The 72,089-nt window shown below is 35.4% G+C and overlaps 1 protein-coding gene across 1 annotated transcript; it reads right to left on the bottom strand.

Moving 5' to 3' along the window:
- Window positions 1–41,380: 41,380 nt before the first annotated feature.
- On the bottom strand, window positions 41,381–43,342 carry LOC118831891 (ceramide synthase 4-like). Its single transcript, XM_036739361.1, has one exon. It carries the CDS (start codon window positions 43,249–43,251, stop codon window positions 42,058–42,060), a length of 1,194 nt encoding a protein of 397 aa, XP_036595256.1. The 5' UTR covers window positions 43,252–43,342; the 3' UTR covers window positions 41,381–42,057.
- Window positions 43,343–72,089: the final 28,747 nt, after the last annotated feature.

Genomic DNA, 72,089 nt, shown 5'->3' with positions numbered 1-72,089 from the left:
TGACTTTCAAACACGAGAATCAAGAGAAGCATGAAAAGGTAAGAAAGAAATAGAAATCATGACAGGTTTACTAAAGTTGAACTGTTTTTTTTACATTCCTATATGGAAAGGTGATGTGTGTGATTCATGCTACCTTTCTCAGTGTTAGGATAGCAGAAGTTATATATGTATGTATATATAGACAGAGGGCACAGGGTGAGTTTAATATAAAGGGATGATATATAAAAAAATCAAGTTAAGGGATGAGAGAGGAATATATTGAGAGAGGGAGAAAGTGAAAGATAGAATGGGGTAAATTATCTCACTTAAAATGGCAAGAAAAAGGAGTTCTTTGCAAGGGAAGAGGGGGCAGGGGAGGGGGAATGAGTGAATCTTGCTCTCATCATATTTGACTTGAGGAGGGAATGACATACAAACTCAGTTGGGTATCTTACCCCACACGAAAGTAGGGGGAAGGAATGATAGAAGGGAGGGCAGAAAGGACAGGTTCAAGGGAGAAAATGGGATAAAGGGGGACACGATAGGATGGAGGGAAATATAGATAGTCTTTCACAACATGAGTATTGTGGAAGTGTTTTACATAATGATATATTTGTGGCCTATGTTGAATTGCTTGACTTCTTAGGGAGAGTGGGTGGGAAGGTAAGAGGGGAGAGAATTTGGAACTCAAAGTTTTAAAATCAGATGCTCAAAAGAAAAAGTTGTTTTTGCAGGCAACTGAGAAATAAGATCTATAGGGAATGGGGCATAGAAATCTATCCTGCCCTACAAGAAAGCAAGGACAAAGGGGATGGGGGTGGGAGGGTGAGAGAAGAGAGGGCTGATTGGGGAATGTGGCAATCAGAATATGTGCCATCTTGGGGTCATGGGGAGGGTAGAATTGGGGAGAAAATTTTTAATTCAAAATCTTGTGGAAATCAATGTTGAAAACTAAAATATTAAATAAATGATAAAAGAAATATTTAGTACAGTGATAACAATTTTAAAGAAAAAGTTAACTGGAAACTAATTTAATTCTATGGAATTAGTGGGTAAAGGTACAAATCATAGAAACAACCAATAATTTCATTAGGGAGAATAATAACAATGAGACAACACTCTAAACATTTTGGAAGGCATCTAAGGCAGTAAAAAGTTATGTCATTAAATGTCTACATTAAAGAGAAAATGAAATCAATGAAATAGTTATTTAACTAAAATAATAAAAAAGTAAGAAATGTGACTTGTGTAGGGATAAGAGAAGAGTTTATAATTCAACAAAAGCTAGAGAGGGTCCTGGGAAGTAAAATGAATAATTATGATTTCATTAAAGATCTTCCACACAAAAAATTAATGCAGCCAAATTAAGGAGGAAAATATGTAACTGGGAAAAAATTATGGCAAATTTCTCTGATAAAGACTTCATTTTTTTAATTCACAGGGAATTGAGCCACATTTATGAAAATCAGAGCCATTTCCTAGTTGTCAAATGGTCAAAGGATATAAACAGGCAGTTTTCCAAAGAAGAAATGAAAGCTATCAAAAGTCATATGAAATACCACCTTACCCTTAGTAAATTGTCTAATGTGACAGAAAAGGAAAAGGAAAAATGCTGGGGAGATGTAAAAATTTGGACACTAATGCCCTTTTGGTCAAGCTGTGAACCAATCTAATCCTTCTGGCAAACAATTCAGAACTACAAACAAAGGGTTAAAAACCTATATATACACATTGATCCAGCAATATCACTATTATGTCTGTATCCCAGAGGGATTAAAGAAAAGGGGAAATGACCTATTAGTACAAATATATATTCAGCAGCTCTTTTGTGGCAAAGTATTGGAAATCAAAGGGATGTCTATCAATCGGGGAATAGCTAAACAAATTGTGGAGTACAATTGTGGTATAATAAATGACAAACTGGATGGTTTAAGGAAAACCTGTAAAGACTTATATGAACTCAGAAAAAGTGAAATGACCAGAACTAGGAGAAAATTGTACTTATTATCCTCAATATTTTAAGGATGATCAACTGTGGAAGACTTAGCTACTCTGTTCAAGACAATGATTCAAGACAATTCCAAAGGATCCATGAGCAATGCTCTCTACCTGCTGAGAGAGAACTAATGAATTCTGAATGCAAATTGAAACATAGTTTTTTTACTCTATTTTTAAAAACTTTTGGCTGTTTTCTTTGGCAACATGGCTAATATAAAAATATGTTTTGCATGATTACACATATATAATTGATATAAAATTGATTTGTTTTTCACAGAGATAGGTAAGAGGGAGGGAGAGAATTTATAACTTAAAAATAAAAAAATGAATGTTTAAAGTTATTATATGTGATTGGGAATTATTTAATTAAATCAATTAAAATATATTAAAAACAAAGCAAAAGGGCTTGTTTAAATTTCAGTTGCCTTTCTCAATGAATTTATATCTATGGAAGTGCAGTGATTTCACTGGTACTAACTGGTGAAACCCTTCAGTAAGGAGGAAAGACTTAGGGTTTCTTCCCTACTCTGAGTCCATGTGGATATCTCTTCTCTCTGAGAAACTGGCCTCCTTGGCCTGTTAGTTCATCATTTAACATCTTAGGCCCAGATAGTTGAGTCTTCATATTTGGGAGATTCAAAGACCCTAAGCACAAACCACAGGAATAGGGGCATCCAGAAAACCAGCCTGGGTGTTGCAATGTCTATTACTGAAGCCTAAAAAGAAAAATAAAAACAAACAAACAAAAAACCTATGGAGCAGAAAAGGGGAAATGACCTTTAGTACAAATATATATCGGAAAAAAAAGAGACACAATCTAAGCCCTTCAGGGTACTTTGTAACCCAGAAGGGAAATGTAACCCATCTTGCCATTAGAGAAAAGGCCAAAGCAGTCTTGTTACACACCTATAAACTTTAAGTGTTGGGTAGGTAAGATCTTTTTTCCAGCGACAGTGAGTAGAAATACTACTGTGTCAATCTTGACATCCTCACTATAAACTCAAGCAGAAGATAAATGGAAGGATGTCTCATAGGTTAATCTTGAAGAGGGAGAAAAAAAAGCCATCAGAGTTGTTCTTATTTTGCAACCAAAGGCAACATGAAAGCTGATTTCATAAGACATTTTATCATTTCACACTACAGTATTCATGATAAACATCTGCAAAAATATGGGGAGTATGGGTTTTCAAGGAGGATGAGCACCACTGGCATGAGGGTTTGTTGAGCCCTTTTCAGGGCTGCTCATCCACCTTTGGTGTCCACCCAGAACTCAACTATCTCACCTATGGCTCCAAAAAGCTGTAGGACATGAAGCAGCCACACTCCAGCAAACCATTTCAGCAGATAGGCTAAACAGGTTGAGGAAAACTGATGTGTCACAAACCTGCCAGTGAATTAGGGGGGTCTCTACTCCAAGCATGTGAAGACTTCCCCTGGTGTAATAGGAAGATGAGAACAATTTGTTGCATTGGCCATAAAGGCAACTTAAGCAGTTACTGTGGAGTTTGTCTTGGTCAGACATGGAAAAAAGCCAAAGTCATCCACTTCAACCCGGGCCATTTCCAGTTATCTTGACCTTTGGCTTGCCACTGGACTTCAGTGATTCTAGAAGAGAGAGTGAGGCTGACGACTTTGTGAAACTCTGCCACACTCAAACCCAATTCACCCATGAGTCAAGACATCACCCTGTGATGTTATTGGTCCTCTTACAAAATGAAGGTTAAAAAAAACCCCAACAATTTTATGCATCCATTTTGAATGATATCAACAAGAAGAGAAATCCAAAGGAGGATTATATAAGGGTCTTCAGATAAATGAAGATAAACATTGATACTCCATGACCTCAATGTAAAGGAACTTGGCATGGTCATGGAAAGGGACGATTGTGACATATTAGAAAATGGGTCTCAGGAGTGTAAATATTGAAAATCTGTAGACCCCACAGAGATCTTGCACCTATAAATCCTGAATATATGTTTATACACATATCTATACACACATACATCTACATGTACACGTTATATGCCTCTCTGTGTTTAAGTATATATACACATACATGAATATGGCATAGAAGTTTCATACTTAAAATCATGAAGATATGTTTGCATACACATTTAAAACATAGGTATATGTATATACCAATATATAATATGCTAATATACACATATTTATACATTTGTATACATATACTCATGCAAACTACACAAATGTATATCTATAAACCCATATATAATATACATACACACATATTTATATACTTATATGTATGCATATGCACATGTATGTATTATATTTATGCACATTATATATATATATATACGTATATATGTATATGTGTATATATTCAATAGAATCCTTGGAATTAACAAGCACTGAATAATCACAAAAAGGTGATGTTATATTTCAACAGACAGGAAATAGCTTGTCTTATCAACTTGTCTTACTTTACTTATCTGATAAACGACTATCTTCCTTTTCTGACTTTCCCTTTCTACTTTTTTTCAAGCTTAATTCATTCTCTTCCTCTTCAATCCTTCTGCTGCTGCTGTTCTTCCTTTTTTTCTACCTACCCAATGGATGCTTCTGTCAAAACTTTTTCCTCCTTTTGATTCTCCTCCTTTATTCCTATTTCTAATCCTCTTTTGGTTGAAGTACTTCTCTTCTTTATAAGCTTTCAACTTATCAAGTTCTTCCAAATTTCCTTCCCTAAAATTCAATCTTTGCTTAAGAATGTCAAAAGTTTTCAGTTATTTATTTTTCTCCTTATTTTGCTGATATTTTTATTATTGTTCCCTTTCACAACATTGTGCCTCAGAGTCCCTAGGTTTCCTTTCTTTATTGTAATGTTTCATTTCTCTTTGCTATTGTGAAATTTGTGCAGTTCCCCAAAATACCATGCCCTCCCAGTAGTTCTTTCATAAATACTCTATTTTGATAATTCAGTGGATTCATGTTCTTATCAGAGTATATAAGCCCTCTGTTACTATGGATGCATGGCTTATCAATACCCATTTGTCTTATGTGATGCTTATTCACACTCTCCCTTAAACATTCCACAAAAGTATCTTTAAAATATTGAAGATCACTTCTAGGTTTTTTAAGTAATGAATTTAACAGCACAATATTCATTAACTGCTCCTAATATGTGGCTGTCCCACTTCTTTTTCTAATCTTTCATGTCCTTCACAGTGACTTTTATTCTAGTTATAAATAGTAGTAGCTACAAGTCCCTTTTACCCACTATGAGTTTCTTTATTAATTTTTGTGTCACTTCATATTAAAATGTCTGAGGTGTTCCATGATTCATATTATTGGATAAGTGATTAATGCTCCTAAATTAGATATAATTCTTTTCATTTTTGTTAAGATTTGGAATAATGAAGTAATTCATTTCAATGCATAACTAGACTTTAATCTTGCAGATTATACATACATTATACATACATATACACACATATGAGTATATACATGTATATATACATATGTACATCTAGATACATGTATAATACATAATATACATATATAATTATATATATATATATATATATACATTATAATCTAGGTACATACACACACACACAACACACTGTAACAACAATGTTGCTAGCAGCTATTGTGGCTGTGTAAGACCAATAACACAAGTACATAGAAGGGCTGCCAACACAGGTTCTTTGATCTGATTTTCTAAGGAAAGCACATTTAAGGGGTAAATAATCTCACTTTAATTAAGCATACACATATCATTTACTTAGTTCAAGGGGGAAAGATCAACCACATGAACTTCAAGGCAAATATAAATAGAAATTACAAACAGATCAACAGACAGACCTTGTCTGATCAAATCATATACATAATTACCAAAAAAGAGAAGCACCAACAGCTGGGTTTTCAAAGACAGGGGGCTGCTTCAAGGGCTTGCCCAGAGTCTCATCACCCACAGTTTTCCAACGAGCGTGCCCCCAAAAGTCAAATGCTAACCTTCTAGTACTTATACACTGTTCAGGACCCTGAGGACTGGGGTGTGGGAAAGCTAGTTTTTCAATCACAACATCAGGTTGTGGGATAGTTCTTCAATCACTAGTACCACATCATATACATTGTTTTCAATCAATGACTCCCGATTGCCTTAGTGCTGAGAAACACTCCAAAACAAAAATGGATCCACTTTACCTTCCCCATTCAAACAAAGGGGAGACTTATTAAAGGCACTTGATAGCCTTAGCATCCCAAAAGAGATGAACAGCAAAAAAGTCCTTCCCTGATTGCCATTACATATTCATATAAATATTATGTATATATCATATATATACATATATAGATACAAAACACATATATACATGTGCATATATGTGTGGAAATTATATATAATATTTATATATAAATATATATTATATAATATATATATTAATATATTATATGTAATATAATATATATATAAAATTTGTTGTCCTTCATTTTCAAAGAGGACAAAAATTACATCACTATATTAGAGTCAAGTTACAGTGTGTTGGACTATAGCTGACCAAACCAATACAAGCCCAGAATGTTCTACCACAGGTCGGGCACAAATAGTCCATGTGAACATTTGGTTTGGATTCTCTAAATTTGCCCATCTCACATTCCTTTTGAAATGTTTCAATTCTCTTTTGCTCACAGAGTATACCGCCTTCATGCTGGGCAGTCCTGTGGTAGTGTCTCCCTTATCATGGAATCAGTTCCAAAGTTCTCAAGAGACACCTTGAGTCTGTCCTTGTATAGCTTCTTCTGACCACCATGTGATTGCTTAACCTGTGTGAATTCTCCATAAAATAGTCTTTTAGGCAAGCATATGTTTGACATTTGAACAATATGGCCAGTCCATCAGAGTTGTGCTCTCTACAGTACTCTCTGAATGCTCTGCAGTTTAGTTCAAGAAAGAACCTTAGTGTCTGATATCTTATCCTATCAGATGATTTTCAGAATCTTCCTAAGACAATTAAAAAGACGTGATTTAGTTTTCTGGCATGACTCTGTTATAATCTCCAGGTTTTACAAGCACACAAAATGAGGTCAGAGCAATGGTTCTGTATATCTTTAGTTCGATAGTCAGTCTAATAATGCTTCTCTCCCACACATTTCTTTGGAGCCTCCTAAACACTGAGCTAGCTCTGTCAATGTATGTTTTAACCTCTTTATCAATGTGTATACCCCTGAAAAGTGTACTGCCAAGGTAAGAAACTTATCCACAGTATTCAAAACTTCTCCATCTGCTATAACTGATGGTTTCACATACAGAGAGTGTGGTGCTGGCTGATGGAACACTTATGTTTTCTTGGTGTTAATTGTTAGGCTAAAATTAATACAAGCAATAGAGAAAATATTCATACTTTGTTGCATCTCAACTTCAGAGGCTGCATTGAGGACACAATCATCTGCAAACAGAAAATCATGCACCAATACTCCCTTCACTTTAGTCTTGGCTTTTAGCCTTTTCTAATGGTAATACAATTTAAAGATCTTCCCATCCATTAATAGGCCCATGTGACCTATCTGAGTCACATTGAAGTCTGAGTCACATGAACCTGTGGGGGTAGGGGGTAGGAGCTTGCTGCATGGGTGGAGCAAGAAGGGGTGGAGCAGAACTGAGAAGAAGTGTGACAGAGCAGCCAGAGCTGGGAGAGAGAGAGAGAGAGAGAGAGAGAGAGAGAGAGAGAGAGAGACAGAGAGAGAGAGAGACAGAGAGACAGAGCAGCAGCTAATGTGAATGATAGAGGGAATGCTTTTGCCCTTGTGTTGTGGGAAGGCCCAAACAGAGGAAAGGCTTGGGGTTGATGGGGTACTCTGCATTGATAAAGTGTATAGATTTCTTTGTTGCTATGATGGATTTGGCTTTCTGATGTTGGGATTTGGCATTCTAATGTTTGAATAAATATTTTGATTCTGCCTTCAATGAAAAGAGTCAGTTATATTTTGTGATTCAGAACTACACCAGCATATTCATAGCCACCATAAGTGCCATGAGTATTGCACTGACTCTATGCCTTTTCACATTTCACATCATTAGTGTAGTAGCAGACCTTGATGCCGAGTTCATCTTCATTGAGGGAGTTCGACAATATGGCTGAAAACAACATGCTTTATTAAAAGTCTTTTTTCCCTCTATTAGATACTGGGAAAGTGGTGTGAGAGCATCATCCATTATCCAGAACCTGGGCAAGCATGCCATTGTAAAATTGACATACAATACTAATGAACTTCTCTGGGTGACCAAACTTTGACATAATTTTCTATAAGTCCTCACAACTGATAATGCCAAAGGCCATGGTCACATCTACAAATGTTTTGTACAGACTTCTGTTCTGTTCCTGACATTTCTCCTAGAGATGTTTGAGAGTGTTCTGACCCAAATATGTAAATTCAGTACTGTACACTAAACCTCTGAAAGATGCCCACTCTCCTTTTCTGCTCCACAGTTGCCAGCTATGTGTTGGCTCAACATTCCTTCCAAGTTAGAAACATACTGTTTCTACTCAAAGAAGTGTCTAATCTGTTGAAATTAATTCTTCTGGTAGTCATTTTTCTTTGGGGCCACTGCTTTTGTTGAATGTTTGCTGTGAGGTTGCATCCATGAAGTTTGTGTGTGTGTGTGTGTGTGTGTGTGTGTGTGTGTGTGTATGTGTATTTAGGTAAATAGAAGACAGTGTTCATAAAATTTTTCTTTGACCTTCTTTGATCAGGGTTCTCCATTGTGGGAGCATAGACATTGATGATGGTGGTATGACATTATCCTGCAAGAGGCAATCACACATACACACATATACATAAATACATACACATATGTATTATATGTGTATATATATGTATATATATACATATATATTCATGCCAATACAGTTATAGAGCAAAAAGTAATCCTAAATCATTTAGCTGAACTCTCCCAGTTTATAGATGAAGCACTGAGGCCCAAGGAGGGAAAAGTTGTACAAGCCACATTACTAGTTAGTAATAGCATGAGACGAGAAGACAGGTCTTCCATCTTCCAATAAAATGCTTTTTCCTCCCAGAACATTGCAGGTAGAACACTAGTGTCCTTTCATGCCCTTTTAGGACATATACAAGTCAAAATGACAAAGTGATTAGTTTTAGTACCTAGGCTATTTTTCTTTCTTACATATGTTCATAAATTCTGGGCTGTTTCTATTATTTTGCTCCTTTATACCATCTTTTCCAAACACAAGAACATTAATTTTTTTTCTATACTGGTATTTTTCATCAGAAAACAGGACTTGCTATTTGGTTTTAAAAAACTATTTAAATTTGGTAGGTTTTATAATGACCTTATTCTCTAATAAGATTTTTCCACTCTTCAGGATACATGGCAGTGCTATTAAGCCTGTACAAAAGTATCATAAGCCTAGGTCCATCTAAAAGAAAAGCGTAGCAGCACATTTTGTTTCCAGAAAAGTACACTACCTCTTCGCCAATAGTGGATTCTGCTTTTGCACATAATCAAAAGCAAGCAGAAGAGTCTGCGTGTCTCACTGAGATTTTGTTTTATGTTAACAACAGCACATTTGTTATTTTTTTTTTAATATTATGTTCCTTACCAAATACAAGGTAAGCCAGACCAACAATGACTTGGTTGACACATGCTGTAAAACATGGTTGATGGCATGCAGTCTTCTCTTTGTGCTATAAACTAGGTTTTATGGCATTATTATCTTTCACTAGCACTCCATGTGCAAGGAAGAAAAATGATGGCCAAACAGAAGGGGAGCCAACGTTTTCTTTAAAAATGTACAAGTCTAGTTGTTTCTATTTATCCAGCCTTGTAATGCTTCCCCAAAGTATTGAAGCAGTAAATTACCTGTCCATATTTATGCCATGCATGTTGAGAATAAATTTGCTTAATAAATTCTATTATTCTTGGCAATAAGAACATCACATTAGTATTGTTCCTTTCTTGTACTATGACATCACCTCCATTAAAGGTCCCCATGTGTTTTGTTTGTTTTTATTCTAAGTCAGCTAGCTCACTTATGCTTTTTTCATTTTATTAATAGAGCTTGTTTTAATTTTTTTAATTTTTCATTCATACACCTAGATTCTATTAGAATCAATGATTCTTAAACATCAAGACACTTCATATTTTAAATTATAATAAAGTAAGCTTGAAAAGCATTAAGATTCAGTCAATCTGATCATCTTTCTCACTCTGGAATAATGTTTATCAAGTACAGTAATAACTACATACACTTCCGACTAACTCTATATTTAAAAAAATCATAGAAAATTAAAATTATAAAGTACCTCAGTGACCATCTTGCCTGATCCATTCTGAAAAAAAGCATTCCACTCTGGCCTTCCTGACAAGGGATTATATAGCTTCTGTTTGTGGAGATCCAATGAAAGATCTTGAAAGGTCTTGAAATTGACCCTTATACTTATGGATGATAGAGCTAAGTGTTAGAAACGTTAGGGCTTTTCCCCCTATATCAAACTTAAATTCGCTTCTTCATCATACATTCTACCTTACCCTGATAGTTCTTTGCTTTGGCAGCAAAGAGACCTAGTCTAACTCCCTTTCCACATGACAGCCATTCAAATACTTAAATGCAGCAAATATACCTCCCCTAAATCCTATCCTCTCCCAGTTTCTTCAACTGCTCTCTATATTATATAAGATCAAGCCCCTTCACCATTATGATTTTCCTCCTCTAATCAGTCACTAGATGATTGATCCCCCTTCCTAAGAAGGGGCAAACCATTCTGTGTTTGGGCAATTAATGTATCTGCTTTTAGGAACGAACCAACAGATGTCTGCTGAAAAGTGACAAGAGTAGATTGGTCCCTTTGGTTCCAGGCCTTGAAGAGTGTGCTGAGGCATTTTGTGTAGTGTGACACTTCAGTAGTGTGACATCAAGAAGTGTAGGCAATGACTTCTCACCGATGTTTACATGAACCTGGTTAATAGGCAAGGATGCATTATTTCGTAACTTAATATATTGCCTTAAAAGCTCCAAAGTCAAGAGCATCTGTGATATAATTGAGGGAAATTTCAACTGAAATGTGAGGAGAACAAAAATGTTCAGATAAAGCTGTCTAAATTGATATCCTAGTGGGTATCCTCATTTATAATATATAAAGAAATATAAGAGTGGAAAAGATCCTTACTCAGTAATAAAAGATCTTTCTCCCCTTGGTTTCATGACATTGCTCTGACCTAGCTCTCCTCCTTTTAGACTGATTACTAAGCCCTACTTGCTAGAACATCACTTCTTACTTGTCTATTGAGTGGGGATTTTACCCCAAGGAACTTTCTGTAATTCTAGAATTCATCCAGTCCCATCCACTCATTTAACAACTTAGGTAAATTCAGGCCAGAGCAGTTTGCCCAAGATGACACAGTTAATGACAGAGACAGATTTAGAATTCAAGTCCCCTAACTACTGCTTTTTCTAAGATAATGGACTGCTTCTAATATAATTACTCTATAAAAATAGTCATCATATCAGTACTTTCTCAGTTTGAACATTTGCATAAGGAAATGGACCGGAAGTTGTAACAATTAGTCAAGCCAAAAAATTATTCATTGTCTACTCTGTATGACATCTTGTTCATAATGTTGTGTATGTTAGATTGTGAGCTCACTGAGAGCATGATCTGGTAAATTGTGTGTGTGTGTGTGTGTGTGTTATTATTTTTTATCCCCAGTACTTAACATAATGTCTGACACAGTTTAAATGCTTAATCTATGATTAATGCCTGACTGAAAAGGCAGAAACAAATTAGTCCCCATCTACAAACACATAACTATAATAAAAGTTAACAATTTAAGAGAGAGTGTTCGTATATTAAGGGGGTGGGCTAGAAAATTAGTGAAAAATGATTACCTTCAACCTGATTTCTGATAGGCCGGCGGGAGGGACATTACATTTGACAAATAAAGTTAAGCCTGTGAGAATGAATAGAAGCAGGATAAAGATTGTCAAGATTAGAGAACAAGTAGTAATCCTGTTAAAAACAGAGTGATTCCCCATTGCCTTCGAGATAAGGCACAAACTCTACAGTTTTCATTTATGGCTCTCTCCTCTATATCTTAAAATTCCACAGTTGCAAGGTCAAGCAGCCAGGGTAGAAAATAATGTTTACATAATCCAATTCCCCCATTCTACAATTGGACCTGGCAAGAAGGGCTTCCCTTCAACAGAGACAGCAATAAAGGAGGATTGAATGGTAGAGAGGATTCATGTGTGGAGTCAGGAAAATATGGAAGTTCATAACTGAGGAATTGATTTTCTCAGCAAGTTAGAATTGGCAACATCATCATTACCATCATCATCATCTACTAATACTAATAAGAAACAACTACCAATTATACAAACTTTTCAGGGTTTACAAAATTCTTTCTACATGTGTATACATGCATTATATATATATATATATATATATATATATATATATATATATATATATATATATATAATATGAGTGTGTATGTATGTGCGTAGATAGATAGATAGACATACATACATATATATATATATACATAAAATCTCTTTTTTTTGTTTCTTGACAGCTTTGTGTGTTAGGTATCATTAATGTCAATTTTATTAATAAGGAAACAAAAAACATAAATGACTTCCTCAAGTTTATATAAGTAGCCGAGAATGAAAGCTGACAATGGGTGGTGAGTTTGACATGACATTAAGGTTTGGAAAGGAGAGAAAAAAAACAATTTAGAACAGCTTACAGAACTGAGAAGAAAATCCATCAAGGAAAAATAACAGAATCCCTATGCAGCTGTGAGGGTCTAGCTATGATTCCATAACATGAATTTGTAATGAACCAGGTTAGTATAGTTATGTAATTTCCTTCAGCTACTCTCTCAGAATCTGAGCAGAGAAGGCAGATGGTGGGAATGATCTGGGACTGTGAATTGACAGGTGTGAAGGATATGGTGAAAACATCTTAGCAAAAGAGACACAAAAATATTGAAGAAAATAATATCTTTAAAAAAAAGCAGAATTGGCCAAATGGTAAAAGAGGCACAAACATTCACTAAAGAAAAGAAGCCCTTCAAAGGCATAATTGACAAAATGGGGGGAAAAGAGACACAAAAACTCACTGAAGAAAATCATTCCTCAAAAATTAGAATTGGGCAAGGAAAAGCTAATAACTTTTTGAGACATCAAGAAACACTAAAATTAACTCAAAAGACTGAAAAATAGAAGAAAATGTGAAAATATATGAAAAACAACTAGCTTGGAAAACAGGTCAAGAAGAGATAATTTGAGTATTATTGAACTACCTGAAAGCCATGATAAAAAAAAAAAGGAGCATAAACATCACATTTTAAGAAACTTTTAAGGAAAACTGCCCTGATATCTTAGATCCAAGTTGGAAATTGAAATTGAAAGAATCCACCTATCACTTCCTGAAAGAGATCCCAAAATGAAAATTTTCATGACTATTATGGCCAAATTCCATAGCTCCAAGGTCAAGCAGCCAGGGGGGAAATCAAATATGGAGCTAGAATCACCATCCTACAAGATTTGGAAGTTTCCATGTTAAAAAAAAAATAAAGTAGATGTCTTAGAATGTAGTATTACTGAAAATAAAGGATCTAACATTACAATCAAGGATGATCTCCCCTAAAAACTGAGGGGGAAATGGATATTTATTAAAGTAGAGAACTTTCAAGTATTCCTGATGAAAAGACTAGTTCTGCCTAGAAAACACGACATTTAAACACAAGATTCAAGTGAAGCATAAAAACATAAACATGATGGAGAAATAATAAGAGATTTAATAAAGTTAAACATTTTGCATTCCTATGTGAGAAGATGATACATGTAACTCCTAAGAATGTTATTATTATTAGGGCAGTTAAAATGAATCTACCTACACAAAGGGCATGAAAACGAGTAGATTATGTTGGGACAATCTCAAAAACAAAGGAAGCAGAGGCAAATAGGAATGCACTGGGGAAAGTAAGAGAAGAAGCACACAAGACCTTTTAGAATGGAGGAGGAAATGGGAGGTAGGAGCAGGCAACACTTAAACATCTCTCACCTATAAAACAGAATTCCCTAGAAGAATGGATTAGAAATCAGAATCCAGCAAAATGTTGTTTTAAAGAGACACACATGAAATAGAAAGATATATACAAAATTAAGATAAGGGCCCAGAGTGGGACCTATGCGCTTTAGCTGAAGTACAAAAGGCAGGGTTAGTGATCATGATCTCAGACAAAGAAAAAGCAAAAAGAAACTGAAGTAAAAGAGATAACCAGGGAAACTACATTTTGGTAAAGGAAAAAAGGTAACATAGACAATGAAGTAATATCAACAAAATTTACAGCAGGTTTCGCAGATAAATTACTCTTTTCTCGAATATATAGGGAACTGTGTTAAATTTATCTAAGAGCAATTCCCCAATTTATAAATGGTCAAAGGATATGAATGGTTTTCAGAAGAAATCAAATCTATAGTCATATATAAATGTTTTAAATTAGTATTGATTAGAGAAATGCAAATTAAAACAACTCTGAGATACCACCTCATATATATCAGACTTGCTAACATGACAGAAAAGAAAAATGAAAAAAAATAAGGAGGGAATGTAGAAAATGGGTACATTAATGTACTGTTGGTGGAGTTGTGAACTGACCCAACCATTCTGAAGAGCAATTTGGAACTATGCCCAAATGGCTATAAAACCATGCCTATCCTTTTATCCAGTAATACCACTATGGGGTCTTTATCCCAAAGATAGCAAAGAAAAAGGAAAAGGACCTATGTATACAGTAATATTTATAGCAGCTCTTTTGTGGTGACAAAGAATTGGAAATTGATTGGAGGATGCCTGCACAAGTTGTGTTATATGATTGTTAGGTAATCCTACTGTGCTATAAGAAACTATTAGGTGGATGGTTTCAGAAAAACCTGGTAAGACCTATATTAACTGATGCAGAGTGAAGTGAGAAAAACCAGGAGATAATTGTAATACCAATATTGTAATAATGATCAACTGTGAAACACTTAGCTACTCATAGAATTACAATGATCCAAGCCAGTTCTGAAAGATTCATGATGAAAACTGCTATACATTTCCAGAGAGAGAACTGATGAACTCTCAGTATATATTGAAGTATAAAATATACTTTTTTTGTGACACAGATAATATGGAAGTAAGTTGCCAGATTTCAAGTGTATAATAGATATCACATTGCCTGCCTTCTCAATGTATGCAGGAGGGTCAGAAAGGAGAAAGACAATTTGGAACTCAAAAAAAATTTAAAAAGAATGTAAAAAATATTATTTCTTAAAAATAATAATGCCAGCTCACTTTATGATCCCTATTGTTATTATTAGAATTAGTTACTGTATTATTCATGCTAAGGGCAAATGTTTGAACCTTTTCTCTTTTGATAACAAGGAATGGGTGAGGTAGATACATTAGCAGATTCATTCTCTTTTAAAAGGCACAACGAGATTAGAAATTTAAATCAAAACAGAGGTTGTCCTGATGCCCTTTCCATGCATAGGCAGGAGCTTAGTAAAGTTGAATGTGGATGAAAAAATAAATTATATTACATGTTAGAATTTTAAATCCCCTTCATAGTAAGCCATGTTGAATGGTCAATTGGATTATACCCAGGTAAAATTATGTATAACAATAAAGCCTGTTTTTAAAGTATGGATGGCTCTATTTTAGAGAAATTAAGTGGCTCATTCATAGTGACTGAGTAATCCTTAAAAAAAATCCTAGTCTAGAATCATCTTAAACATGTCTAAGAAAGGGGTAGCTATAAAAAGAGTAATCACAGATTCAAAATTATACTAAGGACAGTTTATCTTCTCTAATTGAGTCTTTTCATGGAAGAGACCAAGGAAAGACTTTCATTTTCAATCATGTCCATTTATCAAATATCTTCCATTGAAAATAACTCCAAAGTTTAACACTAGAAAGTGTGAAAGAATAAAGGAGAAAGATGGAAAGGAATCAAACAAAACAGAAAGGTAGAAATGGCTGACAAAGAGCCATGATTTATTGGCATAACATATACAATTTTGGGGAGGGGCTTTAATTCAATCAGATTTCAATCATTTTTCAACACACATCAAAAGTGTCATTTTTATTTTCCTTTTTAAAAGATAAACAGAAAACGAGTTCATAGATATGTCTATTCAAAATTCAGAGGATGTTCTAATTACTATGAAAAGTGTTTTCTCTAACATTCAAATCAGTCCTTTCTAGTCCATTTATAGACTTATCTGACATGTATTCTATCTCAATATCAATAGCCACATGGCTGTTTTCATCAGATGGTATATTGGAACATATTTTCTAGATTAATTAGTTATAATTAGCATTTAAAATGAACATCATTTAGATGTTAATTAATTCCTACTTCCTTATCTAAATTGAACATATATCATGTCTAAAAAACTAAAATATTACAAAGAAATGTCCTTTATGAAAGAAAAATGAATATTGCTAAAGGTTCTTCTATTAGGATTGGGCTAAGTCAAAAGAATCTGCTCAGTCAATTAATTAACCATTCCATATTTCTTCAGCACATACTCTACTTTGTACCCAGAACTGTATTAGAAATTAAAGGATACAATTAAATACGAACCATAGTTCCTGAACTCAAGGACCTTATAATCTCACTGGTCTCCATAGATACTTCAATGGATATATGATTTCATCAACATACGTACTTTCTCTAAAAATATAGATCATGACCAATTCCTGTCATCTCGTTATATGTGACTCTTGTCTATTTATTACCACAAATCTTCCACAAAGGATTTACCTATCATACTAGAGGTCTTCCTTTGAGTGACCTGAAATTTCAAGATATGAATAGAATTAATGTGCCATTCATTGATTATATATCATTCAAGATAGGATAGGCCCATATTCTTTTTCAGTTAGGCATCTTCCTGCTATCTTTTATGACAATTCTAAGACCAATTGCTCTTTGGTAACATGCTAGAGTCTACCTGCACCCATAACTAGACTTTCCACTCCACCTATTGCCTTTTTTAGGTGCCGTGGACCTTCAATTCTTTTAACAATATAGCATTCTATTACTTTCATCCTTGTGGCGTCATAAGAAAAATGCCATTGTTCCAACTGAATAAATTAATGAATAATTATTTATCAAATATTTGTTCTGCATAAGTAACTGAGTGGAAAACTAGTTATGTTAATAAATATAATAATAATTAAATATATTAATAAATGCAATTATTATAATAAAGGAAGTCCCTAGTTTCAAGGAGTTTACATTCTAAAAAGTAATACAGTACATATAAGGGAATGACATTCTGAAGGGGTGTTTTCACCTGGGAAGCAAAAGATTGAAATACTGGTTATGCATAATGAACTGTGCCCATAATGGAATTATCAAGAAGAGAGTAGGCTGACTTATGTCTGTTCTATGCTTTTAATAACAGCAAATTTTTTGAAACAAAATTCTATTTGAAAATGCTATTTTTTTGTTTGTTGATGGCATATGATGGTAAATCATGGTATACTAGAGTTTTTGATGATTTTACATTCCAAGCAACTTAAAAGGGCAATGGAGAAATGTTTGGTGGACATAAATAGATGGAATTGGGTTATGAACAACAGATAGGCTGTAAAATATTATTAAAGAGATACATAACTAGGAAAAGAAATGCACTAGTCATGCAATGAGAGCTTGGAATAGAGGACTGATACCCTGCACTGCTATAATGTCACTCACATAATGACAAAAGAGCAAAAGGGATACCCACCATCATTTGTACCCCCTGTGGAGTATTTACATGAATGAAGTTGGAAAAGTTGCCCAGGTTTAGAAGGCATGGATGACTCATGATCTGTACTTTGGGAGGCTGAGTACTTACATCAGTAAGATCAAGAATCCATTGAGACACTGAGGATTTGGGTTTTTTTTTAAATCTTTTAGAAAATATAGAGAAATCTCTCAAATGAAAAGTGTATGAGAAAGAGGAAATACATTTCAGCTACATGATCCTAAGTATCAGTAATTATAAAAAGGTAAAATGTTATTAACTATAGTAGTGAGAATGTAGGTTAAATGGATATAGTATAATGGAAAGACCACTGGGAATCAAGAGAATTGAAGACCATTCCTTGCTATGCCCAAACATTTCCAAAGTGAGCAGTTCACTATGAAGAAGTTCTTATACATTCCTGAATATATTTTTCCTTTTATTTGATTAGTTGATCATGGTATGATATATAGTATATATATTTTAGTTTCCCAGTATATTTTAATTCCAGCAAGGTATTTGAAAAACATCTGTCATTATATCAATATGAGACTAAATGTAGAAATGGAACCTGGATACAGATATGTAATTGAACAATATGATCAAAAGTGTGTTGATCAATAAATCAATTTCAAATGAAGAAAGCTATCTAACGGCATAAAGTAGGATAGTATCCTGAGCTCTGCTGTGTCCAACCTCTCTTCAGTGACTTTCCTGCTAATATACATGGCATGCCTATCAAATTATGGAAGAAGCTGGGGAGGGATATCTAATATGCTAGAAGTCAGAATCAGACTATATATCAGTTGATGTGAGAAAGAATTACGATTCAGACAAAATGTCTGCCAAAACACCTACTGATATCTTATCATGAAATTATAATAGATAGGCTAAGGAGAGCAATGGTGGCATTATGCTCTACTGCCACTCAGAAATTCTGTTGAAGATCGTGCCTAGTTTGGCTACTACATTTTAGAAGAGTTATTCATAAGCGACTGTATGATCAAATATAGGCAAGCAATGTATTGAAAAGATTTAAAGGTGTGTTTTCTGAAGCACAACTGAATGAGGTTAAGTACTTTTTTTTTTTCCTGGAGCAAAAGACAATTAAAAAAGAATGTCATTTCTGTTTTCAAATATCTGATACCTGACAGCTCCTCCAAACTATCCTTAGTTGCCCCTGCTCCATCCTGGGAAGTAAAACTTAATATAAATCATCACTGTGTACAGTGGAAATGTACCCAGAACCTGCTTTGACACATTAGCTAATGGTCTTGTGTGAGTCATTTACCCTTTCATTATCCAGGCCTGTTGACAACTGTGGAAATCATTGATCTGAAATTACTCAAGGTCTAAGTAAATGATGATTTATTGGGAAAAATGAGCAAAAAATAATTCCCACAGGCTTAAAGAAGAAAAAGGTGGTTGATTGTTCAGGCATAACTCCATAAAACATATCCAGGAGATTTTTGGTAGCTGGAGATTTTTATTTTACATTTTATGAGGCAATGTTAATCAAGAAAGTCTTCCACCTGTTCTAATAGTTTCAGGATTTTTGCCTTATCATCTTTTTCTTTTATCAATCATTCTAACTCTTTCCCAGCACCCTGGGAAGCAGTCTTCTGGATTCACAGGAGGACATTAACAAGAAGCAGATATGGATGAGATATACTCGAAACTGTTAGAGTTATTACTCACATCAGCAATATCAAAGGTCCTAGTATGCATCTTTCTATTGTTAATAGCCATAAAAATAATAACAGAGCTAGTTGTGATTCAACCTAAAAATACAACAACAAAAGGTTTATTTGTATGAATTAACCTATTTGGGAAAATGAAAAAAGAAAGACTTCTATATACTGGTTGAATTTACCATTCAGTATGCAAAAGCCTGAAGCAGCCTAAATCTAAGACAAACAGCAGGGACAGTAAATAACAACCCTCTAGATGATAAACATGGATAAACATCGCCAGAAGGTGTTACAGAGTGCTAAACAACCAAGCTTAAAGTTGCCACCATGATTTAGTCCTCCCTGGTCCATTTCCCACTCACTATCAGGCTACTTTGGAGGTGGATGGAGGGAAATTTTCAGAACAAAATAGGGTTGATTACTTAGAGGAAAAAATCTTGAAGTGCACAAAAACAGATGGAAACATGGAATGTTTAGAAGATAAGACAAATAATAAATGACATTGATTTTTTTGGTCTAATTTGTTTTTGATGCCATAGTCCCTTTTAAGAGTTTATTATATTTCTGTGCATATTGAGGGGTGGGCTATTTTATGGTATTAACTTACACTTGGGTTTCCTTTTTTAAAATGACTATTTTTTCAACCTATGCAACTCATACTATAAAGAGGTATGAGGATTTCTTTTCATGACTAAGGTTGAATTTGGGGGGGGTGGATTTTGTTGTAAAGTCTCCTTAACATCTCTAGGTAGAAAAATTAGATTTCTGCTCTTTCTCTTAGGGACTGCCTTACTCAAAGTTTGCAAAATGGTATAGATATGGACATGGCATCAGGCTCGACTGAGTTCAAATCTTGCCTCATGCACTTACTATATGCCAGTCCATGGGCATTTCCACTGAAAACCATTCTCTACTTCAGTTTCCTCACTTGTATAATGAAGGTAAAAATAGCACATACCTACAGATTGTTGTGAGAATTAAATTTTAAAAATATACAAAGTGGTTTATAAACATTAAAATGCTACAGACATGTTAGATAATGGTGGCAGTGCCTCATGCTCACATATATACACAGATCCTATAGTGCCCCCCCCACAAAATCCTAAAAAATCACAGACATTCCTATTACCAGAAGACTAACTTCCTAATTATTGGAGATATACCAAAAATAGTTATACTACCATACTATAAAATGGGATGAGAAATGCAGACACATGCCTAAGGCTATCAGGCCACCCCTTCAATGTCTTGTTTACCTGGAGATGCAGAGGACATACTAACATCAAGAAAGGTTGCTACAGGGCCAAAACTTATAGTTATCTCTTAGTGATTCCCATAGCTCACTTTGGAATTTCACTGTCTAAAAGCAACCAAAATTAACATAAGAGACTGCAAAGCTAGTCTATTTCTAGTGGTGTTGAGATTTACTTTTCCTTTAATCCATCATTATAAACTATCCCTCCATTCACATAATGGTGGTATAGCAAGGAACAATCCTTAATGTGGTAGTGATGATTCACTGAGAGTACTGAAGATACTCAGGTTTACCATCACCCCTGCTCTGAGAGTATTCTGCTCCTATGGTTCCCTCTTTTCTTGCTTAGTGGAAAGTGCTTGAAGCATGTCTGGATGTTGCCCCAAGAAAATTTCTAAGCCAAGAAAGAGGCTGTCTAAATCATTTAAACTCTTTTTTGCCACAGTTTCCTTATATGTAACATGAAGATAAATAATGATAGCACCTACATCAAAGAGTTTTGGGGAGGATAAAAATGATGTCATGTATGTAAAGTGCTTTGCAAAAATTAGAGATCTATATAAATATTAACTATTTTATGATAACAGGTCAACTCTTGCATTTGGTGGTAATGGGTAATGACCAAAAAATTCTGAAGATATTAAAAGTGGCAGGCATAGTTCTGAGGAAGAAAAGAGAATGCCTAGCCAGGGATGAATGTCGAAACACAGACCTTGATGAATAAATCGCTTAAGGATATATGAAAGTGTGTCCATGTAAGTAACAATAGAAATATTCTTTAATTTAATTTCCTTAACATCCTCTGTTGACCCATCACCTTTCAGGTAGTAGGCATAGTAAATAGTAATTGATGTCTTATCTTCTTTTGATGGTGTCTCTGGAACATGAAAACAAACTAAGAGTCCCACCTGAAACAATCAGAATGAGAAGGAAATGTAGGCAAATCTGTTAGGTTAGTGTAAAGTAGGAGCTTGAAATGTGGGACCATATGGGCATATTCTTGAGGAGTAATCTGCCATAATCAAAGTAGTATTTCTCTATTAATTGGAAGCATGGATGCCAATATCTCAAAGGACAGACTTGGCTCAAAATTATAATCAAGGATATTGCATGATGACGTGGCAAATATTCTTCTTTGCGAAGTAGAGGTTCTATGTTGCTCCATTTGCTTCCTTTACAAACTTGGGCAAATCCCTTAAATACCCTGAGTTTCTTTTTATTTATTTATCAAATAATGGGGTTGGACTACATGGCCTCTAAAATTCTTTTCAGCTCTAAATCTGTGATCCTATGGCTCTTCTATTCTTTGACCTACAATGCTCAAATCTGGGGGTAATTTCATATAGCGGCACTAGTCACAGTGTCAGATACAATGTATCTGCCCCAAACCCACAGGGCGACCAATAGTGTAACTATTATTATTATTATTATTCAACTATTGGCTCTTCCTTCATCTATATGACTTGGATGGAATCATCAGAAATGCAAGGGTACTTAGAGGCCATCTCGCCCATCCTTCCCATTTTATAGATAAAGAAAATGAGTACCCAAAAGAGGCCAAACAAACTGATTCTAATGATCCCCATTGGAAGTTTTTTTTTTTTTAAACACTTCATTCCATTGACTGTGCACATTACAATGGGGTAAAAAAAATTATGTTTGTAAAACTACAAGAGCCTATGAGATTATTTGTGTCTAATGGCAACTAATTAGGATATTGTATAGAGCACTGGATCTGCAGTCAAGAAGACATGAGTTCAAATCCAGATTTGTACACCTAATAATTGTTACAATGGGTAAATCACTTAAACTCTGTTTTGATTTCCTCATTTACAAAATGAAGATAATAACTTCTTGCCTTACAAGGTTCTATGAGATAATAATTATAAAGCACTCAGGACAGTGCCTAGCAAATACCACTTGCTATATAAATGTTAGCTATCATCATTGTTGATATTATAATTCTTGTTCTTGCTTTATTATAATTAATCGCACATCTTCCCCATATTCCTCAGTCTGAGTCCACTTCCTTCTTCACCAATATAGCCAATTAGAGGTAAAAATATATATATATAATCTTTCCTTCTGGCCAAGTGTTTAGAAATTAAATTGAATCTCTAAACCTTAATTGAACCCTTTCCTAAATATCTCTACCATCACCGTCTCTTCCTCACTGATATGCGAAATACATTGATACAGGCAATTAGTGACTGGCCTACGTGCTATAATATTAACATAGCACAGTATCACAGTTCTAGTAAGGAAACTTGAATAAAATTAATATGGTAAATTGTCTTTTAACTACCCTTCCCAAAGGGGACTTCCCTCTTTGATAAAGAGAAATGACTAATCTGTAGTAACTCTTCCAAAATTCCTTGTCATTAGCACTACCAGTAATTTATCTGTCATGAAAATGAGAAGGTCTGTATTGAATGGTAATTCATACTGGGCCCCAAAGACCACTACTTTACTTAAAGGTGGTTGGTGATACAATAGTGGTAAATATTGTGGTATTCCTATAGCACCTTGCAAGCCAATTTGGTCAATTCTGCTATAACAATGCCCTTCAATGAAACCTTTGTAGATAATACAGTTGCTCTTCATGCATGTGAATAATCTCTTCCAGTCCTTTCATTAAGATATTCCTAGAATTTGAATCCATGGAGTCAGTTGTACTGTTATGTCTAGGATTTTCAAGTATCTAGTAGCATCTTGTTTTAAATGAAAGAATTGGGGGTGGAGACAAGATGGCAGCTGGAAAGCAGGGACTTGCCTAAAGTTGTCCCCCAGGACCCTCCAAACACCTATAAAAAATGGCTCTGAACAAATTCTAGAACAGCAGAACCCATGGAATAGCAGAGGGAAGCAGGATGCCAGCCCAGGTTAGCCTGGATGGTTCCTGGATAAAGTCTATCCCACAGAGCTGGAAGCAGAGTGGAGCAGACCTGGGTGCAACAGGCCCTAGGGCCCTAAATCAGTGAGCTGTGGCAGTCGCAAGACTTCTCAACCCAGAAAAACCAAAGACACCAGAGAAGGTTACTGGGAAAAACTGGAGGGACAAAGTGGAAGGAGTTCACGGTTCGGCCAGCACCCTGGGGGCAGCCAAGGTGGTGCAGCTATGGAACTACAGCTGCAGTTGCTTCCAGCCCCAGGCCCATATGGTGGGAGGAATTAAGAGGTGGATCAGAGCAGGAGTGCAGAGCCTGCTTGTATCTGGATCGAGGTCCTGGTTGGAGGTTCTTGGGGGAGGAGGAGCACGGGTGTGGCAAAGTTTCCTGTGTAGAAATAGCTCTGAAGACAACTGCACATCCCCTCAAGCTTGGAACAAAATACTCTATACTCTGCAAGCAGTCATAACCCGACAAAAAACTCAAGGGCCAAGTAGTTGGCTGGGAACATGGCCAGGCAGAGAAAATGAACTCAGATTCAGACTCAGACTTTAGAATCTTTCTTACAAAGAAGGCCAAAACAAACAGCCAGAAGAAGTCAACAAAGTCAAAGAGCCTACATCAAAAGCCTCCAAGAAAATCATGAACTGGTCTCAGGCCATGGAACAGCTCGCAAAGGATTTGGAAAAGCAAGTTAGAGAAGTAGAGGAAAAATTGGGAAGAGAAATGAGAAAGATGCGAGAAAACCATGAAAAACAAGTCAATGACTTGCTAAAGGAGACCCAAAAAAAAATAGTGAAGAAAATAACACCTTAAAAACAGACTAACTCAAATGGCAAAACAACTCCAAAAAGCCAATGAGGAGAGGAATGCCTTGAAAGGCAGAATTAGCCAAATGGAAAAGGAGGTCCAAAAGACCACTGAAGAAAATACTACCTTAAAAATTAGATTGGAGCAACTGGAAGCTAGTGACTTTATGAGAAATCAAGATATTATAAAACAGAACCAAAGGAATGAAAAAATGGAAGTCAATGTGAAATATCTCATTGTAAAAACCACCAACCTGGAGAATAGGTCCAGGAGAGATAATTTAAAAATTATTGGACTACCTGAAAGCCATGATCAAAAAAAGAGCCTAGATATCATCTTTCAAGAAATTATCGAGGAGAACTGCCCTGATATTCTAGAGCTGGAGGGTAAAATAGAAATTGAATCGACCAATCACCTCCTGAAACATATCCAAAAAAGAAGACTCTTAGGAATATTGTCGACAAATTCCAGAGTTCCCAGGTCAAGGAGAAAATACTACAAGCAGCCAGAAAGAAACAATTTGAGTATTGTGGAAACATAATCAGGATAACACAAGATCTAGCAGCTTCTACATTAAGGGACTGAAGGACTTGGAATATGATATTCCAGAGGTCAGAGGAGCTAGGATTAAAACCAAGAATCACCTACCCAGCAAAACTGAGTATCATGCTCCAAAGCAAAATATGGATTTTCAATAAAATAAAGGACTTTCAAGCTTTATCAGTGAAAAGACCAGAGCTGAATAGAAAATTTGACTTTCAAACACAAGAATCAAGAGAAGCATAAAAAGGCAAACAAGAAAGAGAAATCATAAGGGACTTACTAAAGTTGAACTGTTTTGTTTACATTTCTACATGGAAAGATGATGTGTATAATTCATGAGACCTCAGATTAGGGTAGCTAATGGGAATATATATATATATATATATAGACAGAGTAGACAGAAGGCACAGGGTGAGTTGAATATGAAGGGATGATATCTAAAAATAAAATCAAATTAAGGGATGAGAGAGGAATATATTGAGAGAGGGAGATAGGGAGAGATAGAATGGGTAAATTATCTCACATAAAAGTGGCAAGAAAAAGTAGTTCTGTAGGAAGGGAAGAGGGGACAGGTGAGGGGGAATGAGTGAATCTTGCTCTCATCAGATTTTGCCTGAGGAGGGAATAACATACACACTCAATTGGGTATCTTACCCCATAGGAAAGAAGGAGGAAGGAGATAAAAGGGGGGATGATAGAAGGGAAGGCAGATAGGGGAAAGAGGTAATCAAAAGCAAACACTTTTGAAAAGGGACAAGATCAAGAGAGAAAATTGAATAAAGTGGGATAGGATAGGAAGGAGCAAAATATAGTTAGTCTTTCACAACAACTTGAGCATTGTGTAAGTGTTTTACGTAATGAAACACATGTGACCTATATTGAATTGCTTGCCTTCTTAGGGAGGGTGGGTGGGGAGGGAAGAGGGGAGAGAATTTAGAACTCAAAGTTTTAAAAAACAGATGTTTGAAAAAAAAGTTTTTGTATGCAACTAGGAAATAAGATATATAGGCAATGGGGAATAGAATCTATCTTGCCCTACAAGAAAGTAAGGGATAAGGGGTGAATGGGAGTGGGGTGATGGAAAGGAGGGCTGACTGGGGAACGGGCAATCAGAATATATGCCATCTTGGAGAGGGGGGATGGTAGAAATGGGGAGAAAATTTGTAATTCAAACTCTTGTGAAAATCAATGCTCAAAATTAAAATATTGAATAAATAAATAATGTATTGGAATTCAAAAATCCTGATTGCAACTTATGTGTCAGACCCTTAATAGCTGTGGGACCCCTGGGAAATCACTTAACTTCTCTGTGTCTGTTTCCTCATGTATAAAATGAGAGGTATAGCGAGATTCACCTCTACCTTGATGACTTGTAAGTCCATTCCATCTCTAAATTTATGATCTTTAGATCTGTGCCCATGAGGTTGATAAAATAGAATCTTATGTAGATGGGTATTATCAAAAATGTAGCCTTAGACTGTGTCAGGAAGAGCTTATAATTGAAGAGCCACAGTATAATAAAAGACTAAGACTTTGACTAATGTGTAATTTTTTGGCATAAACGTAACACCCAATCTATTGAGGCCATTACTACAAATTGACATTTTAGATAATCCATTTGCTTATTTTACCAAGAACTTTAGTAATGGTTATGATTTTCAAATTTCTGCATGCACAATTAGATAAACAGGAAGGAAGGAAGGAAGGAAGGAAGGAAGGAAGGAAGGAAGGAAGGAAGGAAGGAAACATGATTAGTAATGGCCATCTAAGTCAAGAATAATGATATTAATGTCACTAAGCACTGGGGAAAAATGTTCTGGATCACTGTAGGCAGCTATAACAAATGTACGTACCCTAATAAATGAGCAGCTTTTAAAAATGATGCCTTGGAGAAATAGAACTCGAAAAAGATCAAAACAACTGCTCTAGAATGCCAACAGAACAAATTCAGAGAGCATAATATTTTTTTCTCTCACATTTTCCCTCTTTCTTTCTCCAGACTCCCTTAAATTCCATCAGAGATGCCTTGAGTGTACCAACTAGAGCTAATGTCAACAGACTGACCTCTTCCTTCCCACTTAGACTGCTCCAGATGCTCCCTCCCTCCCTCACTGCCTCAACCCTGGCCTAAAAATATTATTTTCCCCTTCTGCTTTTCCTGTCATGGTTCAAACCCTGATGCCTTATCCCCACCCCTGCTGGGTAAAAGTGAGGATCCCTTTTTCACTCTGACCTTTAGATCAGTTTTCCCTTTCTAAATGATGGTAGACCACTCTCTTCCAGGTGCCTCACTCCAGGGAAGCCATCCCATATTTCCTAAAGATTCTTAGAATCTTTATCCTCATCTATCCTGTAGCTGAACTTTCCTATATGTGGTTTCTTCTCCAAGTAGAGTGTGAGCTCTTTGAGAGCAATTATTGTCTTTTATTTCCATATTTATCTCCAGTTCTTAATTCATTGATAATTCATTGTAATTCATTGTAAATATTTGATAAATGTTATGTTATTCATTCATCAATTTGTTTATTTATTTATTCATTCTGTTATCACCAAAATTTTTTTTAAATAACCTTTTCTTTGCAACTGATTTGGTAAATACTTATAATGTATGAGGAAAATAAGGAGAAGTTATAAAAATGTATTTAATTTGTCATTATTAGCAGAAGTTAAGACTACTCTACTATAAAGAACCTCAAATTAGGTTATAAGACCGGAAATAAAATCTTACTTCACACTTAGTAAATGTCACAGTGGTCAAGTAATGATTTTGTCTCCAATTATATTAAAACATATACATACATATATATACATACATACATATGCATATATATATGTATATATATATATATATTTGCACCAGTCAAACCATGATAGTACTATGAAGATTAAGTTTTATTTACTACAAAAAATTATGCTAGATTCCAGAGTTACAAAAATGGAAATTAAAATATATCTGCCCTTGAAGAATTTACCACTGAAATTTTATTAACCAGATCAATGGCTAAGACATATTCATTCTTTCAAGTGTTTTACATTCATTTGCTTGTTTTTCTAAAGGTGAAGATGAATACTAAAAAGTAAGGGCAGATTTTAGATTATGGAAGTCTCAGATTACTGAGTTATTATTTTTTTTTATTTGATCACAAGAAACATTAAATGAAATTGAAGTTTGTAGGTCTATTTGCTCCTGCATTAGATGGCACTGGACTTGTTTTAAGTGTCTGCTTTTTTGTGTAAATTCTTTTTTGTTCCTTACTATCAGCGTACCATCTGCCACTGCCTGCCTTTCTTTTCTGTTTACAGATGATTGTGCAACCAGTGCAGCATCTGTAGCTGAGATGCAACAAAATATGGATCGATTTTGGTACTTGTGCTAATTTTGGCCTAATAACTAACACTAAGAAAACACAGGTACTCCATTAGTTAGCACTGCACCATACATATGTGGAACCATAGGTTACAACAAATGGAAGTTTTGAATACTGTGAATAAGTTCATTTATCTTGGTAGTATACTTTAAAGGATTGTGCACATTGATGCTGAGGTTGACACTTGCAGTGCCAGAGTTAACTCAAAGACAATATCTAAAGCTTTGAAAGCTGGATGTGTAAGAGAATGGTGGTGCTGATGAAAAGTGGGGAAAGGAAGAACGGTAATTGCTTCTTCCTCTCACCATTTTTTTCAGGCACATCACCATTCTCTTACACACCCAGTCTTGCAATCTTTAGATGCCAGTCAGACAGAAATTGTTGCTCATTCTTCCTGTTTGTAACAGTCATCCCCTCTTCCTCTTTCCTTCAGCCTTCACTTTCATTTATTGTTTTCTTTAAATTTTATTCCTGCATTACAATTGTCTCCAAACTGGTTTATCCATGACTAAACAATTTTTTTCTTCTTATTAACCTAGCTTTCAATGCTGTATTAGGCTTCCCCGAAAAGATGACCTTTTTGATATCAATAGAGTTTGGAACATAACAGGCATTGAGTTAATGTTTATTGAAGGAATCCTGATTAGACTTCAATGTAAAAAGGAATTAACTACTTCCTAATGATGGAGTCAGAACTAGTTTAAACTACAATTCCAATATCTACTAGCTTTGTGATCCTACTGAACACCCCTTATCGATCTGAATCTTAATTTCCTCATGTTAAAAAATGGAATAATGATATACGCTATCACATTGGGTTTTAGGGAGGAAACTGTTCTTATAAACCTTGAAGAACTAAATAAATGAAAGCTACTTTATGATTACTTATAGTCTATAGTTCACCATTTAGCACTTTTCCTTTTTTATCACTTAGTTCCTTTTAGTTCAATTTCAATGGATATTTTGCAACTTAAATTACATGCTCTTTAAAGGAAGGGTAAATAGTAAATATATTATGCTTCTTTGGTATCTCTCACAATTCAAAGCAAAGAGCAAGTACTCAATAAATACTCACTGTTTCATTAAGATTCCAGGTCTTGTTCTTCGATGGGCTTAACAGTGGTTCAGAGTGGTTCTATCTCTCTCAGATCATTCAGGTCTGCAGTTTTCTTTTAAGCTTTCTATGCTTCAGGAGGAAGAGTTAGCTTTTCTTCCTGGTGATGCATTAGAGTACAGGTATCCTAGATAGTTTTAATATAGACAACATAATTATGCAAAACATTTTTACACTCAGGCTTGATCTATCATAATTCAGCTTAATTATAATTTCATCTCACATCTGGTGCAAGAAGAGTTATATGTTGCACATTGATGAGCTGAAATTTGCACAAAGGTAACTTTTGTATGAATCACAGCAATTAGAGAGTATCATATGTAGAATAAAATTATTTAGTGTTCCTCTGAATGTATATATATACACACATTATATATATATATATATATATATATGTATGTATAAAACTTGTATGTATAAAACTTATGCATACAAGTATAATATATATCATATATTGTTATATACCTACATATGCATACACATATATTAAAACAAAATTAGTCATCATTTCTTATTTATTAATATTTTATTTTGACCTAATTACATGGTAAAAAATATAATTTAACCTTTTTAAAATTTGGAGTTCTAAATTCTGTCTCTTCCTACTTTCCCCCAATCCTTGAGATGGTAAGCAATCTGACATAGGTTATACATGTGCAATCATGCAAAACGTTTCAATATTAGCAATTTTGTACAAGAAAACTCGAACAAAAAAAAGTAAAGAAGGAAGGAAGGAAGGAAGGAAGGAAGGAAGGAAGGAAGGAAGGAAGGAAGATTCTGTTTTTCTAAGGCATTCTTCTTCTCATTGGCTTTTTGGACCTCTTTTGCCATTCGGGTTAGCCTATTTTCTTCAGGTGTTATTTTCTTCAGTATGTTTTTGGGTCTCCTTTAGCAAGCTGTTGACTCATTTTTCATGATTTTCTTGCATCACTCTCATTTCTCTTCCCAATTTTTCCTCACTTCTCTTACTTGATTTTCCAAATCCTTTTTGAGCTCTTCCATGGCCTGAGACCAATTCATGTTTTTCTTGGAGGCTTTTGATGTAAGATCTTTGACTTTGTTGTCTTCTTCTGGCTATATGTTTTGATCTTCTTTGTCGCCAAAGTAAGATTCTATAGTCTGAGGATTTTTACGCTGTCTGCTCAGTTTCACAGCCAATTACTTGACTTTTGAGCTCTTTGTCAAGGTATAACTCAGCTTCCAGTGTGGAGAGTGCTCTGTCCCAAGCTTCAGGGGTTTTGTGATGCTATTTTCAGAGCTACTTCTAGGCACTTGTAAATTTTCAGTTCTTTTGAGGTGGTATGATCCAAAGAGAGGTATTTACTCCTCTCCTGACCTTACTCAACACTCTTTTCTGCCTTAGAACTACCAGGAGGACTCCCTCTTCACAGCTATCAGAAGCTCTGCCTTACCAGCACTCCTCCTCACTCCAGGACCCTCACCCAGGACTGTGACCCGGATCTGAGAAGGGCAAAGCCAGATAATCATACCTCAGTGCCAGCAAAGAGATCCCTAGACTACTGCTCTGATCAGCCGCTTGATTCCCTCACTATCTGTGGGCCTGGAGCTGTGGAAGCAGCTGCTGCTGCTGCTACCGCTGCTGCTGTAGCAGTTGCCACATCCACTGCAGTGGGGCTGGGGCTAGATTGTGCCATTCTCTCAACCAGGTCCAACAGAGTTTTACTACTGACCTGCTAAGTTGTCTTTGGCACTTGTGGATTGAGAACTCTGGAAACCACTGCAGGTGCCAGTGATTCAGTGCCCTGAGGCCTGCTCTGCCAGGTCTCTCCAGCCTGGTCTGTGCTGGAGTGATCCACACTGGGCTGTGCTCTGTTCCCCACACAGTGTGATAGACCCTTCCACTCAATCTTCCAGGCTGCCTTGGCTGGAGACTTGTTTTACTCTGTCATGTTGTGGGTTCTGTAGTTCTAGAATTTGTTTAGAGTCATTTTTACAGATGTTTGGAGGGATTTGGGGGAGAACTCAAGCAAGTTGCTCCTTTTACTCTAAAGTTCTTCTATGAATGTTTTTTTTATTTATGGGGGACAGGTGAGCATTTGATATTATTCTTATGTCTTCTTAATCTATTTACCAGGTCAATTTTTTTTGCCAATCAGATATTTCACATTTTTTTTATTATCTTGGTTTTGCTTGATAGTTTTGTAATGTTTCATAGAGTTATTAGCTTCTACTAACCCAATTCTAATTTTTATGGAATTATTTTCTGTAGTGAGCTTTTGTATCTCTTTTTTTACTCAACTCACTTTCCAAGGTGTTCCTTTATTCAGTGAGTTTATGTACCTCTTTTTCCATGTGTACAATTCTGCTTTTTAATGAGGTGCTCTCTTCAGTGATTTTTTTTTTTGCATTTCTTAACATCTGGCCAATTCTGCTTTTTAAAGCAATTCTTCTCTTTAGTGGATTTCTGTGCCTCTTTTACCATTTGCCCATTCTGTTTTTGTTTAAACTTATTTTCTTCAGTATTTTTTCTTTGTCCATTACCAAGCTATTGACTACTTTTTTGAGATTTTCTTACATTGCTCTCATTTATTTTCCTAAATTTTCCTCTACCTCTCTTGCTTGATTTTTAAAAATGCTTTTAAAGCTCTTCCAGGAATTTTTTTGAGACTGAGACCAATTCACATTTTTCTTTGAAACTTTGGATGTAACATGTTTTAACTTCATTGTTTTCTTCTGAGTTTGTATAGAAAATTTCTATGGAGAGGGTTTTATTTCTTGATTTTTATCTTAAAATTAGGTTCCACTTCCATGTTGGAGGGAGTATTGTCCTAAGCTTCAGCCTTTTTTATCATAGCCAGTTCTCAGGGTTTGCAATTTTACAGTTCTTCCAAAGTGTTATGATTGAAAGAGAGTTGTGGTCACTTCTCTTCTGGCCTATACTTTTTCTTTGAGGGACTACAAGTACTATTTCCTGCTCTGGAACTGTAACCAGGGTTCCTGCTCCCTTGTGGCCTCATGTTTCTGTGTGCTAGTGCTCTTCATCTCCCTGTTGTGGCAACAGGGTGCTGTTTATTGTCCATGCAACAGAATCCTGCACTCAGTGCCAGTAAAGCGTCCCCTGGATTCTTTTTTCTGACCAGTTGTCTGACTCCTGTATCATCTGTGGTCTGGGAGCTTTGGCAGTTGCCACTGATTCATTGACTCTCTATTCCTGCTTCTCTCTTGCCTGGGTGTGGCTTGTGCTTGACTATGCTCTACTCTTATTCCAGTAAGATAGACTTTTCCTGCAGACTTTCTAAGTTGTCTTGGGCTGCAAAATTGTTTCGCTCCTTCCTTTTGTTGTTTTTGCAACTCCTTTTTGAGGTGTTTTTCAAAGTTTTTGGAGAGTAATTTCAGAGATTTCAGGCAAGCCCCCACTTTTATTTTATGATCTCGGCTCCAACAATTATCTTCTTTTAATTTTGCTTTGTCTGAGACCCTGATTGCTTTTTACTTCAACTGAAGCACTAGAGATTCTGCTCCAGGCCCTTATTTTCTCTCTGTGTTTTTCAAGTGTGTCTCTTGTAAACAACATATTGTTGGATTTTGGATTCTAATCCATTCTGTTCTTTTTTTTTTCTCTTTTAAGAGTCTATCTCATTTCTATTCACAGTTATGATGGCTGATTATGTGTTTCCTTCCTTTCATTTTTAAAAATACCTTTAAAGCTCTTCCAGGAATTTTTTGGGGGCCTGAGACCAATTCACATTTTTCTTTGAGGCTTTAGAAGTAACATTTTTTTAACTTCATTGTTTTCTTCTGAGTTTCTGTTTTGATCTTCCCTGTCACCCTAGTAAATTTCTATGACCAGGGTTTTATTTCTTGATTTTTAACATTATGTTAAAATTGGGTTCCACTTCCATGTTGGAGGGTTATTGTCCTAAGCTTATTTTATAAATTTATTCTTCTCTTTTTTTAACTGTCTCTTCCTCAAAAGTCAGTTTTGCTTCTGACCAAACCCATTTTTAATCTGCTCTTGCTCTTATCACCCCCCACATTTCTTTTATCCTACTTTCCCTCCTACTTCCCTGTTAGGTAAGATGAATTTAGATACCCAATTGTGTCTGTATACAAGTATATTTTCCTTGTTCTAACCAGTCAGACACTATTCCCTCCCATTTGTCCTTACCTTGTACTCTTTCTTACATGCCTCTTTCTATGTGAGATAATTGTCCCCAGTATTCTTCTTCCTCCTCCCTTCTTCCAGTAAATTTTTCTTCTCAATCTTCCACTTTCCTTTGGATATCTTCCCAACTAATAGAACAAAACCTATGCCTTCTATTTAAAGCAGACTCATTCTAACAGCCCTAATATTGATAAAATTCTAAGTTGTTACACAGTTCATTTTCCCACTTAAAAATGCAAACAGATTAACCTACTTTGTGTACTTAGTATTTCTCACTCATGTTTACCTTGTTATTCATCTTGAGAGTTTTGTCTGAACATCAAAATTTCTGCTCAAGTCATTTCTTTTATTTCAGGAATTCCTGGAATTCCTCTATTTTACTTAATATATATTTTTCCCCATCTGGTTATACTCAGTTTTTTCTAGTTTTCCTTGATAAAAATCCTATCTTTTTTGCCTTCTGGAATTTCATATTCTAAGCCTTGATAATGATTAAATTCTATATCTTCCTATGTAGGAATGTAAATAGTATAACCTTACTGAAACCCTTATAATTTCTCTTTCAAGTTTACTTCACTTCTCTTGAGTCTTATGTTGAATGTCAAATTTTCTATTCAGCTACAGTATTTTCATCAGGAATGCTTGAAAGTACTCTATTTCATTGAATATCTATTTTCCCCTGAAGGATTATATTCACTTTTGCTTAATAAGTAATTCTTATTACTTAAGTCTTAGCTCCTTTACCTTTCAGAATATCGTATTTTAAGCCCTATGACCCTTTAATGTAGAACCTGCTAAATCTTGTGTGATACTGACTGGCTCTGTGATATTCTGGTTTCTTGAAGTATTTTCTCCTTTAAATCAGAGCTTTAGATTTTTCTTATAATATTGCTGGGAATTTTCAGTTGGGAATTTTCAGAAGGCATCAGTGGATTCTTTTATTTCTATATTACCATCTGCTTCTAGGACACCTGGAAATTTTTCCCTTATAATTTATTGAAATATGATTTCCAAGGCTCTATTTTTATCATATATTTAGGTAGTTGTATGATTCTTACATTATTTCTTCTCAATCTATTTTCTAGGTCACTTGTTTTTCTTGATGAGATGTCACATTTCATTTTTCTTAATTTAATTTCTATTTTTCATGTGTTCCACAGCTCCTGCTTGACCAATTCTAAGTTTTTAAAAAATATTTTCTTCACTGAAGTTTTAGATTTCTTTTATCATTTGTCCTATTCTGAATTTTGAGAAGTTATTTTCTTTCATAAGGTTTCATATTTCTTTTTACCAAGCTTTTAATTCTCTTTTCGTAATTTTATTTTGCAGTGATCTTATTTCTTTTCCAACTTTTTCCTCTACAACTCTTATTTGATTCTTAAAATCATTTTTGCCTTTTTTTATCTCTTTAGTTAGCTCTTCTAGGAGTTCTTCTTGGGCTTGTGTCTAATCTGTCTTTTTCTCTGAGGCTTTGCTTGTAGATACTTTCAAGTCATTGTCTTCTCAGTGAATGTCTTGAGCTTCCCTATTACCCAAGACTTTACAATCAGATTCTCTTTTGTTGTTTGCTCATTTTTCCAGCCTATTTCTTTACTGTGGACTGTAAAATAAAGGTAGTTTCTGCTTTCCTTTAGTGGTAAGGTTGGGAAGATGAGTATCCTAAGTTTTAATCTTTTACATCCTACTATTTTCACAACTAGTTCTAGGAATCTGTAATTTTTGGTGCTTCCAAGGTGGTACAGTGGAGAGAAGTGTGGTTATTGCTCTTCTGCTCTGTGCTCTGGTCCTCATGCAGGAAAAGATTCCTTTTCCTTATGACTAAAAGTGATCCTCCCCACCCTGAAACTGAGACCCAGAAGTAGGTAAAGGACATTACAATTTCCAAAGAGCTCCTGGCCATGCACCCTGTATTAGCACAAGACCCTTGTAATCTTTTTCTAAACCAGATATGCAATCATTGTTCCATCTCTGGACACTGAAAACTCTTGTTACCATTGCTTCTGCTGCTGCCATGCCTTCAAGCCATATAACTCATCATTTATTTCCCTTTTGATGTACTCTCAGACAGCCTCAACCCATGTGCACACACCTCTCTGTGGTTTTAAGTTGTTATGAGCTAGAAAAAAATGTGTTGCCTTTGAATTTTTGTTGGTTGTGCCCCTTAGAATTCAATTTGATGCACTTTTTAAAATTGTTTGGAGAGGAATGTTGAGAGAGCGCAGGAAAAAAAAATGCTACTTTTACTCTGCCATCATGGATCCATGCCCTAATCAGCCACATTTTATATATTGTAATTGTTAATAAGGGGAATAATGTGACCTGCATGGAACACTGTAGAAGTCTGTACACTAGTAGAAAAATGACTGAAAGGTTTTATTCTGCTGATTGTGGATTGATTTTTCTAGTGCCATGTATTATTTGTGGAACATAGCTTATATTTATGTTCATTGACATAAATTCTGCCCAGTGTCATTAGAATAATGTATTATGAATATTCATAGTGTACAATTACTAAATCATAGTATATAAGTCCATATATGTGTATATATACATATACATATATACATATATGTATACATATATACATATATATACATATATATGTATATACATATATACATATATATGTGTGTGTGTATATATATATAGACACATACACATATATCATATGAGACAAAATCCAACAGGTAAGCAGAAAAGTTTGCATTTAAATTTTTTTATCTAATTCCATGGATTTGAAATAGATTCATGAAGTATGCCAAAATGAAGCCGTTAACAGTGTTACCTACTGAAAAGTCACAGGGGAACATTATGAAGAAGGTTGTGCCAGAGGGAAGGACAATTTAGAGTATGTGAACACTTAATTAAGGTGGTTTGCTTCCTATTTTTATCCTCTTTTTACCTCATCAAAACTAAATATAAATTGCAAATTAATGTCCAGCAGCAGAGATGAAGAATAAATACATTTAATTCATTTTTCTTCACAATCCTGTTCCCAAAATTGTGTTTAAGTCAGTGGCTCTGCTTTGATTAGAATAATGAATAAAAGAAAATACAATTTTACTGTATTCAATAAGCATATTTAAACTTTTATAAAGCTTACCTATTATGCATGAAACCAAGTTTGACCTACACTTCTATGTACTAGTCTGTCATTTTTTAAATTTAAATAGTAAAATAAGTTATCTTGATAACAGAGTTCTATCATTCACAAATTTGCTAATTGTTCTTTCTCTCTATGTACTTTAGCTGGTGTTTGGTTTTTGGTCTATTATATATGATAAAATACAGATAGATATATGCACATTCAGATAAATAACATTCTGTAGTTTCCTCATGTTTTAGGGCATATCTAAGAGAGTTATGCAGTAGCTTTACATCAAATGTATATTTCCAGAAAAAAGAAATCATAAATGAATTTTATCCTCACTTTATTGATTTATCTATATGTAAACTTTGTTGACTATTGAATTCATGCTGATCATGATGATGAAACCCAAAGTCAAGGATCTAAACCTGAATCTTTTTGAATGCCTATTCCCTACCTATGATGTTGTAAAGCCAATCAGTAAATGAAACATCTTTCCCTGACCATTGAATAGGCATCAGGTGGGGATACAGGTGAGGCCAACAAAGGGAGGCCCAGACCCTTTCACTAATTAGATATGAGGCCCCAGGCTAGTTAGCACACTAGTTTGCTAGTTCCAGAGAGGTGTGAAGCCTTCAGGGCCCTAAGGGGAGTTGCTAAGACAAGAGTCAATGGTATGTGCCTGAGTTCTAGTTCAATGGTATGTGCCTGAGTTCTAGTCAATCAGATGACATCTAGGACTGTATAAATAGAGAGAGCAGAACTTGTAGCAGAGCAGAAACTGAGGACTGAGGACTGAGAATGGAACTGGACACAACAGAACTGGAAGCAGCAGAGTGGAGAGCAGCAGGATTCAGAAGCTGAGGGCCGTGATCTAGAGTGTGCAGAGCAGAGAGTGCTGAACACAAGAGGGAGTTGCAGAGATCAAGGAATTCAGAATCAGCAGAGCTACAGGAGAGAGTGCTGAGTAGAGAGTTAGGATTTGTGAGTGATGTTCTTATAGGAGGGCCCTAGCATCTAGGGGAAGCACAAGTATGCCTTGGTTTCCTGCCATAATATTTTGTTATAATCTCCTTGTTACTATAGTGAGGTGCGCTTACTGATTATGGAACATTATTGCCACAATATCAAGTTGGTGGCATTGGTCCTTGAATCTGATCCTTTGGAGTCTAAATAAATGTTATACTTCCTCTGCCTTCTACCTAGAGAACTCCTTATACTTCACAATTCCGAACCATTCAGGCATACCCATGGTCCTCTCCAAGGTCATGAATTTTGCCTTACTGATATAGATGTTATTCTACTATAAAAAAATACCTCTCAAAGAATCTCTATTTCATGAAACCTGACCTGATTAATCCTATTTCATTCATCTCTACAGCATATTTTTCCTTGTGTTTCAATCTGGGCACATGGTTTTCATTCTTCAGTCCACAAACAGTCACTGACCACCTAGATATGATGGACAGGGGAATGAGGATGAGTAACATATGACATTAAATGATGGTAAAATCTTATTTTGTATATAGCATTTATATGAGTTATATACAAAGTTGAAAGAACACTAGATTTGGAGTCAGAAAAAAATCTGGATTCCAGTTCTAGCCCTGGAATATGTGCACAAATTATTTCATATCTCAGACTATGTGATCAGAAATTTGTCTTCTAGGAATAGATCCTGACAGACAAACAGCATCTTTAAACATTTTCTAATTGGATCTTCACAAATACTTGGCAAGGTTAATCATTTAAGTTATGTTATCCTCTTAGAATCCCTAGTTTACTCAAATCTTGGTTCATGGACCTTCTCCAATAAGAAGCTTTTTCTCATGCCTTAGTTGTGGGTATTCTCTCCTTTCTTCTTTGCCTTTGTACCCCAAACCCTTAGCACAATGTTTGAATATAATAACTACTTATTAAATGTGTATTGGGTTAAGCCCCAAGTTTTATATATTAACAAATAGAGAGTTGCAAAAGTTAAGGCACCTGCTCAAAATGACACAACTTGTGAGTGGTGAAGTCAGGAGGAGACCTCAGATCCCTGAATTCAAGTCTAGTGCTCTCCCTAGTCCATGTTGCATGACTTCTTAAAACTGTAGTGGGGAGACATGAGATATTTGTACCAAAAGCTATAATAAAGCTTTAATTTGAAAGAAAGGAATAATATTCCTTGGGATTTCCTTGGAAGAAAATTATATTTTCAGCTGCTGGGATCATATAACTGTGTGATTGAGTATTGCTGAGAATTTGATTATTATGAAATTAATTTGGCTCTGTTCTGTCCATCTTATACCCTTATCAATTTTGTATCAGTAGTGTCTTAAAGCCTAAACATAAATGTGTTGTAAGCTTCCAAACATGAAAAACCTGAATAGTTGCATGTATAATAAAGAATAATCAAGAGACGCTATGGTTATTATTCTTTGATCAGTGGACCTGATTCAAGCACAGAGCTTACATTAACTTAAGAAGCTACTTAGTATTTTCAGACAGAAGATAAAACTTTGTCTTCTGTAATTTGCTTAAAAGAGCTCTATGGAGTAAATGGGAAAAAAAAAACCTCTGAATGGATGGTTTCTTTGAAGTATTGAAGAATTGAAGTATTCCTTGTCTGAGCATAAACTGAGAAGATACTAGGGTTGTATCAATTGTTGCTGCTGGGCAGAAGGGAGTCCTGTATAATGAACAGGCCTTTCCAACCACTATGTGCCATTTTTTTTTTTTACAATAAGCACTGTACAGAAAAGAAAGAAGAAAGCTCACAGATGACCGACCCTTACTGAGAAGAAATCTATTAAGCCTTTTGCCAGAAGGAGGAAACAGCTTTCTGGGCTTTCTAAGCTAAGCCAAAATAAGCAAAGAATAGCTATTTTTAATTTGGGGAATTCAAATCCAAATGATAATATTCAATTTTGTATTTTTTTAGAAGGAGAAATTGTCCAGTGGCTGGAGGAGAGAAACACTGGACAAGAGAGAAAAGGGGAAAACAAAATTTATTTTAAAAATTCCATTACATCATATAATAAGCACATTTGCTACATATACACCCTCTTTATTCTCATAGGAAGACCTGGATTTTAAATCCAGGTTCAAATCTATTGCCTCCAAGAAATATGGGTTGTATGACTTTGAGCAAATTAAAATCTCTCACCATTCTAAGTAACTGGCTAAGTATATAAATTGCAAAGAAGATGTAGGCCTGCATTGATAGAGGGAATTTCTTCAAATTGGATTTCCCAGTACAAATAAAATCATAAATGTAGTACATAACCAAAGAGTAATTTCTCTGATTAATATAAAAATGTTAACTAACACAATTTGTTGCTGATTGTTCTTATGTATCTTTCAGTAAAGTACACAAAATATTCACTTGGTTGGCTAACTACATACATCAAATTAACTAGATAATTAATTGTTAAAACAATAATTATTTCTGTTTACCCTATCAAGATACACATATTTTTTAAAATAATAAAGCATATTTAATCATGTACTCTCTAAAGTTAATATTTTAGCAAGAGCAAAAATGGTTTGTGTCAAGTAAACTAATATATCTTAAATACTTTATTTCATTTTCTTCTCCTTTTTAATAAATTTTTGGGTGTTTCCTAATCTAGCATATTTCTAAAGCAATATATGCATATAATTTATAAAGAAACATTTTTAAGGGTACACCTTCGCAGTAGTTTGGCAAATACTACACTATGGCACTTAGAGTTTAAGTAACTTGTCCATTTTCTCACAGTTAGAAGGTGTCAAGGGACAGTCTGCTATAAGCTAGGCTACCTCTCAAAAGCTCCTTACATTGTGCTGAAATTTTTTTCCTTGCAAATTATACTCACTCCTAATCTCTACCCTACTCAACTCAACCCCATTTCAAAGCAAAAGAGAATGAAAAAGTATGTTTCCAAATCCAGATTTACTATTTCTGTGTTTTCAAAGATAGTGGTTGAGATATAGAGTCAAGGTGGTAGACTGGAGAGAGCCCTGGACCTGGAGTCAGGAAGAATTAAGGTAGAACCTTGTCTCAGACACATACTGTCTATATGACCATGGGCATTTTATTTAGTAATTCTCATTTTTATTTTCTTCACCTATAAAATAAGGATAGTAACAGCACCTATTTATACAGTTGTTTTGAGGACTAAATGAGATGATACATGTTAGAAATGGTCATTTAAGCATTAGTTTTTTATTTTTGTTGTTTTTGTTATATCCCCTCTGTATACTTGGTGCCACCCTATGATGTTTGGTTTTGGAAGGGAAACAGGTACTTGGGCCGCCTGCATTTACCTATCTCATCTAATCACTGGGAAGATTATTTTTAAATTTTTTTATTCATTGCATTTAATATTTCCTAGTTACATGTACAAAAATTTTTAACATTCTTTTTTTTTAATTTTGAGTTCCTGCCTCTCCCTCTTCCCTCCTTGAGGAGGCAAGCAATTTGATATCAACTATACACATGAAGTCACACAAAACATATTTCCATAATACCAATGTTGCAAAAGAAAGCACAGACAAAATAAAACAATAAAAATAAAGTTTAAAAAACTTGGCTTTAATCTACATTCAGAGTTCATTAGTTCTTTGGAATTGTCTTGAATTATTGTCTTGATCAGAATAGCTAAGTTGTTCAGAGTTGATCATCCTTACAATATTGAGTTTATATAAGTCTTCACATGTTGTTTTCTGAAAACATCCTGCTCATTATTTCTTTTTTTTTTTTTTTTTTTTTTTTTAACAGTGAAAACTACTCCAATTCAAGTTTTATTGTTCCCTCTCTGAGTCTGGGGAAACCCAGGATGCACACCCCAATCCCTATCCTGAATGGGCTTCCCTGTTCCCTAGGGTTTGCAGAGGTGAGGCTTCAGACTGGGATGGAAAGAGAGGTCTTAGGCTGGTCAGCCCAATCCAGACCCAGGCCTACAAGCCCAGGTTCCTCTCACTGGCTCAGGAAGAAGCCTGCTCCTTCTTAGCCTCCATGGGGATGTAGGGCAACCCTGGGAGGTGGGGGGAGGGGGAGGGGGTGCTCTGAGGGGTCCCTCAGTTCTCTCCTCAGGTGTACCTGATTAGCAGAAATGGAGCCTTTCCCTAGTATCCCCCATCACCCTGGCTTTCTAAGGCCTCAGTAGCCAGTCCAGGGATACTGTCTCAGGATAAAGGCTGTTCAGGAGAAAGATCATTAAGCCCACCCCCAAATCTGCAGAGATTCTATCTTTCTTCCTCCTCCCTCAGGTCCAGCAGAGGTGGGGACAGAGATGAGATGGAAAAACAAGTAAAGGCCCTAGTCCAGGCCTATGGAGTCCATGCTCCATTAGATTCTGGGAGATTTCCCATAACAACCAAATCCTCAGTGTGCAGACCAGTCATCCAGATTTCATCCCTGAGCCAAACCATCTGATAGCCCTGAGCCAGACCAGGCTATGTTGCTGGGACGTGCCCATTGGCCAGCTGGCTGGACCCAGCCCCCCGAGCACCCCGAGCCCGGGGGAAGTTACAATTGTCTGTTCTGTCACTGGGTTGGAGACTCCCATTCTTCTGTCGGGGTGCCTCGGACTGCTCATCACTTGTGTTCTGCTCTTCCAAGTCACTCCTTATGTCATTCTCCATCCTGCCAACTAAAACAAACTTGTAGACCATACGGATGATGAGGCCGGACCAGAAGACATGGAGAACCTGAAGGACCATGAGGAGGATATTGAAGAAATAGTATCCAAAGAAGGGCTTGAATTGGATCATGGAATCATAGTAGGTAGTGTAGAGGATTTTGGTTGGGAAGACAATGAGCCGGCTAACGATGAACACCAGGGCAAAGATGACGAAGAGTGTGTCACAGATAAGCCTCCGCTGTGCATAATTAAACATTTTACAGGCCTCCAGGAGAATGTCACCTGTGTCATGTAGCAGTAATACCAGGGTACCAATGCGCAGGAGGTTGGCAGAATAAGAGAATCCAATCAAGATGATAGTGACAAAGTGGTGGATGATCTGCTCCTTTAAGTCCTTCCTCTTAATATCAAAGGGTAGCATCAGCACCAAAGAGAGGTAGAAGCCAAGTTCAAGGAGGTACCACCAGTACATGGCAGGCTGAAGAGGCTGGAAGGGGTATCTATCCCAGCATGTCTTGGGTTCCCATAACCATGTTTCATTGTAGAGCACGAGGAAGCCTCCAAAGAAAGAACAGAAGTAAAATAAAAATCTCCAACAGGATTCACAGAATTTCTTGCTCAGTAACGGTCGCTCCTGGTTTCTCCGGCGCCGAAACCAGCGCTGGGCCTGCCTCACAGAGAGGCCACACTGGCTGGCCAGATGACTCAGCTGACCCTCTTTCGGATCCTTATTGTGGGTCCAAAAAAAGGACTCCAGGATGGGGTTGGGGGCAGCCTTGATCCTGAGTCGATCACGCACACCCAAAGCTCTGCTCAGAGGCATCGCGATGGCCCTCTCAAAGCCAAATCTGATGACCATTAAGACCAATGCTATGGGAATGGATGACAGCAGGTCCCTGGGGTGAGGGTAGGTGACCCCATCTGAATCCTCTGTGTCAGCCCATGAGTACCCAGGAGGGAACCAGTACTCATCCCTCCAAAACCACTCGTACAGGCCAGTCAGCATCCTGCAGCGGCAGCGCAGACAGACAAGCCAGCTGTTAGGGCAGATGCTCCCCGCGGGCAGCTGGGCTTCGGTGGTGGAGGTTTCCGAGTCCCCGTCGCCGAGGCAGACGTGGCTGCCCAGCCTGCTCATTATTTCTTATAGCACAATAGTATTCCATCGCAATCCTCTCCCAAAACTCATTCAGTCATTCCCCAATTAATGGGCATCCCCTTAGTTCCCAATTACTTTCCATCACAAAAAGAACTGCTGTAAATATTTCCATAAAAATGGATGCTTTTCATTTTCTTTGATCTCCTTGGGATATAGACCTAATAGTATTATTGCTGGGTCAAATGATATACAGAGTTTTGTAGCCCTTGGGCAGTTCTATAGAATGGTGAGACTAATTCACAACTACACCAATATTGCCTTAGGGTCCCAATTTTTCAACATTTCCTCCAGCATTTTTCATTTTCCTTTTCTGTCAGTTAGCCAAACTGATAGGTGTGAGGTTGTTTTAATTTGCATTTCTCTAATCAATGATTTTGAGAATTTCCTTATGTGGCTATTGATAGCTTTGGTTTATTCTATTGAAAACTGCCTGTCTTCATAGCTTTTGAGCATTTGTCACCTGGGGAATGGCTCTTATTTTTATAAATTTGGCTGGCTAATGATTAGTTATTTTTCAATGGTGTCCAACTCTTTGTGACCACCTTTGGGATTTTCTTGTTAAAGATACTAAAGTAGTTTGCCATTTCTTTCTCCAGCTCATTTTAGAAACAATGAAACCGAGGCAAACAGGGTTAAGTGATTTGCCCAGAGTCACACAGCTAGTAAGAGTCTGAGTTCAGATTTGAACTCAGGAATATGAGTCTTCATGACTTTGGACCTGACACTCTATCCACTGTGGGTGACCAGTTCCCTATATATTTGAGAAATTAGGCCTTTATTAGAGAAACTTAATTTTCCCCAGATTTTTTTCTTTACATTTTAGACTGTATTACTTTTGGTTGGGAAAAAAATTTAATTTCATGTGATCAAAATTATCTGTTTTCTTTCTCATAAATCTCTCTATCTTTTGTTTTGTCATATACTTTTTTTTATCCATAGATCTGACAGGTACATTTTTCCATGCTCCCTTAACTGACTTAGGATATCACCTTTTATTTCTAAATCATTTATCCATTCTCAGCTTATCTTAGTATATGTTAAGAGACATTGATCTATGCCAGGTTTTTGCCAAAGTGATTTCCAGTTTTCCCAGCCTTTTATTTTTTCAAACAGTGAGGCCTTACCCTAAAAGCTTGAATCTACTTGAATCTTTGTGTTTATCATACACAAGATTATTATGGTCATATGCTATTGCGTATTTTCTACCTAATCTCTTTCACTTATCTACCATTCTATTTCTTAGCCAGTAGCAGGTTGTTTCGATTAGTGCTGCATTGTGATATAGTTTGAAATCTGGTACTGGTAAGCTACCTTTGTTGATCCCCTTGACATTCTTGACCTTCTGTTCTTCCAAACAAATTTTGTTATGATTTTTTAGTTCTATAAAATTAATTTTGGTAGTTTAATTGCTATGGAACTTAATAGCTAAATTTATTTAGGTAGAACTCTCATTTTTATCATATTAGCCAAAGGTCAGGACACAGCAACAATCCTGATCATTTGATCAATCTAAAATATTGATTAGGCAATTCATATGAATGGACTGAACCTTGAAGAAGGTTTGTAGAGAATGAAAATGCATGCATAGATAAGCAGAATTCAAGTACGTTCATGGCAAAGAGACAGAATGGTACCACAAAAAGAGATTTGGCTCTGGAGCCACTGGACCTAGACTCAAAACAGCTACTGATATTGACTTATCTATGTGATTGTGGTTAATACTTAGCCTCTCTGGGCTTTAGTTTCCTCTACTGTAAAATATAGATGGTATACTACACAGCCTCTGACTTCCTTTCCAACTCCATATCTAATGTCCAGAGTACACAAGAAATGCATAAGGTGCTTCTTATGGCGATAAGAAAAGTACACTCATCTTAGAGGATCTGAATTCAAATCCCACCTGTGACACTTACTACCTATGCCACCATGAAAAGTTCACCTTCTTCCTAGGCCGTGATTTCCTTGTCTACAAAAAGATGAAGTTTGGACTAGATGTTCTCTGCAATTCCTACAAACTCTAGATCTATAGTCTGACATGTGAAGTAATATGCAAACAGTATAAGAATTTAGAATTTATAAATATCCTATATGACATTAAAACAAATTTAAAAAAAACTTATAATTAAATAGTACTTTACTTATAATAATCTTCTTTGGAAGAGATTATAGTAATATCCCTCTCTTATAATGTGGAAATTGAGGATCCAAAAGTTGAACTACACCCCTTGTAGTACAGTAAGCTGCAGAGTAGTAATTCAAACATAGGTCTCAGATGTACCTTCCCTTCACTTTACACAATACTGGGTGTGCTCAGGGAAGACTAGTACTTCTGGTGTGAGGTGTGCTGAGTCCTTTCAGGGCTTCTTTCCACCTTTCAAACAATGCCCATCACCTACCCACCATCTTTCACTTCACTGTCGTAGGTTATTTGCACCACTTTATGTGAAATAATTTACCCCATACCACCTCTCCCTCCCTTCTACACTCAATGTATTCCTTTTTCTCATATCAATTTTTTTCATGTCATTTGCTCAAATTCACCTTATACCTGTACCTTCTTGTCTGCGTATATTCCTCCTATCTGTATCATCAGTGGTACAGTTTTTAAGAGTTACAAGTATCATCTTCTCATGTAGGGATGTTAACTGTTCAGCTCCATTGATTCCCTGATGTTTTCTTTGCCTTTTATACCTTTTTAGGCTTCTCTTGGGTCTTGATATTGGAGATCAATTTTTTGTTTGTTCAAATCTGGTCTTCCCCTTGTAAAAGCTTGAAGTGCTTCTATTTCATTGAATGATCTTTTTCCCCTTGAAGAATTATATTTAATATTTAATATTATTTTTAATATTTATTTATTTAAATATTAAATATTAAATATTTAATAATAAAATTAATAATAATTAATTTCACTGGGTAGGTGATTCTTGATTTTAATCCTAGCTTCTCTGCCATCCAGAATATTATATTCCATGACCTTTAATCTGTCCCTTAAAATTGCAGCTGCTAAATTCTGTGTAATCCTGATTGTAGCTCCCTGATATTTAATTTTTCTTTCTGGCCACTTGCAATATTTTTTCCTGAACCTGATAGTTCTGAAATTTGACTGTAATGTTCCTTGGAATTTTTATTTTGTGATCTCTTTCGTGAAGTAATAAGTGAATTTTTTAATGCCTATTTTGCTCTCTGGTTCCAGAATATCAGGGCAGTTTTCCTTGATAATTTCTTGAAAGATGCTGTTGAGGTTCTTCTTTTGATTATGGTGTTCAGGAAGTCCAATGATTCTGACATCATCTCTCCTGCATGTATTTTCCAGATTACTTTTTTTTTTTTTCCAATGAGGTACTTTATATTTTCTGTTATTTTTTTCATTCTTTTGAATTTATTTGATTGATTCTTGATATTTCATGTATCCATTAGCATTCACTTGCCCAATTCTAACTTCTAAGTAATTGTTTTCCTGAGTTAGCTTTTGTACTTCCTTTTCCATTTGGCTAATTTTGCTTTTTAGGGAGGCATTTTCTTCAGTGGATTTTTGTATCTCTTTTTCCATTTGGCCAACTCTATTTTTTAAACAGTTGTTTTTCCAAGCTATTAACTCTTTTTTCTCATATTCTCTTGCATCACTCTCATTTCTTTTCCCAATTTTTCTTCTACCTCTCTTACGTGATTTTTAAGCTCCTTTTTGTTTTTCCATGAGATCTTTCTGGGATTGAGACCACTTCTCATTTTTCTTTGGGGCTTTGCCCATAGGTGTTTTGACATTGTTGTCCTCTTCTGAGTTTGTGTTTTGGCCTTCTCTGTTACCATAATAACTTTCTATGATCAGATTCTCTTTTTGTTGTTGTTGATTTTTGTTCATCTTTTTTGGCTTTTTCAGGTATGTTGTCAGATGCCTTCAATGAGAACAAGGTCAGCTGTTGCACTGATGGTAAATTATTTAACTTGAAAAGACTACAAGCCAAGACTAAAGTAGAAGAAGAATTGGTGCATGATTTTTTGTTTGCAATGATAGCACGCTCAATGCAGCCTCTGAAGCTGAGATGTAACAATGTATCCATGTATTTTCTACTGCTTGGGCTAATTTTAGCCTAATAGTTAATAATTAAGACCAAGAAAATAAAGGTTCTTCACCAGCCAGTATCACACCATCCATATGTAGAACCATTAGTTACAGCAAATGGAAAGTTTTGCATACTGTGGATAAGTTCACTTACCTTGGCAATATAATTTCTAGCGATGTACATATTGACAATGAGGTCTATGTACACATTGCCAGAGCTGAGTGTTTTGGAGGCTCTGAAGGAAAGTGTGGGAGAGACTACCAAACTGAAGGTCTTCCGTGCCCTTGTGCTGACCTCATTGTTCTAGGCCTGTGAAACCTGGACAGTCTACCAGCACCATGCCAGGAAACTGAATGGTTTCCATTTGAATTGTCTTAGGAAGATTCTGAAGATCACCTGGCAGGATAAGGCAACATACAGAGGTCCTTTCTCAAACTAAATTTCTAAATATTCAAACTCTACTGTAGAAATCACAACTCAGATGGGTTGGCCATGCTGTTCAAAATGACAAACATATGGTTGCCTAAAATACTATATTATGGAGAACTCAGATGAGGCAACCATTCAAATGGTGAACAGAAAAAGCGATACATGGATACCTTTAAGGTTTTTCTTAAGACCTTAGGAATTGATTGCATGACATGGGAGATACTGGCGCAGGATTACCCAGTATGGAACACTCTCATTAAAGAAAGTGCTCTGCTCTATGAGGAAAGCAGCACTGAAGTAGCTCAAAAGAAATGGGAGATGCACAAATCTGGGGAATCCACCCCAAATATTCACATGGACTACTTGTGCCCGGCCTGCGGTAGAACATTCTGAGCTCATATTCTCTGATCAGCCACAGTCAGACTCACTGTAAATTAACTCTAACATACTGATGCCATTGCGGTCTTTCTCAAGAATGAAGGTGTAACCAGAATGGCCTTTGTTTTCTTTGAGTGACTCAATTTATCTCAGTGAGCTTTACTAGGTGCTAAGCTCCAGGCCCAAACCCCATTAGGTGTTAACGTAATCCATGTGGATGTGAACCTCCCAGGGTCCTAAGGGGAGGGGCCAACTCAAGAACCAATCACCAGAGCTTGAGCTTGAGCTTGAGCTCTGGTGATTCAGATGAAGTTTGATGATGTCTGAAGCCCTATAAGAAGGGAGGACAGAGCCATTTGTGTGGGGCTCTGGAGATGGTGTTGATGAGGAGACTCTGGGCAGCTGTAGCTAAGGAGCCCTCCAGCTTGTAAACCCAGATGTTGAGATTTTGTTGAACTCTGGTAACTATGTGTTGGGATCGAATCAGACAAAGTCTGTCTGTTGATGTTTGTAATTTATTTGCATTTTATTTTGAAGTTCAGGGTGCTGGCTTTTTCCCCTGAACTAACTGAATGATATTTGAATGCTGAATTAAAAGAAGCTTGTCAACCCCTTCACCTTGCTTTCCTTAATTAAGCAGATCAGAAGAACCTGTGCAGTTGGCAGCTTTCTGGGTGCTGGCTGTGGGTGAATCTTATACCCCCACAGAAGCTGCTAGCCAGATTGTTAAAACAGAAGGACAACAACCACACAATACTACATGGATTTCTTAAAACAGATAGTGGCTAATTTCAGTTATGAAGTTAATTAATTCATGTTAAGGAGCCATTTGTCTTCTCTTCTGTTAATGAATACCCAGCCCATACCACCATTTCCTGAAATATCCAGGCCATGTCCACTTCACTATAGGATCTATTTCTTACTCTTCAGATTTTTACAACTCTTCACCAGTTGCTGTCCCCATACCTCTCCTCATCATACATCTTGACTCTCCAATTAAAATATAAGCTCCTGAAGGACAGGAACTGTCTTTACTGATTGTATTTGTATTCCCAGTCCTTAAGAAATTAAAGTACACAGTAAGTACTTAATAAATGTTATATAGACAGACAGAGAGAGAGACAGACAGACATAGATGGATAGATATATCCATGTCACATCTAACTATTTATCTAGCCTGTTAGTATCTTACTTTAAAGACCAGAAGCCCAGCTTTCAGAAATCTTCCAAGCCAATATGATTAGGTAGCTCATTGGTTTTGTAGATAGTGTCTAGAGCCATGAAAACTTGAATTCTAACCCTGCCTCAGATATTTCCTGACTATGTAACACTAGGCAAGTCATTTGACTTATTTTGCCCTGAGTTTCCTCTTCTAAAAAAAGGGGATAATAGTAGCATCTACTATACAAAGGTATTTGTTTTATTTTGTTTTAAGCACTTTGTAAACCTATATAAATCCTAGTTATTTTTTTTTTCTCCTTAGCAAGTTACCTGGAGCATATTCCTCTGCAACTCTAGCTATTGAAATAGTCAAGGTTTTGAGAGAAGGACCAGTAAGTGGCTTCTTCTTTACCTCATTTCATCAACATTCCTCCTTCTACCCTCCTTACCACAGCACTAGCTGGTCAGAAAAACAGAAAAAATAATCATGACAAGAGAGTACATTTCTGAGGATTTCTATGCTCAAAATATATTTGTTTTTAGGATTCCCATCTCCAGAAAGGTAAATGAAATCTTTAGCTTTTTAACCAAAGAGCTCTATGGCCCTAGCCCCCTTTACTTTGTTGGCATAACAGGGCTTCTACCTGGCAAAACCTAACTTCCTAAGTATTCTTTTCACAGAAAAGTAGAGAAATATAGTCAACAAACTCCTGTCCTCACTTTTATGCCAGAATATGAGAAAAAAATTTAAAATTTGGAAGGAACAAGAATGAATAGAGAACTTTAGAGCCAAATTGAACTGTGGTGGTGGTAGTGGTGGTAGTACAGTGTTTGTGTGTGTGTGTGTGTGTGTGTGTGTGTGTGTAATGAAGTGACTCAACATTTCAAATTAAATAAAAATATAACCTAAAGAAGGTTTAATCAACGAATTAGGAATTTGACAAATGATCTTTTAAACAAATCATTTAAATGTCTATTGACAGTTGGAGTCATTATTTAGAAAGAGGAATGGGGATATTGAAAACTTTTTTTTTTATTTTTTGCTTTTTAATACTTTTAAACAAAAAACAATGTCATTCATTTTCTCTAATAAATAAGTACTCTGAACCATCTAACTTGCTAGTCTCCTAATCTTTCTTCTACAGGGATGTAAATATACACATTTCCTTCATTAGTATTCTTTTAATCCCTGATAAATCACCCATATTGGTCACTGGCTTTCAGTGAGGCTTCATTCCTGGCAAGTTCTTGAGATAGGTCTCATTAGCTGAAATGCTTGCTTGAGCTGAATACTGTCATACAGTTCTGAGAACAGCTGAAAATTCTTGGGCTAGATGGTGTTATCCTAGTGAATGGTCTTTATTAATGCCAGGTAGTGTGTGGAATGCACTTTTTTCCTCCTGTAACTCCCTTTTGGTCTCTTCAATAAGGCCCAAGGTCAAATTCAAAGTCTTTGTAATTATGGTTTTAAATGCAATCGCATTTTTGGACTTATTACAATATTAATTTAGATAACCTTTGATCTGCATTCAAGATAAAGCAGCATAAAAAATGTGTCTTCAATGAATGTTGGCTCTTCATGGCTCCTGAAATATTGGGATATATTCTATTTATCATGACAAATATTTGCAGTACTAGAATGAACATATACATATACATATGCATATACATATACATATATATGAGACATAGAAAGGGGTGTTTCATCTATCTCCATTTCACTGGCCAACAAAACAGTAAAATAAAATCTTTTGGACTTTATAAGCCTGCTTATCTTATGTCTCTTCATTCCTTCCATCAGGCATAGAATTTCCAGTGGACATTCAGAACTTCTATGACAAAAACAATCACTGATGTTAATATAGACTTTAAGATTGATAAAACATTTTATATATATTATTTCACTTGTTGGTCATATCAGTCCCATGAGGTTCTGCCACCATTATTTCTATTTTCCATATGTAAAATGTTTGACTTGGAGGGAGTAAATTATTTTTCCAGATTCACAAAGCTTTTAAGAATCAGAAACAGGGTTTTTACACAGGTCTCTTGTGACACCAGATTCAGTTCTTATTCCATCACACCATGATACCTTTGTGCACACCAGGAGAGAAAACAGGAATCAGCTAACACTTCAGAATTCAGCTGACACCAGGCCTTTGTAAAGTAGAATTATACAGAGTATACTTACTATTTAAAACAATGGGAAGAAATAATCTAGGAGTTAGCCTGATTGGATTAATGAGTTCCAAATATCAACAGCTTTACTGACATTTCAGGATAAGGTCTTCAAGTTGAAATCTGATGCTACAAGATCTAGGTGGGACCTTATCATTTCTCTGTCTCACTTTACATAATCTCAGTAAAAATGTCAGAAAAAAAAAACAGATTGCACACATGCTAAGAAAAAGAAATCTCCAATTGCTAGCTAGAGTCAAGCTGTTTGTCTTTACATATAAATGACTTAACACAGAGAGGTTAATAACAGATATAAATCTATTAGTAGCAAGGTTTGAAAGTAGTACAAAAGTGAAGCAAAGATTGCTTATTGTTGTCAAGAAAAGCTAAAGTCTGATATTCCAGACAGTTCATAAGTTACGAAAAAAAAAATCTTTAGGGCAATCTTTTTCTTTTTTTTAAAGTACTTAGGTGCATGCATGGGAAGAGAGGAGAGCTGCAATTTTCTCAAATGTGAACGTTATGTGATAGTCCTTTTATTTTAACACTCAGATTTTTTTTTTTTGCTATTTATCTTGAGTTTCTCTCTTCTAGGCACATGCTGAAGATTGTGACAGCTACTCATTGTGATAATTTACTTTCTGAAACCCATACAACTACCACACTGTCATAAAATAATTTCATCTCTATCAATCCTTATTTCTACTGTAACTTATTGACCTTGTCAGTTTTTAGCCTGAAAGAGCGTGTGTTTTTATGGCATAATATTATGATCACACTGATTCTGCCACAGGTGCTGCTCCTGGGAGCTAAAGACCTCAAAAGTCATGTTTCCTAATTGAAAGTATGTTGAGCAGGGCTGGCCAACAGGTATCATTTCCTTCTGTAATTTTCCAGCCATAGTCTCTAAGGTTCTTAGGCAAGTGACAATGCAAGATCTCAGAATTATATTGAAAATGTGAAGGCGTGATCTAAAAATATATTAAAGGGTACAAAAGGAGGCAAGGAGACAAAGAGTGAATGAATGAATGCACTTCTTGAGCATTTTTCTATATGCCAAGCACTGTGGTAAGGGTTGCTGTTTCAAATATCATAATGCTCCCAAGAAGCTCACACTCTAAATGTGAGAGATAACAGATACAATAAAGTTCTTCTTTAGGACAGATAAAAAAAGCCCAGGAGTCTTAAAGGTGCTAATGGAATGGACACCAAGGTCCAGGGGTCCTTATGTCCTTAGGATATAGAGAAGATAAAGAGGCCCAATGAGGAAGATGTGTAAAAGAAGTCAACTCTTGCATTTCTCTTTATTCTGGGTTAGATATGAATATGACACTATGTTATAAGAGGAGTAATTCTCATTAAAACATTTTTTTAATTATTTAAAAATCCTTGCCATCTACCATCACATGGTGGGAGGGAGAGACAGGATTAAAGATGGATAAACTGAAAAGGAAGGGTTTGGAGAAAAGGGAGAAATGTTTGAGACTGGTAGAGTGCAAATCCAGAGGGTGCTGGGCAGATACGTTTTGACCAAGGATTCCAAATATGAAATAGTGACCAGAGATGGTAGGGACAGGATGGAAAGTGTGGTGGAGGGGTATCCACAGCACACTTTCACATCTTCACAACTTGCCACAGACTGACCCAGACTTCTCTGCAACCCAGCTGTGGTGTTCCAGCATGTAATACTAAACCTGTGCATGCCAGCTGAATAAATATTACATGGGAACATATTTTGGGAAGATATGTTTCTCTTAAGAAATTACTCCCTGTCAAATTTTTAACCATCTACACTTCCCCTTTGGAGTGAAGAGAATAGAAGATGTGATGAAGGTAAGAAAGGAATTAAACAATGTATTTTTATACATATATTAAAGAAAAATGAACAAGAATTAAATATTAATTCTTAAAAGCTAATTTCAGGGAGTAAACTATAAATAAATCATGAGAAGGAAATTTGTTTTTAAAAGGCTTTCCCTTATATGGAAAACTCAGTTTTATATTTTGATAAACAGATAACGAAATACTTTATGCCATAGGTAAAATTATTTTCCCCCAAGTTTGGAAATTAAAGCTACTTAATCATAAAATGGTGAGAAGTTCTAATTAATAAAACTCTAACAAATGATTGATACAATAAAACTTCTACAGTTTAAACTAATTTTCTATAATGGATTCATCAAAGTTGAATTTCATCTGTTATTGTCTTAAAATATAATTTAATTAAACCCACAAATACCAAAAGATAACTGAATCATTTTAGAGAGTTATTTTCTGAAAACTCGAACCAATAGAAAATTTTTTTCCTTGTCTAATCAAGAAGCAGAAATACAAAAAAAAATTGATTTTAGTTACATTATAACCACAAAATTCTGTGATGTAGTAAGATCAAACTACCATTATACATTGAATTGACTGGGCATCCAAGAGGTTGCAAGTCAGACCCAGGGTTATACAGCTAGTGAAAGGCAGAGACAGAACTAAGAAAGGATTTAGCCCCATGCCCTTTTCTCAAAATAACATTGCCCAAGAGAAATACAAAGAATGGTTTTTTTTTTCCTTACATTCCTTAAGACATCAGAACTGGGAATGTTTAAAGTATCAGAAGAAATAATTCTTTGAATTATTCCCTACTGACTACAAACTATTAAGCTTAATGTATAAAGCACTTAACAATCTAGATTTGGCCTACCTTTTCAGACTTATTTGTACTTGCTTTTCCTTGATATACTTTACGATCCAATCATTTTCCTATGTGTTATTTCCAAATTTTGCATTTATCTTTTGTCTCTGACTTTCCAAGATAAGTTCACTATGCCTAAAAGACTTACCACTTTTCACCTCAACTTTTTTTTTTATTACCTAGCTATCTTCAGGGCTTAAGTCATGTGCCACTTTCTACAGGAACATTGCATGCCCCCCTTACTTTTTAGTGGACCCTCCCTTCTCAATTTATCATTATAAGCTTATGTCCTCTTGTGCTATAACTCCCATCCTCTGACTAGCCCTGTTTTTCTCAGGTCCTGTAAATGGAATAAAGTCAATAAGCTTATATTAAGTGAGTACTTTGTGTCAGGAACTGTGCTAAGTGCTGGGAAAACAAACAAAGTCAAATGGCAATTTCTACTCTCATGAACCACATAGTCTAATTGGAAAGACCATGAAGACAACTATGTATGGAAAAGATATACACAGGATACTTTAGAAATAATAGAAAGATGGAAGGTCCTAGCATTAAAGGTGACCAGGAATGGCTCCCTGCAGAAGATAAAATTTTAGCATGGACCTGAAGAAAGACAGGAAAACCAGGAGATGTCAATGAGAATGGGAAAATGCATGGAGTACAAACATGGAGTATTTTCTTCAAGGAAGGAATCAAGGAAGCCAATACCACTGGATAGCAGTATAAGTGAGGGAGAGTAAGGTGTATGAAGAACTGGAGAAAAGGGGTCCTGCTTAAGAAGGTCTTTGAATGCCAGAGGATTTTATATTTGATCCTGTCAATGACAGGAACCCACTGGAATTGATTGAATGGTGGGTGGTGGTAATCTGATCAGTCCTATCTTTAGGAAGAATATTTAACAGCTGAGTGGAAGGCAGAATGGAGTAGGGAGAGATTTGAGGCAGGGAAACCAACCAGTAGGCTATTTCAATAGTCCCAGGTATAAGGTGATTAAGTCTTGCACTAGAGTGATTACAATATCAAAGAAGAAAATAGGACATATGAGAGATATTATGAAGATTGAAATGACAGAATTTTGCAAAAGATTGGCTGTGGAGGGGATAAAAATTAAGGATGAAAGATAGGTTGTGAGATTGGTTGACTTGGAGAGTAAAGGAGAAGTTCAAAGTTTTGTTTTTGAAACTCTAGCACCTAATCCTACACATTGCACAAATTCTTAACTAATAAATAGATTGGATTGGAGATATTTAATGATGTCTTAGAGAACACACAGGAGAAAATGGTAGTGTCATGACTACCACATACTAATTCTCTGACCTTGGCAGCTTCCCTATATGAAAACAAAAGATTGAAAAATATTCTTTCTAAAATCCCTTCCAGCCTTAAAATTTGATGAACTAAACACAATCATGCAGGGAAAAAATCCTGTAAAGCATTGGGTTGGATAGTTTTAATCAGGAACAAAGTCTATTTCTCTTTTGAGCCTTTTCCCATTACCATCAACTTCCAATTTTCACCTCTATAGAATGAAATTTATGTATCTTTCCTGGCCAGATATCACAATCACAACTATAGCAACTGGTATTTCTGCTATTAGTTTACATAGAGAGATAGATAGATAATAGAACATTACATTATAGACAATTATATATAATATATGTATTATACTTTATTATACATATGTGTGTGTATATATGTATACATACATATATAGTATCTTTCCCATTGGAGCTTTGCAACAAGCCTTTGAGATAAAGAAGGTATGACTACTATAACTTGTAGAGAGGACTCCAAAGTAGAAAGAAAAAGAATGATTTACTCAAGGTCAAATAGTGGTAGATCTTAGATTCCAAAGGTCGGGACTCTGTTTATGATGCCATATTGTATCTTTATTTAAAGAGTTCTTATTGTTGCTGTGTCTTTTAAAAAAAAATTTAATATTATATTTTCCTAATTACACGTTAAAAAAAATTTAACATTCTTTTTTTTAAAAGTTTTGAGTTTCAAATTCTTTCCCTCCCCACTCCCTGAGATGATAAGCAAATTGATATAGGTTATATATGTACAAGCATGCAAAACATATTTCAATATTAGTCATATTGTGAAAAAGAACATGTACCAAAAAAGAAAAAGGAAAACATGAAAAATGAAAACAAAGTTTAAAAAAAGTATGCTTCAAACTGCATTCAGACTCCAGTATTTTTTTTAAATTAAGTTTTTTGTTTTTTATTTTTATTTTTCATTCACAACACAAAGTTCCACAGGATTTTGAGTTCCAGATTTGCTTTCTGCCCCCTTTCCCCCTCCTCCCCAAGATGGAATGGAATCCAATATATCTTCTACATATAACGTCTCATTAAACTTATTTATAGAATAGTCAAGTTGTAAAGAAGAATTATGACCAACGGAATGAATCAGGAGAAAGAAGAAACAAAACCAAAAAAAAATCAAAAGAGAAGAAAAACAGAGAGAGAGAGCAAATAGTTTGCCTCAATCTGTATTCAGACTCCATAGTTCTTTCTTAGGATATAGATAACTCTTCTGTTATGAGTCCTTTGGAGTTGTCTTTGAACCTTGTATTACTGAGAACAGCCAAGTCTATCAAGGTTAGACATCACAGAATCAGTATGTCTGTGGTTGTGTAGAATGTGCTCCTGGTTCTACTCTGCTCACTCAGCATTATATAATGTAGGTTTTCCCAGGTTATTATGAAGTCTGTAACTTCCCCATTTCTTATAGTACAAGAGTATTCAATTACATTCATATACCACAACTTGTTTAGCCATTCCCCAATTGATGGGCATCCCCTTTATTTCCAATTCTTTGCTACCACAAAAAGAGCCACTATAAATATTTTTGTACATCCAGGTCTCTTTCTTACTTGTGTGATCTCTTTGGGATACAGCCCTAGAAGTGGTATTGCTGGGTCAAAGTCCATGCACATTTTTCCAAATTGCTCTCCAGAATGGCTGGATCAGTTCACAACTCCACCAGCAGTGTAAAAGTGTTCCAATTTTCCCACATCCTCTCCAGCATTTAGCATTTTCCTATTTTGTCATGTTAGCCAATCTGATAGGAGAGATGTGGTCCCTAAGAGTTATTTTTATTTGCATTTCTCTAATCAGTAGTGATTTAGAGCATTTTCATGTGCTTATAGATATCTTTAATTTCTTCCTCTGAAAACTGCCTGTTCATATCCTTTGACCATTTCTCAATTTGGGAATGACTCACATTCCTATAAATTTGGCTCAATTCCTTGTATATTTTAGAGATGATGCCTTTATCAGAGACACTAGTGGTAAAAATTTTCTCCCAATTTTCTGCTTCCCTCCTAATCTTTGCTGCATTGGCTTTGTTTATACAAAACCATTTCAATTAACTTAATCAAAATTATCCATTTTGCATTTTGAAATGCTCTCTATCTATTGTTGTGTCATGGATTCTTTTTTTTTCCCATAAATGTGACAGGTAAACTATTCCTTGCTCTCCCAAATTGCTTATAACATCAGCCTTTGTTTCTAAATCATGAACTCATTTTGACTTCATTTTGGTATATGGTCTAAGATATTGGTCTATGACCAGTTTCTGCCCTACCATTTTCCAATTTTCCCAGCAGTTTTTGCAGAATAGTGAATCCTTAGCCCAGAAGTTGGATTCTTTGGGTTTAATAAAGAAGAGTCATAGTAATTGAGTACAGCAACTTGTGTACCTAACCTATTCCACTGATCCACCACTCTGTTTCTTAGCCAGTACCAAGTAGTTTGATGACTGATGCTTTATAGTACAGTTTGAAATCTGGTATGGCTAGGCCACCTTCCCTAGCATTTCTTTTCAATTATTTTCTAGATATTCTGGATCTCTTGTTCTTCCAGATGAATTTTATCATTATTTTATCTGGCTCTGTAAAATAATTTTTTGGTAGTTTGACTGGTATGGCACTGAATAAATAAATTAATTTAGGTAAAATTGTCATTTTTATTATATTAACTCTGCCTAACCAAGAGCAACTGATGTTTTTCCATTTATTTTGATGTGACTTTGTGTGAAAAGAGTTTCATAATTATGCTCATATATGGGTTTGTCTTGGCAGGTAGACTCCCAAATATTTTATAGCGTCTACAGTAACTTTAAATGGAATATCTCTTTCTATCTCTTGCTGTTGGACTTTGTTAGTAATATATAGGAATGTTGAGGATTTATGTGGGTTTATTTTATATCCTGCAACTTTGCTAAAGTTGTTTATTATTTCAAGTAGTTTTTTTACTTGATTCTCTAGGATTCTCTAAGCAAATTATCATATCATCTGCAAAAAGTGATAATTTAGTTTGTTCTTTGCCTATTCTAACTCCTTCAATTTCTTTTTCTTCTCTTATTGCTACAGTTAACATTTCTAGCACCAAATGGAATAATAAGGGTGATAGTGGACATCCTTGTTTCACCCCTGATCTTACTGGGAATGCATCTAGCTTTTCTGCATTACATATAATGCTTGTTGATGGTTTTAGGAAGATGCTATTTATAATTTTAAGGAAGGCTCCATTTATTCCTATTCTTTCTAGTGTTTTTAATAGGAATGGGTGTGGTATTTTGTCAAAGGATTTTCAGTATCTTTTGAGATGATCATATTGTTTCTGCTAGTTTTGTTGTTGATATGATCAATTATGCTGATAGTTTTTCTAATATCAAACCAGCATTCCATTCATGGAATAAATCCTACCTGATTGTAGTGTATTATTCTCCTGATAAGTTGCTATAACTTTCTTTCTCTGTTTTGACTCTTCCTGGTTTGAGCATTAGGACCATATGTGTGTCATAAAAAGAATTTGGTAGGACTCCTTCACCTATTTTCCTAAATAGAATATAAAGTATAGGAATTAATTGTTCTTCAAATGTTTGACAGAATTCACATGTAAAACCATCTGGCCTGGGAGATTTTTTCCGAGGAAGTTCATTGATGGCTTACTCAATTTCATTTTCTGAGATCAGGTTCTTTAGGTATATTAATTCGTCTTCTGTTAACTGGACAATTTATATTTTTGTAAATATTCATCAATTTCCTGAAGGTTGTCAAATTTATGGGCACAAAATTAGGCAAAATAATTCCTAATTTTTGTTTTAATTTCTTCTTCATTAGAGGTGAATTCACCCTTTTCATTTTTAATACTGGCAATTTGGTTTTCTTCTTTTTTAATGAAATGGACCAAAGTTTTATCAGTTTTATTGTTTTTCCATAAAGCCAGCTCTTAGTTTTATTTATTAATTTAATAGCCTTCTTGATTTCAATTTTATTAATCTCTCCTTTGATTTTCAGTATTTCTAATTCGGTATTTAATTGGGGATTTTAAATTTATTCTTTTTTCTAGCTTTTTCAGCTGCATGCCCAATTCATTGATCATCTTTTTATCTATTCTATTCATATAAGAATTTAGAGATATAAAATTTCCCCCCGAAACTGTTTTTGCTGCATCCTGTAAGTTTTGGTAAGTTGCGTCATTATTGTCATTCTCTTGAATGAAGTTAGTAATTATTTCTATGATTTGATCTTTGGCCAACTCATTCTTTAGAATTAGATTATTTAATTTCCAATTAATTTTTAGTTTATTTTTCCATGGTTCTTTATTACAAATAATGTTTATTGCATCATGAGCTGAAAAGGAAGCTTTGACTACTTCTGCCTTTCTGCACTGCATACTGAGATTTTTATTCACTAGTACATGGTCAATTTTTGAGTACATGCCATTTACTGCTGAGAATAAAAAGTGTATTCCTTTTGATCCCCATTCAGTTTTCTCCAGAGGTCTATTATATTGCCTTTTCTAAAATTCTATTCACCTCCTTAACTTCTTTCTTGTTTGTTTTGAAGTTAGATTTATCAAGTTCAGAGGGTGGAAGTTGAGGTCCCCCACTATTATAGTTTTGCTGTCTATTTCTTCCTGTAACTCCCTTAACTTCTCCTCTAAGAATCTGCATGCCATACCAGTTGGTGCATATATGTTAAATAATGATATTGCTTCATTGTTTATGGTGCCTTTTACCAGGATATGGTGTCCTTCCTTATCTCTTTTATTAGATCTTTGCTTTGCTTTGTCTGAGATTCAGATTGCTGCCCCTGCTTTTTTTTTTTTTTACTTTAGCTGAAGCACAATATATTCCACTGCAGCCTTTTACCTTTACCCCGTGTGTATCCCCCTGTTTCGGATGTGTTTCTTGTAAACAGCATATTGTAGGATTATGATTTTTAATCCATTTGGCTATCTGCTTCTCTTTTATGGGAGATTTCATCCCATTCACATTCACAGTCTCTGTCTTTTTCTCCATTCTATTTCCCCCCTGTTTATACTTTCATTTCTCCCTTCTCCCTTCTACTCCTCAATGGTTTTGCTTTTGACCACTGCCTTCCTCAGTTTACCCTCCCTCTTGATTCCCCTCCATTATCTTACCTTTTTCCCCTTGCTATTTCTTCCCTCCCTTCTGACCACCCACTCCCTTTTCTTTCCCCTTTTCCATCCTACTGTTCATAGGACAAGTTTGATTTCTATACTTATCAGAATATGTTATTCCCTTCTTGAACCAAATCTGATGAGAGTAAAGCTCAAATAATTCTCTTCTCCCTCCCTTCTTTCCCTCTACTATAACATGTTTTTGTACCTCTTTATGTGATGTAATTTACCCTTTTCTACTACCTCCTTACGTCTTCTCCCAAAATCATCCATTTCTATTTCTTAATTATATTTTATAATTATATCAGATATTTTATACTGATACCCACACTCTATGTATATCCTGTTCAATTGTCATAATAACTGTACTGTTCTCAAGATTGACATATATATATACATATATATATATATATATAAAACAATTTAATCTTATACAAGGATGTAAATAACTTGCCTTATTGATTAACAAAGGTTATTTTTTCCTCCTGTTTACCTTTTTATGTCTCTCTTGAGTTTTGTATTTGAAGATCAAATTTTGCACTGAGCTCTGGCTTTTTCATGAGGAAGGTCTGGAATTCCCTTATTTCATTGAATATCCATCTCCTTGCATGGAAATTTATGCTCAGTTTTGCTGGGTAGTTGATCCTTGGTTGTAGCCCAAGGTCCTTTGCCTTTCAGAATATCATATTCCAATTTCTCCCATCATTTAAAGTAGAAGCAGAAAGATGATCCTGACTGTAGTTCCATGATATTTGAATTGTTTCTTTCTAGCTGCTTGCATTATTTTCTCCTTGAGTTGGTAGTGCTGGACTTTGGCTATAATATTTCTTGGATTTTTCAATCTGGGTTCTCTTTCAGGGGATGATCAGTGGATTCATTTGATGATGATTTTACATCTGCTTCTAGGATCTCCAGGCAGTTATCCTTAAGGATTTCTTGGAAGATACTGTCCAGGCTCTTTTTTTCATTGTGTCTTTATGATAGGCCAATAATTCTTAGATTGTCTCTCCTGGATCTATTTTCCAGGTCAGTTGTTTTTTTCCAGTCAGATATTTCATGTTTTCTTCTATATTTTCTTTCTTTAGATTTTGTTTGACTGAATCTTGATGTCTCATAGAGTCATTAGCTTCTACTTGCCCAATTCTAATTTTTAATGTATTGCTTTCTTCCCTTAGTTTCTCTATCTCCTCGTCCATTTGGTTGATTTTACTTTTCAATGAGACATTTTCTCCATTGACATTCTGATTCTCTTTAACTATATCACAAATTTTACTTTTTAAAAATTTGTTTTCATTAGTGAATTTTTTTCCATTTTTTCTTCTACCTCCCTAATTTGATTGTTAAAGTCCTCCTTGAGTTCTTCCATTAATCCTTTTTGGTCTGGAGACCAGTTGTCTTTTCCTTTTGAGGTTTCAGAAATGGGTATAGTGTCCATGCTGTCCTCTTTTGAATTGGTATTTTGATCTTCCTTGTCTTCATAATATGATTCAATGATCTTTGGCTTTTTAGTGTGCTTTTTAATGTTTTTTTTTCTCCTGGCTTCTAAAGTGGATCTCTGCTTCTGGGGCTCAGGGGGCTATGTCCCAAGTTCCTTGTTTGGGATCTGTAGGCCTGCTCACTGGATTTGTGTGGGGGAGGGGAGGTCTGGCTGCTGGGAGTCTCCTCTTTCCCAGGACTGCTCTACAGCAGGGGTAGTGTCAGCTGTTGTCTGTGCTGTTGCCTGCCACTTAGCTTGTCTGTGCAAATGCATGTCTGAGTCCTGATGTTGATGTTTGTTAGCTCCACCCCCTTGTTGTTGTACTGAGGTGAGGCCTGCTGGGACACCTATTGGAAGACCTCTCTTCCTGCACTAGTCTCTTTCTGCCACCACAACTTCTCTCACTAAAAAGTTACTGAAGCTCCATTTCTGGCTCCTCTGTTTCTCCTGAGGTAATATTCTCTGGGTAAGAGAGGGTGGGAGGGAGAGATGATTTACATGTTCATTATGGCTTCTGGAAGTTCAAGAAGGTGAGTTTCAAACCTTTAGACTGTGTGTGGGCTGGAGGCCTCCAGGGTAGCTTCTCCCATGGGCCACAGGCTCTGCGCTGGTGTCTACCATAGTGATTATAGACTCCCTTCCTAGGCTGAGAGGCCTGGGGTTCAATCACTGTCATAGGTGGTACTTATGCCCTCTAGACTCCAGTGTTTCTTTCTCTGAAGATGGATAGCATTTTTAATTATAAGTCCTTTGGAAATGTCTTGGAACATTGTCTTGCTGAGAATAACTGTCATTCATAGTTGAATATCATATGATAATGCTTTTACTGTCATTACAATTCTCTTGATTCTGCTCCTTTCATTTTGCTTCAGTTGAAGTAAGGTTCTCTAGGTGTTTCTGAGGGCATACTGCTCATTTTTTAATAAAATATACTAGTAGTCTATCACAACTTATATGACAAAACTTATTCAGTCATTATCCAATTGATGGACATCCCTCCAATTTCTAATTCTTTACCACCACAAAAAAAGAACTGCTACAAATATTTTTTGTACATATATGTGTAAGGGCAACCAAAGTGGAACATTTTGTTGTTTTTTATTTTGGAGTTCTTCTCAGCACTAAGGCAACCAAGTGCCTTTGATTGAGTCTTGCCTTTGTTTGTAGGAAGTCCCACACCCTTTTGCTAATTAGGTCACAAGAGTGTGAGGTGTGAAACCCTTGACAGGTGTGAAGTGCTCTGACCTTAAAGAAGTGTTTATATACTCAGAGGTTAGCATTTTGTTTGGTGCTTATTCATTGGAAGAGTGTTGGTGTGGAAACTCTGGGTAGCTATTAAGGAACCTCCTAGGCTTTGAAAATCCAGATTTTGGTGGCTCTCTTTCTGGTAACTATGTATATGATGTCTTGATCAGACAAAAGTCTATCTATTGATCTGTTTGTATTTTCTGTTTGTATTTGCTCTGGAGTTTAGGGTGCTGATTTTTTCCCCTGAACTAAGTGAACGTAATATGTATATTTAATTCAAGTGAGATTATAAAGCCCTTAAAGTTGCTTTCCTTAGAAAAGCAAATCAAAGGATCTGTGCTAGCAGCCCTTCTGTGTGCTGGTGTTATTGGTATTACACCCTCACAGCACCTGCTAGCAGCATTGTTAATGCAATATGTCCCTTTCCTTTTTTAAAAAAAATACTTTGGGGTATAGACCTAGTAGTAGTATTGCTAGGTCAAAGGGACTGCATAGTTTTATAGCCCTTACGGCATAGTTCAAAATTGTTCTCCTGAATAGTTGCATTAGTTCAGAACTCTGCTAATAGTGCATTAGTGTTTCAATTTTTCCACATCTCCTACAATATTTATCATTTGCCTTCACTGTTATGTTAACCAGTTTGATAATTATGGAGTGATACCTCAGAATTGTTTGTTTGCATTTTTCTAATCAATAGTGATTTGCAGCATTTTTTTCATGTGACTATTAATTTGTCTGAAAACTGCATGTTTATATCCTTGAGCCATTTATCAATTGGAGAATGACTTATATTGTTATAAATTTGACTCAGTTCTCTATACATTTGAGAAATAAGGGATTTATTGAAGAAGGTCTTTGTAATTTTTTTCACAGTTATGACTATTGTGTATTTCTCTCCATCCTATTTCTCCATTTTTCCAGTTTTCTCTCCTTTCACCCTGTCCATCCTCAAAAGTGTTTTGTTCTACCACCTCCCCCAATTTGACCTCCCTTTCATTGGTACCTTTCTTTCCTTATCCCCTTCCCCTCCTACTTTCCTGTAGGGTAAGAAAGATCTCTATACCCAAATAAGTATACATGCTATTCCCTCTTTCAGCCAATTCTGATGAGAGTAAGATTTAAGCATGAGAATGAGGTTTAAGCACTGCTCCTTCTTCAAGTCCCCCATCTTTCTCTTCACTGTAAAAGGCCTTTTGTGCCTCTTCAATGTGACATATTTAACCCCATTCTACCTCTCTGTTTCCTCTTATTCCAGTGCATCCCTGTTTTTAATCCCTTAATTATTTTCTTAGATAATCATACAATCAGAGTCAATTCACACCTCTCATTTCTGTCCGTGTATACTCCTTCTAAGTACCCTAATAATGAGATTTTTTTAGGAGTTACAAGCATCATCTTCTCATGTAGGCATGTAAACAGTTTAATCTTATTAAATACCTTATAGTTTCACTTTTCTAATTACCTTTTTATGCCTCTCCTGAGTCTTGTATTTGAAAGTGAAATTTTCTATTTAACTCTGGTCTTTTCATCATAAATGCTTAAATTTCACTGAATATATATTTTCTTTCTAAAGGATTTTACTCAGTTTTGCTGGGCAGGTGATTCTTGCTTCTAATACTTCCCCCTTTGCCCTCTGTAATATCACATCCCAAGCTCTCTGATCCTTTGATATAGAAGCTGCTAAATCCTGTGGCATCCTGATTGTGGCTTTATAACATTTGAATTGTATCTTTATGATGACTTGCAATACTTTCTTCTTGACCTGTGAGCTCTGGGATTTGGCTGTAATATTCCTTCTAGTTTTCATTTGGGGATCGCTTTCAGGAGGTGACAAGTGGATTCATTCAATTTTTATTTTACCTTCCGGCTCTAGTATATCAGGGCAGATTGGCAATTTCTTGAAACATAACGTCTAGGCTTTTTTTATTATGGCTTTCAGGTTGTCCAATAATTCTTAAATTATTTCTCTTAGATCCATTCTTCAGATGTTGTTTTATGAATGAGATATTTCACATTTTCTTCTATTTTTTTCATTCTTTTGATTTTGTTTTATTGTTTCTTGATGTTTTATAGAGTCATTAGCTTCCAACTACCCAGTTATAATTTTTAAGGAATTATTTTTTTTAACAAGCTTTTCTACCTCTTTTTCTATTTGGTCACTTCTACTTTTTAAGGAGTTCTCTTTAGTGCATTTTTCTTATTTTTTTCCGATTTGGTGGAATTCTGCTTTTTAAGGAGGTCACTTCACTGGATTTTTGTATATGTTTTATACACCATTTGGCCTATTATGTTCTTTAAGGTGCTATTGTCTTCAGCATTTATTGTGACTCTTTCCAAGCCATTAATTTTTTTCATGATTTTCTTACATCACTATCATTTATTTTCCTAATCTTTCCACTACCTCTCTCACTTGATTTTCAAATGTATTTTTGAGCCCTTCTAGGAATTATTTTGGAGCCTGAAACCAGCTCAGGCAAGTCCTTGCCCTGATGCCACATTATACCAAGTAAAGTCAAAAATTATGTATTACCTTTTGATCTTTATATATTTGGTTTGTATAAAGAATTCAAAATTAGAAGGCAAAGTGTCTGAGGTATGTGTGAAGTAGAGTTTGTCATCAATGTTCCTGAGATTTTATATGTTATTTCCTGATAATTGGTAGGAGTGGTACCTTGTGTAATCCAAATAAAATAAATATACTAAAAAGGGAAAATACACTGGTTAAATATTGTCCAAAATGTGACTTAAATCAAAATTATTTTCTTGAACTAATTAACAGTGATTATTCACTATTAATATCTTTGTTTAATAACTTTTACATTCTACATAATTTGACTCAAACATCTCAATCAGGAGGCACATAATTTAGAAGCAATCTTAGCATACTTTAATTGTCTATCTGGCATCATTACATAAATCCTAAAAAGTAAGTTCAAAGCTTAAGGGTAAAGTAAGTTCAAATACCTATCTACTGAACCTATTAAAGAACCTGCAAAATTTACGTATAACATCATATTCATTTCAGTTGAGTTCGGTTAAAATAAGTAGAACTACCATGTAATTCCCCACAAGAATTCTCAAGTAGCTTCTCATCTCTGGAAGAAAAAAATGTCAAAGAAAACCTTTTTAACAAAGTCTCAATGGGGAATTACTTATTTAAAGCTCACAAGACTGTTACCCCTACCTCATTTTCAGTTATGGAAAAGATCTGACTCAAAATTTAAAGCATGGAATACTTAAAAGATAGACATCATTTAAAGATAAGTTTCTGAGACACTTATCATTTAATTTCAAAATTCATTGGAGATATCATTATTCTTTCCTATGCCTTACTGGTGTTCAAGTATAGAACAAAATTTTGTGAACACACAGTCTGGGATTTAGCGAACTTCATGAAAAATTAAAGCAATGGAAACAAAACAGTACTGAAAATAGTCAAATCTCTTTGTCTTTCTGTCTCTGCTTCTGTCTGTCCACTGAGTTCATATTTATTAAGTTGACTTACTTATTTCAGTCACCTCTACAAATAGATACTTTATTAATAGTTTTATTTAATCATTCAAAAAGCCATCTCACCTCTAAATATCATGAATACACTTTTTTTAGGAAGATAGTATGAAGAAAATGGATATGTTGAACACTGAGTAACCTCAAATTAAATTAATCATAATTTAGCAAACATAAAACTACTAGTGTCCAAAGTAATTCCAAAAATAGCCATTTATACAGATTTACTATATAGAATCAAGATCCAAAATCAATTCCAAAATGGAATAAAGATTAAAAAGGAGAAGATATGTTTTATAATGTAGGCAAAAAACACCCAACTTATTTAAACAAGCTGATGATGCTGAAGAGGACTAAACAGGAAAGGTGACTTCAACACAAAAACAATTTAATACACATAAATCAAAAACAATAAGCAAGGGATGACAAAGGAATAAAAAGTGTCACAGCCAGCAATGTTTGATCTATTTGCCAAGCAAAGAGATATAGCCGGCAAGGGCAGCACCAACTTAGGACAGCAATTCATTTATAAAATTTTATAGGGCAAGGTGGTGGTAGGCTTTAAGCATTTTTGCCCCATAAAACAGTGAGAAGCACTAGAGGTATAAAAATTCAGAAAGCTTATAAATAGGTATAATTGAACCACAGATTTGGTAAAGAATGTTAAATTGGAAGGAAGACAACAAACAGATGAAAAGTTGAAAAGATTATTGAAAAATAATATTGTGAACATTTTATAGTCACCACATTTAGAATTATAGTACCATGAGAAAGTAGAAATCTGAGGTGGAAAAGGAGAGAAGAGGAAAGGAGGAGAAAGGAGAGGAGAGGCAAGGGGAGGGGAGAGGAGAGGAGAAGAAAAACAGAGAAAACAGAGGACAGGAGAGGAGAGAAGAAGAGAGGAGATGAAAGGTAAAGTGAGAGGAAATGAGAGGAAAAGAAAGAAAAAATCCTAAGATGATAGATTGGGAGCTAGAAGGGAAATTTATCTAGTTCAAGTACTTCATTAAATGAATTAAAACTCTAGAAATCCAAGGTCATCTTCTTAGTCACAGACACATTATTTGTATTCATGATCTTTGACTTTGACAATACTCTGTACTGTACTGTAATAATAGCTAGAATTAAATGCTTCAAGGTATGCAAAACTTTTTTCACATTTGAAACTCATGCAATTGAGACTCACAACAACCCTCTGATATACGTAATATCATTATCTCAATTTTATTGATGAGTAAATTGAGACATAGAAAGGGCAAGTGATTTGCCAAAAGTGATACAACTAGTAAATGTCTGAGTCAGCATTTGAACTTGGATTTTCTTAGCTTCAAATCTCATTCTCAATCCATTATGCCAACTAGCTTCCTAGATAAGTTTTTTTTTTTTATTTTTGAATAATGTTTTAATTTTTCCAATTAAATGTAAAAATAATTTTAACTTGTTTTAAATTTTGAGTTCCCTATTCTCTCCCTCCATATCTGCCTGCTGAGGGACAGCAAGAAATTTTGTATAGATTATGCATGTTATAGATGTCCAATCATGCAAAATATAGTTTCATATTAGTCATGTTATGAAAGAAAACACAAACCAAAAAACCACGGGAAAAGAAGTGAACAATATTATTCTTTGATCTGCATTCAGAATCCATCCATTCTTTCTCTGGAAGTAGATAGCATTTTTTATCATGTGTCCTTTGGGATTGTTTTGTATATTCACATTTCTGAGAATAGCTATGTCATTCACGGTTGATCACTGTACAATATTGTTTTTACTGTGTATGATGTTCTTCTAGTTCTATTCACTTCACTCTGCATAAGTTCATGTCAGTCTTTCCAGTTTTTCCTAACACCATTCCACTCATCATTTTTTATTGCACAATACTATTTAATTACAATCATATGCCACAACTTCTTCAGCCATTCAGCAATTGATAAACACCCCCTCACTTTCCAAATCTTTGCCACCACAAAAAGAACTGCTGTATTTCTACAGAGGTAGATTTTTCTTTCCTTTTTAATCTTTGTTTTGTAATACATACCTAGTAATGTTACTGCTAAATCACAAAGCATGCACAGATTTATAGCCCTTTGAGCATAGTTCCAAATTGCTCTCCAGAATGGTTGAATCAGTTAACAACGCCACCAATAGTGTATTAGTGTCCTAAATTTCCTGCATCTTTTCCAACATTTATCATTTTCCTTTTCTGTGATATTAGCTAATCTGATAAGTGTGAGGTGGTATCTTAGAGTTGTTTCAATTTATATTTCTCTTATCAATAGTGATTTAGGGCATTTTTTGTCATGTGGCTATAGATAAGTTTGATTTCTTTGTCTGAAAACTGCCTGTTCATAGATTTTTCCCATTTATCAGTTGGGGAATGATTTGTTTTCTTATAAATTTGACTAAGTTCTCTATATATTTGATAAATAAGGCCTTTATCAGAGACACTGTAAAAATTTTGTTCCCAGTATTCTGCTTTCCTTCTAATCTTGGCTGCATTGGTTTGTTTGAACATAACCATTTTAATTTAATATAATCGAAATTTTCCATTTATATATAGAAATATTTTCTGTTTTTATTCCTAAATTCTTCCCTCCCCCATAGATCTGACAGCTAAAGCATTACATGTCCCACAAATTTGCTTATAGTATCATGCTTTATGTATTAATCATGTACATATTTTAATCTTAACTTGGTATATGGTGTGAGATGTTGGTCTATAGCCATTTTCTGCCAAACTGTTTTCCATTTTCCCCAGCAGTTTTTGTCAAATAGTGAGTCTTTGACCTAAAAGTTTGGATCTTTGGGTTTGCCAAATGCTAGATTACCGTGGACATTTACTTCAGTTTATTGTGTACCTTACCTACCCCATTGATCTACCATTCTATTTCTATGCCTGCAGCAGACTGTTTTGATGAGTACCTCTTGTTAATACAGCTCGAGATCTGGTGTGACTAGGCCACGTTCCTTTAGTTATTTTCAATAATTCTCTTGATAGTGTTGACTTTTTCTTCTTCCAGATGAATATTATTTTTTTTTGCTAGCATAGTAAAATAAAGTTTTGGTAGTTTGATTGGTATGGCACTGAATAAATAAATCAATTTAGGCAGACATGTTGGCTCAGCCTAAGTATGAGCAATTAATATTTTTTAATTGTTGAGAAGTGTTTTGTTTGTAAGAAGTGTTTATATTTATGTTCATATAGTTCCTTGGTTTGACCCTCAAATATTTCATATTGTCTACAGTCATTTTAAAGGGAATTACTCTTTTTATTTCTTCCTGCTACATGTACTGTAGTCATAATATGCAGAAATGTGAATCATTTCTGGGGGTTTATTTTTTATCCTGCAAATTTGATAAAGTTGTTAAATATTTCAATTAGCTTTTTTAATTACTTGTCTAGGATTCTCTAAGTACACAATCATATCATCTGCAGCGATAGTTTTGTTTCTTCATTGCCTACTGTAATTTCTTCAATTTCTTTTTTTCTTTTTTTATTTGCTATAGCTAGCATTTCTAGTATAATACTGAATAATAGTGAAGATAAAGGGGATCCATGCTTCACCCCTGATCTTATTGGGAAGGCTTCTAGTTTATACATATAATAGAAAATACTTGCTGCTAGTTTTAGATAGAAACTACTTATCATTTTAAGGAAAGTTCCATTAATTTGTATGTTCTCTAGTGTTTTTAATAGGAATGGGTATTATATCTTCCCCAAAGCTTTTCCTTAATCTACTGAAATAATCATATACATTTTTTGTTTTGTTATTGATACAGTCAACTGTGCTGACAATTTTCCTAATTTTAAAGCAGCCTTACATTCTTGGTATAAATCTTGCCTGGTCATGGCATATATTCTTTATGACATACTGCTGTAATTTCCTAGCTAGTATTTTATTTAAAAGTTTGCATCAATATTAATTATATAAATAAGTCTATAGTTTTCTTTCTCTGGTTTTGCTTTTCCTAGTTTAGGTCGCAACACCATATTTGTGTCATCAAAGGAATTTGGTAATATTCCTTCTTGGCCTATTTTCCCCAATAGTTTATATGGCATTGGAATTAATTGTTTTTTAAATGCTTGGTGGAATTTACTTGTGATTCCATATAGTTCTGGTGAATTTTCTTAGGGAGATAATTGATGATTTGTTCAATTTTTTTCTAGACTAGGGTTATGTAAGTATTCTACTTCCTCTTGTGTTAATCTAGGCAATTCATGCTTTTGTAAATATTCATCATTCTTTTTTTTGGTTTTTAGCAGGGCAATTGGGGTTAAGTGACTTGCCCAAGGTCACACAGCTAATACATGGGGTGAGTGTCTGAGACAGGATTTGAACTCAGGTCCTCCTGACTGCAGGGCCAGTGCTCTACCCACTGCACCACTTGGCTGCCCCAATATTCATCCATTTTCCTTGCATTGTCTGAATTATTGACATATAATTGGGCAAAATACATTTTTTTATTATTTTTTATTTTTTTATATAATATTTTTAGTTTTCAGCATTGATTTCCACAAGATGTTGAATAACAAATTTTCTCTCCATTTTGACCCTCCCCCCACTCCAAGATGGCATATAGTCTGATTGCCCCATTCCCCAGTCCACCCTCCCTTCTGTCACCCCACTCCCCCCATCCCTCTTCCTTTAATTTCTTGTAGGGCAAGATAGATTTCTATGCCCCATTGCCTGTATATCTTATTTCCCAGTTGCATGTAAAAACAACTTTTTTTTGAACATCTGCTTTTGAAACTTTGAGTTCCAAATTCTCTCCCCTTCTTCCTTCCCCGTCCAACCTCCCTAAGAAGGCAAGCAATTCAACATAGGCCACATGCGTATCATTATACAAAACCCTTCCACAATACTCATATTGTGAAAGACTAACTATATTTTGCTCCCTCCTGTCCTGTACTCCTTTATTCAATTTTCTCCCTTGATCCTGTCCCTTTTTGATACTGTTTGCTATTGATTACCTCCTCCCCCAATCTGCCCTCCCTTCTATCATCCCTTCTTTTTTATCTCCTTCCTTTTTCTTTCCTGTGGGGAAAGATACTCATTTGAGTGTGTATATTATTCCCTCCTCAAGTCAAATCCGATGACAGCAAGAATCACTCATTCCCCCTCACC

Source organism: Trichosurus vulpecula, chromosome 9 (assembly GCF_011100635.1).
Source record: "Trichosurus vulpecula isolate mTriVul1 chromosome 9, mTriVul1.pri, whole genome shotgun sequence".
NCBI classification, from domain to species: domain Eukaryota; kingdom Metazoa; phylum Chordata; class Mammalia; order Diprotodontia; family Phalangeridae; genus Trichosurus; species Trichosurus vulpecula.
Note: the sequence above shows the minus strand (reverse complement) of the source record. Positions and strands in the feature narration are given on the sequence as shown.

Coding starts and splice junctions, on each gene's coding strand:
- LOC118831891 (XM_036739361.1), bottom strand. CDS start 43,251: ATGCTGACTGGCCTGTACGAGTGGTTTTGGAGGGATGAGTACTGGTTC.